The sequence below is a fragment of the Bidens hawaiensis genome, unplaced genomic scaffold, assembly GCF_021521415.1.
Source record: "Bidens hawaiensis isolate Kalapana, Puna unplaced genomic scaffold, B.hawaiensis_p1.1 tig00045335_1, whole genome shotgun sequence".
NCBI classification, from domain to species: domain Eukaryota; kingdom Viridiplantae; phylum Streptophyta; class Magnoliopsida; order Asterales; family Asteraceae; genus Bidens; species Bidens hawaiensis.
Window position 1 is genome coordinate 1 of NW_027498057.1, and position 72,089 is coordinate 72,089.

The 72,089-nt window shown below is 35.2% G+C and overlaps 4 protein-coding genes and 1 pseudogene across 5 annotated transcripts in view; 4 read left to right on the plus strand and 1 right to left on the minus strand.

The window, feature by feature from the left end:
* The first annotated feature begins 4,922 nt into the window (after positions 1–4,922).
* LOC143595570 (phosphatidylinositol/phosphatidylcholine transfer protein SFH8-like) lies at positions 4,923–8,922 on the plus strand. The gene is made up of 15 exons (XM_077074556.1): positions 4,923–5,027; positions 5,118–5,226; positions 5,835–6,147; positions 6,228–6,327; positions 6,407–6,673; positions 6,765–6,842; positions 6,940–7,041; positions 7,121–7,170; positions 7,264–7,363; positions 7,444–7,542; positions 7,634–7,747; positions 7,859–7,994; positions 8,078–8,451; positions 8,532–8,606; positions 8,705–8,922. The coding sequence occupies exons 2-15, from the start codon at positions 5,193–5,195 to the stop codon at positions 8,723–8,725; spliced, it is 1,863 nt and encodes a 620-aa protein (XP_076930671.1). The 5' UTR covers positions 4,923–5,027; positions 5,118–5,192; the 3' UTR covers positions 8,726–8,922.
* Positions 8,923–9,228: 306 nt separating this feature from the next.
* Positions 9,229–14,563, minus strand: LOC143595567 (phosphatidylinositol/phosphatidylcholine transfer protein SFH12-like). 2 transcript variants are annotated; one of them, XM_077074550.1, is made up of 12 exons: positions 14,536–14,563; positions 14,162–14,414; positions 11,463–11,562; positions 11,117–11,383; positions 10,951–11,028; positions 10,763–10,864; positions 10,646–10,695; positions 10,461–10,560; positions 10,216–10,302; positions 10,028–10,099; positions 9,787–9,913; positions 9,229–9,695 (listed from the first exon to the last, which is right to left on the minus strand). In XM_077074550.1, exons 1-12 carry the CDS (start codon positions 14,561–14,563, stop codon positions 9,229–9,231), a joined length of 1,731 nt encoding a protein of 576 aa, XP_076930665.1. The 2 variants fall into 2 exon arrangements, with proteins under 2 accessions (XP_076930665.1, XP_076930666.1); XM_077074551.1 differs by lacking the exons at positions 9,787–9,913; positions 14,536–14,563 and having other exon boundaries at positions 9,229–9,726; positions 10,028–10,069; positions 14,162–14,411.
* A 5,386-nt stretch (positions 14,564–19,949) lies between these two features.
* On the plus strand, positions 19,950–20,091 carry LOC143595571 (U2 spliceosomal RNA; annotated as a pseudogene).
* Positions 20,092–25,779: 5,688 nt separating this feature from the next.
* LOC143595568 (bifunctional dihydrofolate reductase-thymidylate synthase 1-like) lies at positions 25,780–30,768 on the plus strand. The gene is made up of 11 exons (XM_077074552.1): positions 25,780–25,792; positions 26,498–26,931; positions 28,003–28,381; positions 28,656–28,700; positions 28,818–28,883; positions 29,337–29,398; positions 29,492–29,566; positions 29,642–29,807; positions 29,886–30,009; positions 30,101–30,207; positions 30,293–30,768. The coding sequence occupies exons 2-11, from the start codon at positions 26,513–26,515 to the stop codon at positions 30,401–30,403; spliced, it is 1,554 nt and encodes a 517-aa protein (XP_076930667.1). The 5' UTR covers positions 25,780–25,792; positions 26,498–26,512; the 3' UTR covers positions 30,404–30,768.
* Positions 30,769–56,900: 26,132 nt separating this feature from the next.
* Positions 56,901–72,089, plus strand: part of LOC143595569 (small ribosomal subunit protein eS25-like) — a 25,225-nt gene continuing 10,036 nt past the window's right edge. The window contains exon 1 of the mRNA XM_077074555.1: positions 56,901–56,905. The gene's annotated coding sequence lies outside the window, so the exon portion shown is untranslated. The remainder of the gene's footprint in view (positions 56,906–72,089) is intronic.

Genomic DNA, 72,089 nt, shown 5'->3' on the forward strand with positions numbered 1-72,089 from the left:
ATGCTAAGAAAGGAGGTGAAAAATGGGGAAAATACTTTTTTTTTGTATTGACTGTTGGTGGGGTGATATGCCATTTTTTGAGAAATTCCCGTTATTGTTTGCACTTGAGACCATGGAAGGTTGTTTGGTCTCAGATAGGCTTCTGATGTATGAGTGGGCAATTTGTGGTAGATGGGGACGTTGCAGACAGCCTGTTAGGGTTAATGAAGTGGGTAAACAAAGACTTTTGTTGCAATGTTGTCAACATGTGGTGTTGGGTGGGGGACCGGACCATTTGGTGTAGGGTTTTGATGATGGTGATGGTTTCTCGGTGAGGGGTCTAAAAAACGGCCTCCATGATATTAAACCACCCTATGGAAATTACTTGATGGAATGGAACCAAAAAAGGTTGGTATTCACGCGTGGAAAGTGGAAATGGGTAGGATCCCGATTTTGTTCGAGCTTGTTAAAAGAGGCATTTCGGTGAGAACAACGGTGTGCCCGATTTGTGAAGATGAGTTGGATTCGGCGGAACACTTGATGATTTCGTGTCGGTTCGCTCAAACATTATGGAGCGTAATATCTTCGTGGTGTAAGGTTCCTTCTATATTTGCTTTTTCAGTCAAAGATTTGTTGGGTTTGCATAGGTTCCTCCATTTTCCAAAAACGAAAGCAAAAGCTTTTAATGCGGTGTGCATGACGACAATTTGGTGCATTTGGTGTTCATGTAATGCTTTAATTTTTTAGGGTAAACCGACTAACCTTAATAATGGTTGGTGAGATTAAGGTGCTTAGTTTTATGGGAGTAAAGAACTGGGGAAAGAATACGAGACTTATGTGGGAGAATAGCGTGGCTTTAATTTCTTGTAGTAAGAGTGTTCGAGTCGCTTTTGTTTTATTTGTGCTGGGTTGGTTGCGGTATTACACATATGGGTTTGTTTTGTGTTTTGGTCGTTGCTAATGCCTTGCTTGTAACAATAGTTTATAATAAAATTTTGGTTGGCCGTTAAAAAAACTTAAATTACTACAGCTTAAGTAGGGTTTTTTAATTCGATTTATTATATAAATGACTTGAATAAAATCTAAATCGGGTTGCATGTTCTTTTTAAGTCTTGTTATGGTTAAACTTACTTTTTAATTCCCAACTTTGAGAGATTTATTATGACTTAGTATTTACAATTTTCTTTTTGTATTAATGCTACACTATTAGAGTTGAGAACATTTCCGACTGACGCGTTCATAGTGAGGTGAAGCCTATATGATGGAGAAAGTGATGACGTAAGATAGAGTAGTAGAAACTCATTTGTTTTTACAAATGATTACAAAGTTTAAACGTGAGTGTGTGGAGTCACGAAGGAGATATACAACGTTTTTGGGTGTTTGTGGCTTTGTATTGTGGATGCTTTTGTATTTTCAAACACATGTCTTTTAGATTTTATTAAAACTAAGAGCATGTCTGGTGTGTAGGTTTCGAATGTGCATAATATGATCACACGGTCAGAGAAATGAGGATATTGAATATTTCTTTTTGTGACACAAAAGAGTTCCCCAGGTTGAAATTTAAAAATAGAATATGTGTTTTATAAAATAAACAATAGTTAGTTGAAATAACAAATATAAATATAGAATTAAATGTGTAATTAAAAATAGCAATACATAAAATATTATTATCAAACTCACTTTTCTCTTTCTCGCTTTAGTAAATTTTTGGAAAGCGTCAAAAATTATTTTTTACATCTACTAATAAACACAAACACACGTGAATGAAAATATAAAAATTTCATATAAAAATATTAAAGTTAAAGCTCATATGGTTAAACTTATAGGAGATTGTTCACGCGAAAAATCATCTTAGCATGAGAAGTACGAAAAATCAATATAAACCACAAATATATTTGAAATCTTAAATGTTTGACTTGACGGCAAAGTCAATTGCAAAAAATGATCACCACATAGATCATACCTGCGAAAAATCCACCACATGTAGCGTCACGTACTAAGTTGTGGTGGTGGATAATGATTAACAGATACGTGCATTAAAATTCCCATAAACCGCATTTTGGGCTACTCATTTTGTTATCTAGCAGCCCAGATAAAATAGTATTAGATGAAATAAATTTTAGGTTTACCAGAGCCATATTCAATTTGATTATGAAATCAAACAAATATATCAAATTATTAAATATATACGAGCCCACCATTAAAGACTACTTAGACTGGACATGGGCAACAAACCAATTATTATATACTGGGCTAGACCGTAGGGGTGCTTATTGGACTCGAATTTAAATTTATTAAAACTAAATTCAAATTCAAAAACCAATTTGTATTTGATTGGGTATATTCGAGAATTCTAAATTATGAGAAAAAAAGGTATAAAACATAAATAATATATGTTTTTTACAAAAGAATAATAAAACATATGTATAGTTCAAATTCAAATATTAGGGTCGAGTTGATTAATTTTTTTATAAATTCGAATTCAAATTAGGTTACAACGCTAATTCAATTCAGAAAGCTAAAATTTTAGTTTCATAACTCTAATTCAAAACACGCATACCAACTAACATTTTTGTCTTTAGATGGATGTGAAAGAAATACGCATGTGTGAATCTTATAAGGAACATGCCGTGTTAAAAGTTGTTGCGCACAAAGTGATCAAGCGTGAGCGTACACACACACAATAGTAATAATAATAATAATAATAACAACAAAATGTGCATCGACAAATCAACACGTGTTTATACCATTTACATTAGATTCGTTCGATTTTCTCGTGTCTAAGACTGTGAATTACTTAGCCGAGTCTAACAAATTATGTATAGTAAGTATTATAACCTCAAGAATCAAGATCTATAAATATAATTAGATGACCCTCAGCGCGTTGCGCCGAGTCTGTCGAGTTGTACATTTTGTATCCTTTTTAGCGGTTTTTTACAAAAGCGTTATTTTGCCTCCTGTACATACAAAAGATGTTCACTTCATGGCGATTTCAAAAGCCGACTGCGTTTGAGGTGGATCACAAAAACCTTTCTTGAAACTAGTCTCATCTGGATCTCTAGCTTCCTGACACGCTTACACCTGCAAAATGTGTTTATTGCTTAGTTATCCAACGGATCATTTGATTTGCTATATATGTTGAAATTTTATACCTCGGCCCTAAAATGTGAGTTTTCTTTTTGTTCCAATTGCGCAATTCTATTTTGTGATTGCTAGTGCAGCAGGTGGTGTATTAACTGGGCCTGCTCTGGTGAGGGTTCATACACAAAAGGAAAATCAAGTTATAATATAATTGTAAATCAAAATGTTATTAAATATTACCTTACTTTATTGTATTTTCATCATCATAAAACAAAAGAAAAAGCACTTGTTTTATATATGTTATATTTTGTATTCCAATATAGAAATAACAAATCTATAATTCAAATGTGTTAACTTTGTAACATAATATGATGAATAAAAATGAATGGGCATAAGAATCTCGAGCGTTAAAGGATTACTACTGATCATAATTTACATTTTAAATCCAATCATCACTTACATATACCTTAGTTAAAATTTGAATTCTTACAAACAAATCTTATAGATAACCTAGCATTACTGCAGAAATTTCTGCTTGCGGCTAAAATAGTTTCCTCTAAGGTAACTGCTAACCTATACCGAAAGGCGACGACTATCTTAAATTTCCAATAACTCTATAAAATTACCAAATAACAGTGACTAATAAAAGCATTTAAAAAAGGCAACGAAAAAAACTAAAACTGACATCAAATCCCATTGAAATGAATGTCAATCATAGATGTAATAAAAAAACTAAGCTTGCCACATTACCCACTCCCATTGAGGATCCAATGAGGTTTGAAAAAGCAGTGTCCGTTGCTGCCCGTAAATGAGCATAGGTATAATAGCTTGTTTTAAAAAAAAATTTCCTTTTTGGTGATCCTCAATGAAATTCAAACGACAGAGGTAACTTAGAAACTACAAAAAATCATAAACTCAATATTCACATAAGCCTAACCATGGTAATCCCCTAATCAATAAAAGCATAGGCCAAAATAAAGCGAATTACCAACCCTAACGAACTAATCATCGCATAAGTATCATACTCGATCTCTCTCCTAATTGATCAAGAATATGGCGCAAAAACAGAAATTACTTAGAAATCAGTAAAAATGGCAGGCCCGTAAACCTAACAAACTAATTATCTCATAAGCATAATACAATCCCTAATGGAAAAAAAGCATAAAAATAATCAATCACAATAAGAAATTAAGTATAGAGTTGAATACTTATTGTGAACTGTGGATTTTTGTTTCTTCAAAACCCAACAGTAAACCCAAACCTGGAAACAAAAAGGGCAAGTGAAAATCGCAATTAAGCTACAGACACTCTGCACTCGATTTTGAGATTTCTTTGCCGTTGTTTTTCAGTGCAAAGAGGGCGAAAGGAAGTTTGAAGTAACCCGCGTCGGCCACCGATGAAGGGTCGTGATCTGGAATACTAATGGACGATTGGGGTTGGAATGTGTGGCTCGCTGTAGAAAAACAAAAGTAAAGCAGTGGTATTGTAGCAATAGTTCGATGTTGGCGAAGAAACCCTAATTACGAACCCTCTCTGTCGCTGCCATCGACTTCATGACAGAATCAGCCCATGTGAGTCATATAAAACAAATATCAGCTTAAAATATACATAAAATACAAGTCCATGAGTAAAGTAACAAACAGCACGTGCGTACTGAAACTAAAACAAACCGCTTCACTGTCGGTGACCGAATCATCATCACCGCTCCGGCGGAAATCAGTTGCCACCCATCACGCGTAACATCACATTCTTTCTTTACTGCCACGTGGATCCCCAACAATACCACCCGTCCCACCAGCTCCCTTTATTCTCACCCAAAAACCCTCTCTCTTTTTCTTTTTCTTTTTCTTTTCTCTCACACCAAATCCATCCGCCATGAATGCTAACGCCGTCTAACTCCGTTACAACCTCACCGTTCGATTTTACTAACCGCCGTCAAGATCTGCTTACTGGGTTGTTCCAATTAGGTAACCTAACTTCTGGGTTTCTGATATTTTGAGATATTTTTGAGATTAGGTTAATTCAGCTAAATTTTAGGGGTTTTGATGGCAATGCAGCTCTTCTTTCTCAATTGATTGTTAACCGAAGACGGTGGATCCGATTGTTGACTGGTTTGCCCTAATTTTGACCCCATGTCTGGACCGCTAGATCGATTCGCCAGGCCTTGTAAGTCTTTGCTTCTTTCATTTAAAGTTAGGGGTTTTTGTTTGGTTGGTTTGTTGGACCGTGTGATTTGATCCGAATTGGTAAATTTGGGGTTTTTTAATCAGTGTTAGGGTTTGGTTTCTTGGCGTCGGTCTTTTTTATTTGAAATTTGAATTGAAATTTCAAGATTCAAGATTTGGTCAATGTGAATATTTTTGGAAGCTTGTGAATTTGTGATGTTTCAATTTTTGCTGCTTTTTTTTGTTCTTATTCAGATGAAACTTAAAAGAATTCTTATTAAAATTTTCACACTGTATGTTATGATAGTTATTTACATACGATCTAAGGTACAAAGTTATAAATTCTAGGGGTGAGAGCATACACCGGGTAAGACCCGGTTATTTACGATAGGGTGGGCTCCCAGGTCCTAAGAATACCATTAAACGGGTTCAGGTCGGGTCTCGCGGATCCGGACATTTTCTCTTTACATAAATCGGGTAAGACCCGCGAGACCCAAACCGGCCAGACCCGGTTATTTACAATAGAGTCGGGTCCCGGGGCCTAAGAATGCGGGTCTGACCGTATTGCACACCCCTGAGTTACATTCTTACATGTTTGCTATTTCATAGGCTTTGAGGGATCTTCAGGCAATGATGAAAAGTCAGACAGAAGAGAACGAAGGTCGGATTTTGAGAATTCGGAGGATGAAAGGAGAACAAGAATAAGTTCTTTTAAAAAGAAAGCACTTAATGCGTCTACCAAGTTCAAACATTCTCTCAAGAAAAAGAGAAGCAGGAGAAAGAGTGATGGTCGAGTCAGCTCGGTTTCTATTGAGGATATTCGAGATGCAGAGGAATTAAGGGCTGTTGATGCTTTCAGACAAGCCCTGGTTCTTGATGAATTGCTACCAGAAAAACTTGATGATTATCATATGATGTTGAGGTATATTATCTCCTTTCTTTTTTGTTTAATCTTTAATGTTTTATAAGTAGCTTAAGATTTGATTATATATGTGTTTATAGGTTTCTGAAAGCAAGAAAGTTTGATATTGAGAAAGCAAAGCATATGTGGGCTGATATGATCCAGTGGAGAAAGGAATTTGGTGCTGACACAATCATTGAGGTTATTAGCATAAATTGGTGTTGTCATCAATGTTTTGCATCAACTATCTAATTTGATATTAATGACTTAATGTTATCAGGACTTTGAGTTTAAAGAGTTGGTTGATGTTTTGAAGTATTACCCGCATGGTAATCATGGAGTAGACAAAATGGGAAGACCGGTCTATATTGAAAGACTTGGGAAAGTTGATCCTAACAAACTCATGCAAGTTACAAGCATGGACCGTTACATAAAATATCATGTACGTGAGTTTGAAAAAAGCTTTGCTTATAAGTTTCCCGCCTGTTCAATCGCTGCAAAAAGACACATAGACTCAAGCACAACAATTTTGGATGTTCAAGGCGTGGTATGTTTCCCGTTATGCAAATATATATTGGAATATGAATGTTATTGTACGGTGTGGATTTATCATTAATCTTTGGTTTTTGATTTTTCAGGGATTAAAGAACTTCACTAAAAGTGCTCGGGAGCTAGTAATGCGGCTCCAGAAAATAGATGGTGACAACTACCCTGAAGTAAGATTAATTTCTTAATCAAACAGTTACATCATGCTTTATATAATATATATTATTACAGCTATTAACTAACTTAGTGCCACTAAAAACTCTGCAGACGCTCAATCAAATGTTTATCATTAACGCGGGCCCTGGTTTTCGATTGCTTTGGAATACCGTTAAGTCATTTCTGGACCCCAAAACAACTTCAAAGATCCATGTATGTTCAAAAGAATTGCATTTTTACTGTATAGGTTTGTTGGGAAATATCTTTTTGTTTATTATTGTTCTGTTCACAGGTTCTTGGAAACAAGTACCAGAATAAGCTGCTTGAGATCATCGATGCAAGGTAGCTCATATTTTATGTTGGCTAATTACCATATAAAACTATTTCTTTTAAGAATTCCTTTCAATGAATATGTTTACTGCAAAAACTGTGCAGTGAATTACCAGACTTTCTGGGTGGCACATGTACCTGTGCAGATCAAGGGGGTTGTCTTCTGTCTGATAAAGGGCCATGGAAGAATCCTGAAATCTTGAAGGTTTTTATTTTTTGAAATCTCATAAACTTAACCAGTTAAATCATTAAGGTTTTATTCAATTGGGTTGCTTTTTGTTTCAGCTGGCACTTAATAGCGAAGCAAGGCGTGCTAGACAGGTGGTTAAAGTTTTGAACAGTGAGGGCAAAATTGTTGCTTATGCTAAGCCTCAGTTACTCATGGTTAGACACTCTGAACTGTTGCTGTTTGCTTGGAGCTACACTAATTTTCTCCAGAAACTTTTGAACGATTGCTTTTATTCCTGTTGAGCAGCTAAGAAGCAGCGATACATCAACCGCTGAATCGGGATCAGAAGCTGAAGACATTGCATCCCCAAAAGCAATATTGAATTACTCCCATCTTAGGTTGACTCCTGTTCGTGAGGAAGTGAGTTTTCTATTTACTCCATTATGTATTTTTCTTCTTTCTTTTTGGTATATTATAGTTATGACAAATGACAATAGTAATGTTTTTTCTTTTCGTTTTGGTATTATGTAGGCTAAGGTGGTTGGAGCTACAAGTTATGCTGGTCAATTTTCTGGATATGATGAGTATGTTCCCATGGTTGACAAGGCTGTTGATTCTGTATTGAAGAAGCAGGCATCAATGCCAAAGCCGCCATCGGCTCCAAAAGGTTAGTTTTTTCGTTTTGTGTCTAGATTTACTTTTTACAATCTTATTGCTACAAGATAATAAATTACTGAGTTCTTGATCTAGGGATGCCTCTTGAATCTGTAGCTGAGGTGGCACCAGAAAGACTCAATGCAGGAATCATGGTGCTCATTATGGCTTTCTTAATGACCCTTGTCACGCTCTTCCGTTCGACAATGACCCGCGTGACTAAAAAACTTAATGACGGGCATGTCTTGTCTGAGGATGTCCGGGAAGAATCTGGCGCCGTGCCCACACCACCTCCCGTTGTGGAGACAGAAGTTGTTTCTTCTGTTTTGAAAAGACTAGGCGAACTTGAAAATAAAGTTGATACACTTAAAGCAAAACCATCTGAGATGCCTTATGAGAAAGAGGAATTGCTAAATGCTGCTGTGTGTCGGGTTGATGCCTTGGAAGCCGAACTCATTGCTACCAAAAAGGTAAAATAATGTCGACCTCCTTTCTGATGTGGCATCCTTGTTGGCAAAATATTTGTGTGACATGGCTGTTTTTTGTGCAGGCACTTCATGAGGCTCTGATGAGGCAGGAAGAATTGCTTGCTTACATAGACAGTCAAGAGGAAAAAAAGATGAGGGTAAAGTTGGATCTTTTTTTTTTTTTAATATGTTTCATAAATAAGTGGTTAGATATAAATATTTAATACTAATATTTTTTTGTTTTATGTAATTGCAGAAGAAGAGATTTTGCTGGTGAAGTGCATTGGCAGAAGGCCAGCTCTGTTTGTTTCTTTTTCTAATAGTGTGTGTTGTGCTGTATGATTTAACAATTGTGTGTGAGATTATACTTCATCAATCCTTGAGATTTGTTTCTTTGTTTGTTTGGTTTATGACTCATGAGTTGTGTTTGGTTTTGAATATGGTTTTAATCAACTCTTATACATTTGATGATTTCTTAGTGATGTGTTCTTTTCTCTCAACTTCTACCCTTTTTCCACGTGTCGTATTGTTATTGGATGCACAAATCAAATAAATGGGAGAGAAACAGTTAGCCTTAAAAGCAATTTACTGTACAATCTGGGTGCCATCAGTCAATGTAAGGTTTTTATGGACAAAGCAAAAATGTTACAGCTGAAGAGAGCAGAGCATGTAGCCTTAAAAAATGAACATTGCTATTGCTGGCTGCCACCAGTCTCACCTTTTCCTTGTTTCTACATTACCTTAAAACAACTAACAACCAACATTGTCTGTCTTGCTAATTCAGAAACCAAATATGCTTTTCTTTTTCTTCTTCTTTTCAAGGTAAGCTGCAAACTCTTGTTGATTAATTGTGTCCCCAAGAGACTTCTTGGTAGCAGCAAGCTCAATCTCCAAAGACTCGATGCGATTCAAAGCGTTATTAAGCATTTCCTCTTTCTCGGGAGGCATTTCAATTGGTTTGTCGGTGAGGATTATTACTTTCTCTTCCAAATCCCCCAACCGCTTCATCATTGACAGATACTCGGCTGTAGAGATGCCAGGCGACTGCAATTGGTACGGGTCGGGCCTCTGTCTCAGCTCTTCGTAAACGGGACCATGGTAGTGGTTGTTTTCTATCTTTCGGGGCATGGTTTTTGTCATGCGCACCATGGTCATGATGCCCATCATAAAAGTCATCATACCCGTAAAGATGTTGTTTCCTAGCCCATCGTTTGCTGCCTTGTAAGCATCTGTGACACTGTAAAAATCTGTATCGACAAAAACAAAGTTTACAAATAACTAACGCGTTAAATATGAAAAATGTAAAAAATATTATATACATTTGGATGATGGTGGTACCTTGTGGCCCGGGAACCTGCTGCATTTGTCTGCCATAACTTGTATCAGCGGGCCTTTCAACCACCTGCGTGTGGAATCTGGGTTCGTTTGTGGTTGGGGTGCTTTTGCTTGCAGGAGCACGCGTTTCCTTTTTATAATACAAAATGGTCAGAAGGCGCACATGTAATCTTGTGTTTTTGAATGTCTGATTTTTAGTCGGTTAGGAAGATTTATAGACACACAAATAAGTAAGATAACTTACTTCTTCGTGAACAGGAGCGAGTTGTGGTTGCTTGATGTTCTCCTTTTGCATTCCAGAAGATTCCGCATCCGCCTTGAAAGAACTGCTCGTGTTAGCAATCTACTTGGAAACGCTTTAATAATGATGGAAACTTCTAAAACAGATTTATACTACCATGTTTATATTATCATGTTTCTTAGGTAAAATACCTTGTTAGAAGACTGATCCTCAGCAATGGTTCTCTCATCCGCCATGTCAGATCTTGACGAACATTTGTGTTCACCGTTACGAACCATCTAACAGATAAATATGACATTCAGAACACTCTATATTATTTTCTTTGAATTTCTTAAATAATTACGTCTAATTGGTTTTAATAAGTTTTAGAGTTTGACAACATATGGATGAACACTTTGAAACATATTTATTTGACCCGTTAGAGAGAAAGTCAGACCTTCATGATATCTGGATCTTGCCATGGGCCCCTATCAGAACGCATACAACCGCCTTTATCGGCACATGTGCAGGTACCACCCAAGAATTCCGGGAGTTCACTGCCACAGTAAAAAATTATGAATATACATAAAATTGAAGACAATATTAGAAAAAAAGTTTTTGAGGCATATTTGGTATAAGTACCTGGCTTCAATGATTTCCAGGAGTTTGCTTTGGAATTTGTTGCTCAAAACCTAGTCAATAAGATTACACTAATAAATAAAACTAATAACTATATATGTTAAAAAGATGTGAACTTACATTAATCTTAGATGTAGTTTTCGGGTCAAGAAAGGTTTTAACAGTGTTCCACAAAAGCCTAAAGCCGGATCCTGCATTGATGATGTACATGCGGCATAGAGTCTACAAATAGCGTGCAAATAAATAACTACGTTACGTTTTTCATAGAAAATATTTTTAACAGTAACTGAAATGACAGAATATAATACCTCAGGATAGTTGTTACCATCAATGTTCTGGAGAGATTGGATAAGATCCCTAGCAGATTTGTTCATGCTTTTTAATCCCTAATTCAAAACCATGTAATTAGTTTGACCAAAAGTTAAAAATGTGGTTTAAGCGGGTACTATAACGAGTAAAGATTAACTAACTCACCACACCCTGAACATCAAGAATCGTGGTACTTTGATCAACGTGTGTTTTAGCAGCAATCGAGCATGCAGGGAACTTATCAATAAACGTTCTTTCGAACTCCATCACGTGGTACTTGATGTAACGTTCGAGAGTCGTGGCTTGCATGAGCTTGGTGGCATCAACCAAACCAAGTCTCTCAATATAAACAGGTCTTCCATCTTTATCAACTCCATGGTGCCCTTGAGGATAATACTGAAGCACATCTTCTTTTTCCTTAAAATCAAAATCCTAGACACAAAAACAATATATATTTTAAATAATAAATATGTAGTTAGTTAAATCCATTTAATGATATGCTAAAAAATACCTCCATGATGGTGTCTGTTCCATACTCTTTCCTCCAACTGATCATATTAGTCCACATTAACTTGGCTTTCTCAAGATCATAATTCCTGGCCTTCAAAAACCTATAGTGATAGTTCATTAGTAATTTAGAATTGAAAGCAATTAAAAAAAATGGGAAAAATCATGAAAATAGGCAGTTACACCCGGTGGCGGATCCAGAAAATTTTTTCACAGGGGTCGGGAATTTTTATGGTCGATACTAAGACAACTGTCTGGTCGAATTGGGTCGGGTCGAATCGGTCGAGTCGGGTCATATATATAAAAAAAGGATTACCAAACAAAATATTAGATAACAAATATATTAAAGTTGTTCTCTACGAGTTTTCATTTTTTGAAATCTAACCATTACATCATCTACTTTAACATTGACAAGCAAGTCTTGCTCAATGTAACAAATACAACTGTCGCTTAAATTTTCATCACCCATTCGATTACGCAAATCGGACTTCACATACTTCATCGCCGAAAAGGATCTTTCAACGGTTGCGGTTGCGACGGGTAATACGAAAGCTAACTTTAATAAACGATACAACAATGCAAAGGAATGGTGTTTCTTTGTTTAAATCATTAATTGAACAAGACTTGCTAAATCATTCAAGTTTTAAAATCGTTTATCTCCTTTCAAATTATCGATGTATGTCGCGAGTTCAACCGAGAGTCTTCTTTTATCACTTTCATCAAAATCACATGGGTACAACTCGACTAATTGTAATATTTTTGGAATAGAAATGTTACAAGCCAAACAGAAGAACTCAACCCAAAAGACTAGTCTGATAGGTGAGGGAACTCATTTGGCTTATAAACCCCACACCAGTTGCCCATACAACCGATGTGGGACAAGTCTCATACCTTGCAATGGTTTCAGTCCGTAACAATGCACCCTCCTTAAGGGCCAACGTCCTCGTTGGTCATGGCCACGTTGGTCACGGTTGGCTCACTCCAGGCCACCACTCCGTGGGCCACCACTCCGAGTCCTCGTTGGTCACGGCCACGTTGGTCACGGCTGGATCACTCCAAGCCACCACTCCGCGGGCCACCACTCCGAGGTTGGCTCTGATACCAATGTTACAAGCCAAACAGAAGAACTCAACCCAAAACACTAGTCTGATAGGTGAGGGAACCCATTTGGCTTATAAACCCCACACAAGTTGCCCATACAACCGATGTGGGACAAGTCCCATACCTTGCAATGTTTCTTTAATAAACGATACAACAATGCAAAGGAATGGTGTTTCTTTGTTTAAACCATTAATTGAACAAGACTTGCTAAATCATTCAAGTTTTAAAATCGTTTATCTCCTTTCAAATTATCGATGTATGTCGCGAGTTCAACCGAGAGTCTTCTTTTATCACTTTCATCAAAATCACATGGGTATAACTCGACTAATCGTAATATTTTTGGAATAGAAAATGCCCAAAAATTATCACAGGGAGTCAAACAACTCAAAGAAACAAGTAAGTCGGATGTTACCTCGTTAAAACGGTCCCCAAACTCTTGGATTTGCAAATTTAGAACCGCATTGAAGCAATCATACTCATAATAGTGGTGATTTTCATGCTTGTTTTTTTACATAGTCTAAATATCATAAACCTAAAAATCTAAAAGCCAAGCTAAATTAGACATAAATTGAATGTATTATGTTATACCTGAAAGGCTGGAAACAATTTTAGTGGACGTGAGGGTTGTTGCCTGTTGAAAACTTGGAAACAATTTGTAGTGCAGTAGTGGACGTGAGATTGTGTGAGAAGATAAGGTGTCAAGGATGATGTGAGATTGGTCGGAATTTCCGATTCCGGTGAGTCGGTGACTGGTGAGAAAAGGACGAAGTGAGGCAGCAAAGGCGGTCAAAAAAATAAATTTTAGAAGTTAGAATAAGATTGAGTTTTGAGCTAAAAATTGAGTAGGGTTTGAATTGGGTTTTGGGCTTAAAAATTGGATTTGATATTGGACTAATGGACTTGTTAATATTAAAGTAAAATCTAATAGGAAAAATTGTTTATATAACGTTTATATAATTATATTTATAAAATTGTCATTGTATTTTTTGTTAGGATTAGTCTCAAAATATCATGGGGACGTCTCGAAATTATACATGGTACGGCTTCAAAGTTTCACAGGGGTCGGTGCAAAAATTTTACAGGGGTCGGTCGGGAATTTTCGGTATATTAACACTAAAAAAAATTCACAGGGGACGGAGGACACCCCTTACTAACAAGTGGCTACGCCACTGGTTACACCATGCATTTTGTAAAAACATATCCAAAACCAATCAACCAGACAAGACCACACAAGCACGGTTGGATAAGAAGACAAAAATTTAGCCGACAAAAAAAACTTTGGAAAGTACAATGGATCCACAAAATTAACCAGTAATACAATAACATGTGTAAAGTGTTAGCTAGATTCTAGCTAGCGGGCCATGATTTAGCGTTGGCTAAATTTATAACCCCATTTTACTTTTCAAAGATTTTCGCATTGGCTAAATTTCATTCTTAGCCAGTTGTGTGCTTATTTGGTCTAGTTTTGATTCATTGGTTTTAGATATGCCTAGTTAATAAATACCAAAAGTCAATGTCTATATGGTACAAAATGTTGAGAAATATTTAAGTAATTTTCCCTTTAAAAGTATTTGCAAAGGGTAATCACTGTGTTTAATCAACCTTAATAGCATGTGGTAATCATCATGTTTAGCTGGTAGTAGGTCTTCCGGGATCAAAGCTTGTCGGAAAGCTTCAACCGCCTTTAAATCCTCTGCATCATGTTCATCCTCAACAACAGACATCACTCTACTACTGCTCTTCTTGCTGAAAGAGTTCCTAAATTTGTTTGACGCATTGATCGCCTTCTGTTTAAGAGAATTACGCCTAGCCTTCTTTTCCTCCTCTGAGTTCTCCAACTCTAATTTTTCGGAACCTACATAAAACCTTTAATCATAATTCATACATCCATTTTCCACGCTTAAACCGAATAAATCATGCTATTAATCAAATAATGAACAAATGGAAGAATATCCGAAAAGCGGGTATATACTTACCAGGGCGTTCAGGTCCGGACTCGCTCATGATTGAAATTAACAATGTTTGTTAGCCGTGCCGAATCTTAACGCCCTTCCAAATGCCTGCAAGTTTGAGCAGCAAAAACACAATCACCAAATAAATTCAATACATATTCAAAACATGAGCATAAAGCATATATCTATCGTACATTCAACGTAGCTGCAAATTTTATTTTTTTTTCATGTATAAAGTAAACATTAATCCATTAATAACGGAAACATCACATGCAAAACACCATTAACCAATTTCCGGAACATATTAAGAAAATAATAATCGTTCACATTTCATAAAAAAACTAAACACATGCATGCAATAACATTACATATAAATTTATATCAATTTGATCGTTCAAAAATCGAGGGAATTGCAGGAGAATAATATATGTATACCGAGCAGCGACAAAAAAAACAATGGCAGGATGAAACAGAGGGAAGAAGGGAAGAATGTTATTCTATAATGTTCTCGTCATCATCTCATCTCATCTCGTCCCCCAGAAGACTATATTTTTGGAAACCATGGAATGGAGTCTAGAGAGAGAAAGAGAGAGATTTGGGAAATGGCAGCCAGCCACTCTCTTTCATGTTATAAAGGTGTCGGGCCGACCATGAATATCATGGTTAACCAGACTGGAATTGGAACCGACAAATGACTAAAAAGTATATCGGAACCAGACCATAGTAAACCGGTTTAATTCCAAAACTATTAAAATTGGTTATGTGACAGAATCGGTTATGTTATCAAATGGGGCACGACTTTTGAGTTTGTATCAAATGAGCCTTGAGTTTTAAACTTTTAATCAAATGGGTTGTGGAAATCATTATTAAATTCAAACTTCGCTAATTGTAGCAATCAAAAATTAAAATTCAAACATTAAAGTTCAAACAATATTAACAGAAATCTAAATAGTTGCATTCAAAGCAACTAAGCAAGAAATGAAGACTTGTGTACGCTTTGAGATTGCAAAAATCGAAAATTTGCGTTCGAGTAGTTTGCAAGAGAATATTAGATTAGGGTTTTAGTTAGGTGGCAATCGGTGTTTGTTAAGAAATCATTTTTTTTTGTTTTGGCTCGTGAATATGAAAAACTCATTAAAAAAACAGGGATTGAGATTTTGAATTTTAATAGTCTGGTCCTTTGATTCCATGTCTCGAGCCTTCAGATTTACCGGGAACTAAACTGCGAACCGTTTAATGCAAAAACTGAGAATGAAAAAAAGCGTATGTAACACACTTTGATGGTTATGATACACCGGTTCGGTGTCGGTTATCACGGTTTTGAACTGATTCTTGCTCACCCTAGTTTTATTAAGAAATTAGGTTCGGTTTTGATTTCATGTTTGCACCTAACAAATGGCCAAACTAATGAAGTTAGACTAGAAACTTTTGGTATAGATTTTTTGTTAATTACTTATTGAGGAATTAGGGATAATTTTTTTGTTGGAAAATTTAGTAATAACTAGGAAAATTCATGACGCGTTGCGCTGGGTTGATGTTATTGACAGTCGTATTCGTACAACTTATCAAATCATGCAGTGCGTCTGCGAGTCGAGGTGAATTCGATGGGTGACAGGTTACGAAACCAGTAATTACCCCCCCCCCCCTTTAAAAAAACCTTTGTTAACTTTGTTAACGCAAAATTTACAACAAATTAACATAACAAAACACGTGTTGCGGTTAAGAACCGATGGCACTTCGGTTGATATATTGTTACGACCCAAAAAATAAAGCAAACAATATATTCTTCCAATCTTAAATAAAACAATTTAACATATTTAAAATTTTTAAAAATGTGGCGAACGATAAAAACACGCACGTTGCAGTTGCGAGCTGATACGAATTCGTTGATTATGGGCTCGAGGGACAAAAATAATAAAAAAAACCCTACACATTGCATTTGTGAACTAACGCAAATTCAGTTAAAATCGACGTTGTCGAGACTAAATCGTACACAGAAAACCATGTGCTGTGGTGGTGAACCGACACGGGTTTGGTTGGTATTAGGTTACGACTCCAAAATGAAAGCAATAAGTTAATTCGCCCACACTCAAAGCATAACAAATTAACATATTTACATAAAAAGACCACAACGAAAATAAAAAAAATATAGGCGCGTTGTGGCCTTGTCCTGATGCAAGTTCGTCCAGAATTGATGGCGTAGAATAACTCACGGGGAAAAAGAACTTTGAGTTGCGACCGCGAGCTCACGTGAATTTGGCCTGAATCATTTGACGATATCAATGATAAAAAAACTCGTATTTTACGGCACCGTACCGACACAAATTTGAAAAATTAAAACAAATTAAAAGCAAATAAGAAGTTTGACCACCAATCACGTGATATATAATAATAATAATAATAATAATATGTTTTTTTACATATGAAAGGACGAATAAGAAATTGAGTAGTTGTAATAACAATGTTAAAACAATTTGTTTTCAATAAATTGGATGTTTGTATGACCTTTAAGGATTTCTCATGAAAAAACATGACCATACATGTTAACAATATATTCAACAGCTATAATTAACTTTTTTAATAGAAAAATGAATGCTTTTTTATTAAATTAATGATTTTTTATGCCCCGTTATTTTAAGTCAACATAAGACTTTCAGAAATTACTAATGTAAATGAAAATACTGTTTATAAAAAATAAAACTTGGGAACAAATATTTAAAATAAGATTACTTTTTTTTTTCTACAAATATAATAATAATCTTCTTAAAGTACAAATTGATTAAAAAAGGAACCCTATTTTAATGAAATTGTGAATTTAGATTAAGTATGAATAAAAACGGTATCCTCCTTGTGAATATTTTTCATTAAGTAAAATACAATAGTTTAAAAAAAGATAGTTAATTACAATATCAAATAATCATTTTTGTTATTTGGTACTTTTCAACGTTTTTTGTGCTTATTTTATAATAATGTTTTATATAGCTATCATTTTTGGAAAATTATTTCTCTTTAAAAAAATGCAACGCCTTATATTCACTATGAAGCTTGGTGTTATAGCGTTTCTAATTCAAATGCAATATTATTTCTATTACTATTGCCTATCTTCAAATAATAAGAACTATAAATTAATGGCAAACTGATACCAACCGATACGTTATTCAGTTTTCAGACATTTTCTACATCACCATCATGAATACCATCATTAAAATAACCACAAACATATTAAAATAATCACGTACTTTATTTTCTCTTGACAAAACTTTCTTCATCCCATCTAATTTCCCTTTTATAAACGAATATCTAACAAAAAGTGTTGATCAAAGTTACAACTAATTAAATGAGTACAAGGAAATGAAATAAAACACTAAATGGGGCTGATGATTCTTGTTCAACATGAGTCACGTAGAATAGATTGCGGATCTCCCAAGAGAATCCGTCTGTTTCCAGGGTACAACAGCCAAAGCAGTTTGTTTGTCGAGGAAGACCGAACACCTGAATTGAAACTTGAAACTTCAAATAAAGAATTAGAAACAAAAGCGTGACAAGCTTCACAAGTGTTTGTATTTTGTTGTAAGTTGATTATCTTGGAAGCATCCTTCCAAACAAGAACTCTATTGTTTATATTGTGGATAAGAGGCTTTTGAGTTGGATGCAAGAACTAAGAACAAAATATAGTCATTAAACGCCTTTAGTGTCATTATTGGTTTAATCAATTCTAATCACAGCTCCCGACCTTTCATATGATGCATTTAGTGAAGATGCTACATTTAGTGAGCAAACCCAACAATCATGAAACTGCTTAACTGAATGAATTATTATTATATTGATAATTAATAATAATAATATAATATAGATAAAGGATATATAAGCCACGGATGATACAACAGTAAATAGACAAAACATGACGCTTTATAAACTTGTACAATACGCTTGAAGAACGAAACGATATAATGGCAAATTACTTTTTTGCCCTATTATGAAATGACGTTTTCGTCCTCGTGCTCAAATTGTGAACTTACCCTTTGTCCATAACTCCTCCTTAATAATATAACTAGCATAAGTGCCCACGCGGTGTCGCGAGTCCGCACAAATTATCCCCTCGTATTGATATGTAGAGTTTGGTGTGGTGTATAATGGGTTATCAATGTGAATGCAACGCGCTGCCGCATGTGCATATGGTTTGTTGGATGTTTTTTTTCTACAGGGATTACATCGTGTTTGTGAAAACATGGGTACCCGCGCGATGCAACGGGGTGCCCGCGTAACCCGACTTTGAACACATAATAAGTGTCATTACATGCGTCACCTGATGATGGTGCGCACGTAACCCAAAATTGTATGCGTAACTCATGTAAAGCTAGTACGCGTGTAATGGAAGATTATACACGCATAACCAACACCGGAATGCACGTTACCAACATTAAACATGCTTAACCGACACCGCACCCGTAATTAACGTTGATCTAGTGCGGGGCATTGAGTTGAGCACTTTCCAACTTCCAAGATTGAGTTACGTGGTGCTGGATACATGTTTATCTGCCCTGGTACATGTAAACAATGGCATCCGCGTAACCATTTCGAAATCAATAGGCAAAGTTTAAATATACAGTAATTTCAAATGTATAATTTTTTAAGGTAACCCATTTTGGCCCGAATCCCGTTATGACCCGACATTGTTCTAACCTGAAACTTGTTCTAATTTGACTCCTTTCGACTCAAACCCGTACCAACCCGACCCGAACCAAATTTACCCCTTTTTTTTTCGACTTGTTCCGACCCTAATCAGTTTTACACATCCCGAGCTTCCCCGACTTGACATGTTGCCAGTTATAATAGGTAACATGTTAATATTTTAAACTAAAAAAATATATCAATGCGATACTCAAATTAAATAGAATAAAATGATCGTTTTTATGACGTAATTGGTTTTGTATTAGGAGGAATATGTATAACTATTCTTTAAATTTACATAAAATGAGTGAAGTTGAGAGACATGTCAAGTACGTATGTTATGATATTTTACCATGTTTGATTTTGATTTTCTCTAGTACTAACAAATTCTGTTTATATGTAACCAACTTTAAAGGTTCTTATAAAAGCAAATCACAAAAACTAATTCGGTCTTCCTAGCAAAATATTTAGTTTATAGTTGGTGATTTGTATGCTCACACTTGAATTTCCTTTAGCAATAACATAACCAGTTTCAAAACTTCATTAAGATGCCTTTAGAAAGAATGTTGATATCATTACAGTTAGCTGGACAATAATCAACATTACTTTATAATATTTAAAGGCTAGGTTTTATCAAATATAATAAAGTTTTGACAGAAAACAACCAAAATGAGCAAAAGTAAATCAAAGTCCCACATTGACTAAGTGAAGAATACAAACTAAGAGGGTTGCATATTTAAAAGATGACATGTAAAGAGATAAGGGTAAACCTTTCTCGGCCTTTAGACTAAGATCAAGTGTAGCAATATGTAATACGTAGACCATTGGCTCACTCCTTCAGAATAGCTTGCTGTTGAGGTATTTGAGCAAGCCTTGGTGTTGCACTACTACTAATTGGCTTGGCGCGCCCATCCAATTCATAGTTGAATACTTTAATGCGTATCGCTTAAATATAATACGTAACTTTATAGCTTTTGTCTGAATGTTTGTTACCATTTTATACAAACTCCAATACAATTATGACAATTCTCACTTTTTTTATAAAGCGAAGTGGGGTATTTTACTAATTGACATGAAGTGGGAGATTTTACTAATTGATAACTCAAAAAAACTAACTACCGTTGCCGTTGCCACAAGCACTGTCAGTAGTTGCCAGCTTCTGCCACTGCTGATGTTTTGCAACCTTATAAGCAACCACTTCACAAAACCAAACCGGATCAAGAACACAATTTTCGCTTCCATAAACAACAGCTTGTACATTCACCATAAGTTTAGCAACCTTTTGCAGTTGCTTCTTTAATTATGTCATGAGTTAAACCCTTGAACTCAATTTGTTTCATATAGTTTTACCATATTTTCCACTCAAACAAAATGACATATCATTAACAGTATACAAAAGAAAAAATAAATATATAAACAAATACAATGAAATGAATAAATGCATCATATTCCTTTTACCAAATGAAAGAAATAAATAAACGCCCTGCTTGCGGTGCGCGCATATAATGTATATGTGTAAACTCTCGGGTGGGCGAAAGTGAAATTGCACTAATTTTGACGTTATTTTACTAATCTTGTGAAAATAACGTTAAAAGTGGTGGGAGGTTAATCAGGCATCGTGTGGTGGCGTTGATAGTCGAAATACAATGGTACATGCACCAATCGGTCGGTGTCCCGATAGTTGAGTGTTATGTGACTTCATGTCCAAGGCCTGATGCAAAACTACTATCAAGCCGGGAGTCTCATCGGAAGCAGCCTCTCTATTCCTACGGGGTAGAGGTAAGGTTGTCTACATCTTACCCTCCTCAGACCCTGCCATAGCTTTGCTATTGGTGGGATATGATGATGATGATGATTCCTTTTACCAAATACAATGTTTCTGTTTTATGGTCACCAATCCTACAAATATATGAATATGTCCAATGTTCCAAAAAAAATATTTGTCCCATTTCTCCTCTACATCTACATATATTAGATACGTGTATATCTACATTTGATGATAAATACAAACCAATGACAAAAATTACCAACAAACTGTGTACGCGAGCATCGTGATCGATTTCTTTTATTTTTTAACACGAAAAACAATTTCTACCTTCCGATGGTATTAGAATTAGGTGATTACACTCGGGTCTTTATTGGTTTTAGCTTTAATCCCATGCTTTCAGGAGAGAAAAGCTCTATGGTGATGCATGATGGGCTTAACAGGCTTCTCGGTTTGCCAGTAGACGAGCTCGGTCTATAAAGCCCATACCCCATTAGTAAATATTCTATGGGTATCAACATTGCATGTGGTTGCTCTTCAGTCACCATTGTATTGGTAAAAGTCAAAATCGGTGTTTTAAACTTTAAAAACAAAATTTTGATACAAACTTTTAACCTATTAGAATTTAGAGCCATTAGGTTTGACAGAAATCAATCTTTGCATCAATATATCATTCACACCAACCTTGAAAGTAGAAACCAGCATGTTTGACAGGTAAAGCACTTACTTTATATAATATAAACTTTGAATTGCTTCATGTATGAATTTGTTGAGTTATAAATCTTGATACAAACTAAACATTATCACATCAAATTTTTAACTTCACGTCAAGGTTGTCAAAGTCAAACCAACCACTCTCAAAATTCAAAATTAGAACAAAATCCTTATGCCTTTTCACCACCATTTCTTCTTATAGAGTGCTACTTATGTGATCTAATAAGGATATCGATCTTTATCACTAAAACTAACAAACTCACATCACAATAGATTGCCTTTTAGACCATTACATAAAATTATACAACATGCATAAAATATCATGTAAAACTCTAAGAAAATGGTTCTTACACTACCCTATCATTATCTCATGCTTTATAATAATAATATAATATAATGTAATATAATAATGATAATATTATAGTACAGATGTATGGATAGATTATATAGATATGTAGGTATTTTTACTATCTATATTTACTAATAATTATCACTATCATTATTTTTAAGAATGCATTATTATATGAACTTAATGTAATATAATTAATTACTTATGCATTCTTATATGTAGTTAATGCAATTATTATTAAATATTAGCTAAAAGACAATAAACTTTTTGTATCTCCAAAGGACGGAAGAGTGATTTCACAACAACCAAAGCTTCATCTGGTTGTACCAAATGCTTAAGAATGGATTCAAGTGTTAGCAAATTACTTTTTATACCCAATTATGAAATGTCGATTTTATTCTTGTCGTGTAATTGTGAAATTACCTTGGTTGCCCATCACTCTTCCTTTATATATAAATATAGATATAGAAAAGTATAGGTTTGAGCAAAAGCATACTAGAACCAACCTGGACTGACCCTTACCTGGAACAAAAGTAGCAACAAACATGTAACCAAAATTAATACCCCTAACTTGCATTGCCAAAGCATAAGAAGCTCCTCAATGTAGCTAACCCAATCCAACAAAAGCAGCATAAAGTAGTTTTGAAATTTAGTTAAACAGTCCAGTAAAGCAGTTTCCCCAAACTTAATCCAAACAGTCCAATGACAGAAAAACAACTAATCTTCTTCATTTGTCATAAGGGTCATTGACCCCCTCCTTGAAGGGGTAACAAGGGTACATCGCGATTCCTCCCACCCCACCAATCTTTTACATTTCTTTTAAACTTGAAATTTCTATCTTCTTCCCACTTAGGAACCAAGAGTTTCAACAAAACCAAAAGTCAATCCCACCTTCACTTCCATATCCTATAATGGTAATTGAAGAAATGTGGATCGACTCACTGGTAGACGATCTACTTTCCTCGGGTGTGATTATACTATTTCACCGATGGTTCTCTGGAATCTGGATTCTTCCACCTACAAAATGAACAGCACCGTAAACTTACCCCTCAGAAAGGGACAGAGGGGTCCTCTTTGGGGTAACCCTCCGGTGTGAGAATAAGAATTTGCAGGAGAAGATAATAATATGAGAGTAAGGAAATTGGAGTGTATTGCTTAATATAGCTGAATACTGTGTAATTGGATGATGTCCCTCCTTGTGGAGTTGATGTGGTATTTATAGTGCTAGGGTTTCCAATGATTGGGCTCAGACCCAATTAGGGCCTTGTTGGCCTCCTCCAATTGCTTTGCGCCACGTGTCCCTGGGACACCTGGTGCTTTTTCATTGGTTATAATCACGTGGTAGCACATGGGTTTTGCTGAGTTATCCACCTTTCATTGGCAGCTGTCAACATCAGCATATTCTTATTCCTTAAAAAGATACCTTCTGGAAGGTTGTCTGACGTGCACAATCAAGGTTGCCCTAATCCTGATTTGGATAAGGACGAGGTTGATTATGTGCATGTGTGATATGCGCCTATCCTGAGGATGCGCGAGGTCTTCTCTTTATTCTCACGCGCAGATGTTTCATGCGCAGATGTGATATGCACAAGCATGTGATATGCGCCACGCGCGGATGCGCCACGCGCAGATGTGATATGCGTGAGCATGTGATATGCGTGAGCATATGTGATGCGTGAGCATGTGATATGCGTGAGCATATGTGATGCCTGAGCATGTGATGCATGAGCATATGTGATATGCGTAAGCATATGTGATATGCGTGAGCATATGTGATGCCTGAGCATGTGATGCATGAGCATATGTGATATGCGTAAGCATATGTGATATGCGCCATGCGCATAGGTTTTGGCTTTGTGCCTTCATAATATCTTGATTTCAAGCCTCTTGTCTATATTTTGTGGGTTGACCCGCCTCGCTCGGTGTTGAGGCGGGTACATACCTCTTCAGTAATGACATGATCGAGCTGGTGGTGTTTTTTTGTTGTTGAAATTAACTTGCACTTTCACATATCCCCTACAATATTAAAAGATTATTATTATTCAGCGAAAAACAAATCCATAGCATTTGAAATATAAGATAAGATTTTATACCATGGTGTATCTAAAGTAGAATTGCGAGATCAATATACGTCACAGGTTGTTTAGTTACCGTTGCTTTCAATGCCTTCTCATCATTCTTACGGACGAAGGAAATCTCTCAATTGCTAGTGTAGATTTTTTCTTTTGCAAAAAGATAGCAAAATAAATAAATGAAGTTAAGCAATTTAAATAAAAAAACATTTGTGGCATTAAATAAAGACCAATATACGATGACATCTTCCTCTACGACCCGTATACGAGTAGTCATGGTCACAGCTAGCTCCATCATTTATCAAAATAAACATGTAAGCATGTGCAACGCTGCAACCATTCCATCCATCAAAGTTAAAGGATTTATCACAATCTACAACTTGTTGTTCAGATAAAGTAACCATGTCCACCGTAGCCGTTTTGTGTAGCACCTCCAATGTTGCATGGATATCAATTTAGGTGCGGCGCGCCTCACAATTTTTAACCCCCATAAGAGCCACAATGATGTTATCGGGGGCAAAATTATTTTGGGGTCTTAGAGGTTGTGGAGCACGTCTTTGGCAGCTCTGACATCTTTGGATTTCTTCTTATGTAGTAACATGCATCATTGGGCAGTAGTATATGGTGTTCATTAACTTTGCCCCAACTATTCTAGTTGTGGCATGGATACCTGTTACAATTAGAAGATGACAAGAAATAGAAGAAGAATTCTCAACTAATCAACTGTTTATTACCTATGAACGATAGCTACTTAAAGACTAGTCAGAACGACTAACCACAAACAGTTAGTGCCTTCGGAATCAAGTCCTCATTAACAAATATTACATTTGAGCCCTATTAACTAACAACCATTTACAAATGAGTTTCTCTGCCATCCGTTTTGTAAAAATACCACATAAAACTTTGTGCATCTCCTAGATCAACTAGTTTGCAGGGATCTTGGCAATAATCGTATTTATAGGCTTATAGGAGATCTTAATGATTTTGACACCTAACAAAACGATAGTGACATCTCTTCTGCTATTGGTGGAGAGGCATCACACATATCAATACCACTGTCAAGTAAATGATTTTGTGATGCTGGTGATCTTGGTGATTTTGACGCTTAACCGAATCGCTTCTAAAACTTTTAGGAAATGATTTGGTGTGATGGTCCGCGGTTAGACTATCATGCATCTTCATATGGTTTGTGGGCCATTTAAGATGAAACCAACGTGCTCCGTCACAACGCCCGAATAACAATACAAGTTATAGGTTAAAAAAATCTTTTCGATGTAAGAACCGACCGTATTCAAATGATAATATAGTGTTTTTCTAAAATAAGATTTAACTCTACACACGGAGAATGTTGGTATGACTCTCTAGGTCGCACATGATTTTTAAATGTGGACCAAAACTGTTTGTAGGTTTTGAAGGTATAAACCGAAAACCAAAGATTATAAAGTCAAAAGGACTGAAACCGTAAGTCAAATAATACTTCAAATACCATCTTGTAAACAACTAACAAACATGGCCTAAAATGATAAATCTGTGATGTTTTTGTCCCGCCAACTCTCTCATTTATTTTCCCTCCAAAAACGCTGCCCCTGCTCAGCACTCGCCGGCAGGCACCAGCACAAGAGATCTTGCTCCGTTGATCGTCGGCCCGGCCTCCACCGTTCGCCGATCGTCACACTTTACTTACCACAGATCTGAATTCAGAAGCCTAAGGTGTAACTTGTTTCTGATTATGTGGAACTTTAAAGATGATTAGTTATATAAATTTTGTTGTTTGATGTTATAAGTTACTAATTTGCTAGTTATTCTCTATTCGTGTCAGTGTGCCAATTGTTGGTAATTCCGGACCATATTCACGACTCACGAGTCGGTGAATATGGAAGGGCTGACAAGTCGATCAAGTTGGTTAAGCTTCCTAATTATAATATGATTAATATGGTAATGTCTTGGTCATTTAGATCTATAAATATAAGCGGGGCGTCTCTGAGAATCGTTAAAAATTCCGAACAAAATTTGGGCCTTTGAGTAAAAGGGGTTTTTATTGGCTTTAAACAATTAACTTTTTTAAATTGGCTTACTTGTTTATGGTTTGGGTCGTGCAACTTTTTTTTTTAATAACAATGGGCTTAAATGAGTTGAGTAATTGAGTTTAAACAATAAGAATACATCTTTTTAAAGAAAAAATATATATATATATATCTTTTTTAGTTCGGGCCGACAACAATCGATAGAATTTTTTGAAGATTTTTAAAGAAAAAAATTTGGGTCTTTGAGTAAAAGGGGTTTTTATTGGGTTTAAACAATTGCTCTTTGAAGATTTTAGAATGCTAGAATTTTTTTATGTTTAACTTGTAATGGCCAATATTTTTCCCTAGGCGTTTTGATTTTTGACACTTATTGTTGTTAATTCCATCCTAGACTCATAATATATTCATGGCTGGTGAAACCCTTGCGGGGACATGCACCGATACTCTCAGCATGTCACCTAGGACTTATCAAGTAGTGGTTGCTGCCACTCGTGCTATGGGAATCGGTAAAGATGGAAAACTGCCATGGAAGTTGCCTTCTGACATGAAGTTTTTCAAAGATGTCACCTTGGCCACATCAGATCCAGCAAAGAAGAATGCTATTATTATGGGACGCAAAACTTGGGAAAGCATACCTATCAAACATCGACCACTAACTGGTCGCCTCAATGTTGTTTTAACTCGTTCAACGAGTCTTGACATTGCAAATACTGAGGATGTTTTGACGTGCGGGAGTCTGGTTTCTGCTTTGGAAATGTTGGCATCGTCTCCGTATTGTCTTTATATTGAGAAGGTTTTTGTTATAGGTGGTGGTGAGGTCTTAAGGTTAGTATAAAGGTTGTTGTTTACTTGTATGTTAATTAGGGGCGTACACAAAACCAAAGTAACCAACCCCCGTAGCCCAAATAACTTACATGACCAAAACAGTAACAACTGAACTCAATTCAAAACAGACTGTTTGGTTTTATGACTTTATCTTCTATGTCCTTTGAAAAACCAAGTTATGGTTTTGGTTTTGCATGCTGTGGAAACCGAAAACACTGAAAAACCAACCTTATTTTATCAAATTTTTGGATTACAATATTAACATTTGGAATGTTAATTAATATATAAAAAAATAATAATTGATGTAGCTCATAGTTTTTGGCCTAAACATTTAGTAATCATTTATTTATTAGTTAACAAAAAGCTTTAGGTTCAAATTCATTATTTGGGGCCTTTTTTCGGACCGGAAATTTCAAACCCAAATGACAAATATGAATAACCAAATAAAAGGTCTTTTAAACCTCAAAAACCTAACTTTCTGTTTGAGCTCAAAACGACCCTTACAGATTCCCTACTATATTTATTTTGAGGTTTCTTGGTTGGCCTGTAAGGCTATAAATGAACTGAACTTTAGGGAACCGTTCGGCGGAAGGTTCATTTATGTTCGTTTTTTAATTAATGAACATGAACAATTTTTTTTGTTCGTTTTGTTATAAGAACGAACATGAACACATATTATATTTGTCTATTGATGTTCGAGAACGTTTGTTCATTTAAGTTCGTTATGTTTGTTCATTTACGTTCGTTTATATTTGTTTACGATCGTTTGTTAGTATATTCATTAATATGTATTAGGCCCATCACAATTTAGTCTAGTTTTAATGTGTGTATGCTCAGTTATGTTCATCTGTTTACGTTTAACAAATGAAGATAAACGAACTTAAACACATCCATTTTCTTAACGAATGAAGACGAACGAGAAAACCACGCTCGTTTAATTGTTCATTTTAGACCGTTTGTTCGGTAAAAGTTACAAACGAACATGAACATGCTTCGTTTGTGTTTGTCTGGTTTCTTTACAGGCCTATTTCTTTGTATAATATCTGTACTTAACTACCAGCTTTATTGCAGGGAGTCTCTCAACAGTTCTGGATGTGATGCTATCCATATTACTGAAATCGAAACCAACATTGATTGTGACACTTTTATCCCTGCTATTGACACTTCGCAATTCCAACCATGGTACTCGTCATTCCCACAAATCGAGAATGGAATTCGACATTGTTTCACTACCTATGTTCGTGTGAAGGCTCCTGCAGTTGAACCAGTCAACAACAACAATAATAATATTAATGGCTTTGATGCAAGGATGTTTGCTTTCCTGCCCAAAATAATATTTGAAAAGCATGAAGAGTACCTTTACTTGAACCTGGTGAAAGATATTATTTCTAATGGTGCTTTGAAGGGTGACCGTACTGGAACTGGTACCTTGTCAAAATTCGGTTGTCAGGTAGTTTCAAGTTTCTTTTTTTCAAATGGTTAGACTAATAGTTATTAAGGGGTGGGATCCGATACAAATAAAATTAACATACTAAACATACAAATAACTAGAGTAATTATACTGTTGAACTAGAGTAATTATGTTATAAAAATAATAGTGTAATAATATTTACTCTAGTGTTAACATAATTACTCTAGTTATTTGTACACTTCTCATGATAAAAGTCATTTGTATTTGATCCAAACCCTAGTTATTAATGGGTTTTTTTTCCATATGTGATTAGATGCGGTTCAATCTGAGAAAGTCTTTTCCTCTTCTTACAACTAAGGTATGCACATTTGTTTAAACCGTATACAACTTGTTAATTACATAAAACTGGATGATGAGCTTTTTTGATGGGTAAATATGTATTCACTCGCATATAAATTATTATTTGTTTCTACAGAAAGTGTTTTGGCGTGGAGTTGTGGAAGAACTTTTGTGGTTCATCAGTGGGTCAACAAGTGCCAAGGTAAAATACTAAAATTCATCACACGGGTCCGTTTTGGGTCCAAACCAAACCAAAAACCGAAATATCAGTTTTTGAGCATTTGAAAACCATTGGTTTCAGGTTTTTCGGTTTTCATTGGTTTTGGTTCGGTTTTTTCATTTGTGCTTGAAATTTGTGACCTCAAACTTTGTGCCCATTTTTTCTATGTTAATTAATGATTAGTTGATTATCAAACATTTGGGTCTAAAATTTTTTGGCTATATCATTTGTTAATATTTTATAAAAATTCAAAAATAAAAATGACAATCCATTAATTCAATAATAAAAGTCAGTTTTTTTGCTTTGTATGGTTTGGTTTGGTCTTTTGGGTTTTCGGTACATGTAAAACCAGTACCGGTTTGGTTATATCGGTTATCAGTGGTCATTTTGATTATGAGTGGGTTGTTCCGGTTTTGGTTCGGTTTCGATTATTAGGTTTTACAAGATAAGGGCATTCGTATATGGGATGGCAATGCATCCAGAAGCTACCTAGACAGGCAAGTCCTCTCCTTTTGCAGCTGACATAATTTTATTATATTAATTATTATTATTATTATTTTAATGTATTTTATACTGCATTTATGCTTCAGTATCGGGTTGGTGGATAGAGAAGAAGGTGATCTAGGACCAGTATACGGGTTTCAGTGGAGACACTTTGGTGCAAGGTTTGCAGTCAGATCCATTACACTTAAAAATGATTCATAAACAACTTAACAAACACTAAAATGATATTATTACAGATATACCAACATGCATGCTGACTATACTGGTCAAGGATTTGACCAACTGCTAGATGTTATCGACAAGATAAAAAACAATCCAAACGATCGCCGAATAATAATATCAGCATGGAACCCTTCTGATCTTAATCAAATGGCACTTCCACCTTGTCACATGTTTGCACAGGTACACATACACACACAAAAAAAATGAAAAAAGAAAAACTTTAAAACTAAAAGTAACATGTTCTGTTATATTTTGCAGTTTTATGTAAATCAAGGAGAGTTATCTTGTCAAATGTATCAACGATCTGCAGATATGGGTCTCGGTGTTCCTTTTAACATAGCATCGTATGCTTTATTAACATGCATGATCGCGCATGTTTGTGGTATGTATATTTTAAACTTGTTATTGATTAGGTACAATTTTTAGAATACATACAGCTCTTTACTTCTTAATAAATTATACTTTATATGCAGATCTTGTTCCGGGTGATTTTGTTCATGTACTTGGTGATGCTCATGTGTATAGCAATCATGTCAGACCTTTGCAAGACCAGCTTCAGAAGTTGCCTAAACCTTTTCCTGTAAGCATTTGTAACATAATTTTTAATGGTATTTATTATTTTGCTGCTTCTATCTTGAATTTAGAGGTGGAAAATTTGGCTGTAGATTTTGAAGATCAATGCTGAGAAGAAGGATATAGATGCTTTTGTGGCTGATGATTTTAAACTTATTGGTTATGATCCTCACCAGAAAATAGAAATGAAAATGGCGGTTTAGAGATGTTTTCTATCTTCTGGTTTTGGTAAGGACAAATATGAATTGTTTTCTGTCAAAATCAAAGCGTTTATTTACGCCTTGTGGTCTTGTATGGTTGTCTTCTTATTTCAACTTGTAATTTTACTAGAGGTGGTAAAATGGATGTGTCATGTAACATGTCAAAATATGTACTTTTTATATGTTCAATATGCCTTGTCGTGATAAGCCGAGCCACGTACACTTTACTTTCTTAATTTTTTTTTGTAAATAATTGATGTGTTACATTTGTTTAAAACCTATACTGCTAGTTTTTTACAATGATAAACTAATCTATGTAGTCAGTGCACTCACGCTTGGCCAAGTTCCGCAAAAAGTCGGTCTGAAACAAATAAAAATGGTTTGAAACATCCCTAAAGGGCTAAACTAGCCCTAAACCAGCTAAAACATGTGTAAAAGACAAACCTTTAATGGTCTGTTTATACTTCTTGTAAATGTGACTGCATGTTCAGCCCTGATAATACAGTTTTACTATTTATACATAATACAACATGATTGTACGCATTGCTTAAAACGTAAGTTTGGAATAACATGACTCACTTTAGATAACTTTCTACTTGCTTGACCCGCCTGAGCCGTCCCCATTTGAGCTTTCTAGCACTTTTTTGTAGGGCAAAATAATTATTCGCATCCCCTTTTCATTTCATGCTTTCTTTGATATTTCATATTTCAAAGCATATCATTGGTGTAATCCACATTATTCAAAGACCACTGAAATTCGGTTACTGTCATTAGTGGCAGTTACATGAATAAAGGATTCACATTTCAAACTATAAATGTACAGAATCAATTCTATTGCCTTTCAGGTTTAAAAGCATCACCATCTAGTGCTATAATCACTTTTTTTTAATATGGAAAACGCATCGGTTCACTTTTTATATTCTTTCATACCCGTCTAACGATACACAACCTTTGCAATTTTACACACATGCATGATTATGTTGTCTTCCAAAGTCGAGTTTGTTGTGTAACGTAGTGTATATTACCCTTAAGGTTCATGCAAATCCGCTCGTTTGTATGGGATTAGATACATTTTCTCTTGGAAAATGGACAAGGCTTGGTATGGAAGTATGAACATTACAACATAAGTACAACAGGGAACAATGACAAGTTGGCTTGGTGTAGGCCTGTTAGGGTCAGTAGCCATATTTTTATGATCCAACTACTTCCACTTTATGTTTCCAGGATGCTTTGTATTGGCAAAGGCATTAATGCATCTTCTTTAATAATTTAAAACATTATCTATTCCTATGTCAAAAGTTGTTGTAACATAATAATACCTTTTTTTCTGTTTGGGTCTGGTATCTATAGTCTTGCTTTAAAGTTGCATGAATTGCTTGCACATCCATTATAGCCTTATAGGGATGCCAATAGACGATTAGATGGTATATGGCAAGAGTTATGGACCTTAGGTAATTTTAGTACTAAACGGATCGTATAATTAGGTTTCATAATCAGTCTCATACGTGTTGCGTGCCTCTTACTCATCATCAACTAGTTTATCGGGTCACCATGCAGGTACCAAGTATACCCATACGTTTATAATCTTATGTGCCCATTACCCGAAACCCTTCAAATTCATCTAGAAAACAACATGAAATATCAAATACTAAATTGCATTTCTAACAATTTATATTTTCAATATTTTTATGCTTCTAATAACTTCAAAGTGTTATTTATTATATTTTGTAAAATTATCTAATACATTATTATATTCAGATTCAATCCTGATCATAAATGAGTATTAGATTGTTTAGGGTAATTGGCTTATTAAAATCATAACTTCATATTGTTAGGGTTTACACACATTAACACCATTAGTTTAAAGGCTTAATCATGTAACTTTGTTTTAGTTGGTTCATTTATCGGGTTACTTGTAAAATCTGAATTTAGCATAATTCTGATTGAAGAAATCATCAATCAGAGACATCAATGATTCAAAACCTTAGATCGAATACAATATGAATTTAAAACACAACTAAAAAGATGAAGTCGAAAGAAACTCGATGGTGACATGGTTCATCCGCGTCTATCCCAGCGATGGAGATGCTCTAACGAAATAATGAGTCGTTAGATTAGATTGGTAGAGGGTTGATTAAATTTAATTGACAATTTTGTATGATTTTTACATTCATTTTTCCCCTATATTATCAATCAACTACTTTGACCACTTTTCATGTAAATAATTCCAATTCCATTAAAACGATTTAATTTCTTAACAAACACTAGTGAAGGAAACACCCACTTAATTAAGGTCAATCCACTTTACAATAATCATGCATCTATTAACATGTATACTTGTACGCTTTTATTTTAATATCAACTATAGCTATTTTATTAAACACCTTTTATACAACTAAAACTTTTAGTCAACTCTAAGTCACATTTTAACATAGCATGCATGCATTCTAAATATTTAACTAATAATAATTAGACAATTTAATACATTATCCTGTTGCTAATGAAGATTAGGGTCACATTAACATCCAGAATTCCTTCGACAAGATATTACACATATTTTTTTTCATATCTTTTTCACAAAAATATAAAAGAAACACTATAACATCTACACCATGGTTTACATTACAACTCTTCATCCCTCAATATCTTCTGCCTTCTTGCAATAAAAGCCTCCACCGTTCGCCGGAAATCTTCACAACTCTCTTCACTCTTCTCCACCGCCGCTTTCCTTATCTCCGTCACTGACCGCCTCAATTCCCGACGACTCTCAACCTCTTTGCATTTCACACTTACCGGATCCTCCGATTTGCTTCTCGAAATCCTCCGTTCACTACTAACAACAATATTCTCGTCCGTAGCAACATCAGTACAACTTCGATTGCATGTTTTAACATACTCGTAACACAAATCGGCATTTCCGATCTCCTCGTTGTTTTCAACGACTCGAGATTGTTGGACATAATTTCAGACTCCAAGTCACAAGTCGGTGAACTTGAGGGACCAATGTTGACAAGCTGGTCATAGTTGGTTATGTTTCCCAGTTATGATATGTTTCCTAATTGTATTGTGATTATAATAGGTATGTCTTGGCTAGAAAGTTAGGTTAGTCTATATAAACATGTCATGGTTTGACATTATAGATTGTGTGTTGTGTGATGTAACCGAGTTAGGGTTCATCCAAGAGACACACACGAGATGTAACCGAGTTAGGGTTCATCTAGATGTAACCGAGTTAGGGTTCATCAAGAGTCAAACCGAGTTAGGGTTTGAGAGTTGTAATCAGTTTTTGGAGTTATATTTTCTGATTAATATAAATGAGAGTTATTCGTTTAGTTTGTGTGTTGATTATCGATACGGGACTTGAATTGGTATCAGAGCCAAGTTCAAGAAATCGATAATCGGTCAGCGACGAACGGTGACTTGAGGAGGAGCTATCAATCTACGCGTATCGGAACCGAGTTGGGTTTCCGAATAGTGGTCTGCTACATATTGCGATAGAATTTAAAAAAAAAAGAAATTGGGTTCTCGTGAAGAGAAGTAACAGCAAGCAATGAGAAAAAGAATTCTTGTTTTGATTGGCTCTTAGGTTTTGCAAAGTCAAAGGAATAAAAAGGGAAATTATTTTGCAAAGAAAAGTAACGATTTTTTATTACGGAGAAAGAAAAAGAATATTTTTGAGTAATTAATTACCTTTGGAGTACAAGTTTCCAAGCAAACAAGTTTGGTTGAGCAAGTGTGGCTTGGCTGGTGTTTGTGTTTTATTTGGGTTGAACGAGTAGGTTCAATTTAGAGTTTGCTTTATACGGGTTAAACGAGTTAGGTTTTAACCAAGGTTTGAACAAGCGTGTTTGGTTCTGAAAAGAGGTTCAGGACGGATTGATTGGTTTGTTAATTGTTCCAACGAAGTGGAGTAAAGAGGGTTGTGCGAGGCAACTACGGGACATCAATTTGAGCGATTCAGATTGTGTGAAAAATTGATCACCTGTGAGAGGTGTAAAATTTACCTGAGCGATTCGGGGTGGTATAGTGTGATACCGGTGTTTACCTGAGTGACTCGGGTGGTGGGTTGTGATACCGGTGAAGAAAAAATTGTCAATCTGTGACAGATTGATCAGAAATTGAGTCGGTTGTGTGAAGCAATCAAGTTTGTAAGATTTTGATTTGAACGATGTGCTCGTGTGTTTGATTCGGGAACAAAAGAAGATCAAGGAAGATTGTTGTTCGCTCGATTAGATGACCGGAATCATAACCAAAGGAGTGGTTATGCGTTTTCATACGGCCGAGTGAATGGTCGGGGACAGGGTCACAGAGGTAGTCGAGTTTGGGGGAACCGAATAACACATCTGTGGATCAAGAAAAGTTCCGAGGAGATCAAGGGGAAGATGGTAGGTCATGGTTCGAATCAGACATGTGAAGAAGACAAGTTTGGAGACAAAGATCTACATATTTCGAGTCAGAAATTAGGGGATGATTGTTGGACATAATTTCATACTCCAAGTCACAAGTCGGTGAACTTGAGGGACCAATGTTAACAAGCTGGTCATAGTTGGTTATGTTTCCCAGTTATGATATGTTTCCTAATTGTATTGTGATTATAATAGGTATGTTTTGGCTAGAAAGTTAGGTTAGTCTATATAAACATGTCATGGTTTGACATTATAGATTGTGTGTTGTATGATGTAACCGAGTTAGGGTTCATCCAAGAGACACACACGAGATGTAACCGAGTTAGGGTTCATCAAGAGTCAAACCGAGTTAGGGTTTGAGAGTTGTAATCAGTTTTTAGAGTTATATTTTCTGATTAATATAAACGAGAGTTATTCGTTTAGTTTGTGTGTTGATTATCGATACGGGACTTGAGAGATCTCAAAAACAGAATCAATATTATTACGTTACCGATAACAAAGACGAACTTAGGGCTAAATATTGAGAAACTGCTTTCTCGGAGGTAATCTCCGGTAAGTTTGACTGCGGACGGTAACTGAGAGGAAAACCTAGAGATGATAGCTAGGAAGAAAAACGTCTCCATGAATCGGAAGACCGTGGTGAGTTCCTTAAGCCTCCGGTTGTTCAAAATCGCCTTCGTTTTCATATCGACTTGATGCTTCTTCGTATATACAGGATGATATATATTAGATAGTAATTGTTAGGGTGAAAAGCAAGAGTACTGGTGGCCATTAGATATATAGTTGGAAGGTTTTGGAATGGGGAGGTGTAAAGACGGAGCTGTGCTTTTATAGCCGCCAAAATCCTTTGATTTTTTTTTGATAAAGTAATTATGACTTTTATAAAAATGAATATTTTTTAGATATGCTAAAATAATATAAAGAATAAGATGAGACGATGTAGGAAAAAATAATCTTACTCGTCTAACGGTTTAGTTTGTATGATAATGTGGATTCAAATCTCACTCATGTTTCATATTTTAGGGTAAAGCAATGTTTCATATTCTAGGGTAAAGCAACGCTAGGTAGATCATGTCTCGTGATATCAGACCCCCTTGAGAGTTTTTCAAAGGTTTAACTAAAGGTTCATCATTCTTAGAGAAAACAAAGACTGAATGCATTTTTAAATAACACTTTATATTATGCAAGAAAAAGGCTAGCCGAAGCTAAACACCAAATTATAAAACAAGAAGACATGGAATTAATACAAGGAGAATTTACACCAGTTATTTAAATAATAATAAATGGAGTGATAACGTTTCTATCTTTCACTCAAAAATAGTGCCAACACTTTTATGTCACCGATAACAAGTGATTACTCTATTGAATAGTATTGAAGTTTTGAAATTGTTTTATTCAGGTCACTTATAAAATATTTTATTTCATTTAGGTTACTAAATTTTTTTTTTGTTTTAATCCTATATATTTTACCTGTATAGTAGGTTTTGTTGTTTTTTTTATTTTTAAATAGTTTAACATTGTAAAATATTTTTTTTAAAGTGAAAAAATTAGTAAAACTTGAGAAAAAAAATTAATTGTGAAAAAATGCAAAATAAATAATAATAATAATAATAATAATAATAATAATAATAAAATTAAATAAATTTTAACAAATTTTCCATTTTTTTTGTTGCAATTTTCCAGATTATTATTTTTCGCAAAAAAGAAAAAAATAAAATAAGTTTTTTTTTATTATTTTCCAACTTTTTTTTTGTTGCAATTTTTTAGTTTTTCCTTCTTTTTTTTTTTGCATTTTTCCAGATTATTAATTTTTTTTCTTTTGCAATTTTTCACAATTTAAAATTTTTTTTCTCAATTTTTAAAAAATGTTTTGCAATGTCAAACTATTTAAAAATAAAATAAAAAACCTATATGACCTGCTATCAAGGTAAAATATCTACGATTAGAACATAAAGAAAACTTTAGTGACCTGATTGGAATAAAAGATTTTATGAGTGACCTAATTGAAACAATTTCAAAACTTGACTACTGTTCTATAGAGTTGCCCCCCATAACAAAGAGTAAATACATGTAGGAAAGAATAATCTTAATGTTATATATAAATATTTTTATAGCATCATGTTATCATATTTTACACCAGTTAGAGATATAAAAAATAAATTAAAGAGTCATCTGTATTCACAATTACTTGTATATCTAGACCCTAAAGTTATATTTAGGTTGCTCATTGTGGGAGCACTTGATGTGTGGGTAAAAGTATGTGCATTAAGCGTTTAATTTCGTGTGTTTGAATTAGTTAGTATTGTGAACATGAGTACTTTGAGTGCGTTTGTGTTACAGGTGTGCGGAGCTTAATGGAGCTTATTTGGGGCTAATTTGGAGTGTTTAAGGATGGAAGAATCAAGATTATGCGAAGAGAGGTGATCAGGAGCTTAACCGGACGATCGAGAATAAAAAAGAATGAGAAAACGGAATTTTGGAGAAAGGCCAGCCGTAAGCTACGCCTTCCAGGCCGTAGCTTTGGGTCTGGCAGTTGGCGTAAGGCAGAACATGAGATCCGTAGTTTACGGCTCAGCTGTAAGCTACACTACATTGGTCGTAGGCTATGGCAGACCAGTCGTAGCTTACGGAGCTACAGCCGGGTCTGACGGAAAAAGGGGTTTTGATTATTTTCTTCCATATTTAAAGAGATAAAACCCTAAGGTTGAAATTATTCTTTCACCACCATTTTGAGACTTCTTGGAGGCCACTTTACACCACCATAACACACTCTAATCAGACGATTAATCGATGAAATCATTCTTCAACGTCATAATAAAGAGAATGAAGATTGAGATGCAAGGCTAAAGACCTCATAACCATCTCCGGGTGTAGGGTTGAGTAGTATGCTAGGCTTTGATATTCTATACCTTTAACTTTGGATTTGGATTGGATTAATCATTCGGTTGATCAATTCTTTGTGTTTGCCTTTGTGCTTAAACGGTTTTTATTAATTGATTACTTAATCTTTTGTCAGTTAATCGATTTGTGGTCATAAATAATTAGGATTAAGTTCTTTCGTCATTGACCCGTTTATCATTAAACATATTATTGATTTTGTGTTGCGACAAGTAAAACCGATTATCAACTAGATTTTCATCAAGTCGTGTCAATTGTTCGGATTCAGTTCTAACAATCAACATAGCCAATAGTTAAGTCTTTTGATTTACATATTTTAACAAGAAACCGTCCAAAGAAGTTTATCATTTTCCTAACTTGTTTCAAAACCCGAACCCTAGAGTCTGGTTATTTTCATATCATTGTTTACAAACTACTCATCTAAACCTGCTTGACATCGCCTGTCCACTTTAATTATTTATATAATAAAATTTGAGTTTCACTTGTACTTTCCACTGATTCCCTGTGGATTCGACACCTTACTTGCCCTAGCTAGTAAAGGTATTTTATAAGTGTTTTTGATTGACCTTTCGACATCGATCAAAATGGCGCCATTGCCGGGAAATCAACGCTCAAAGTGCTAGTTTAGCTTAGTTTTTAGTTTTTGTTTATAATTATTTCTTCATTGATTTTACACGGGGTGTTAGTGTTTTTGTCTGTGCAGATAAATTTACAAGTTGATGCATACGCGGTATTCCCGTGAGAAAGAGCCGTTACAGTTTGATCCACAAATCGAGAAAAAAGAAAGGCGAAATCGTGAAGCTCAGAAACCCAAACTAAACCGAATACCTGAAGTCACAACACCAAAAGAAGAGACCATGAGTACCCGAAACAGAAGAGACCTGAATGTTTACCAACCAAATAACCAAGAACAACCAGTTCCACAAAACCAAAACGTTAACCGTGACAAAAACCACAATCTGTTCAACCAAAGAGATGTTAACCGTAACCCCAAAAAGCAGTTTAACATGGATGACAACTTGTCAATCAGATCTGCCCCAGTAAACCGTCAAAGACACGCTGATGGAGTCCCAATGGCATTTGTTCCACCACCATTCAAGAGATTCAAAGCCACTTCATCCCACAAGTGGCTACGAATCCTCTACCGATCATTGTTCTAGCCAAATGTGGAAGGACTTTTTCGGTGAGGCAGAATAGTTTGACAGGGTTACCTACATTTCATGGAAAGGCTACAGAAGAACCATACATACACATGAGTGACTTCAACTCGATATGCACACTTATCTCAAGTCAAGGCTTTACTACGAAAGAGGTAAAGATGGTAGTCTTCCAGATTAGTTTGAAAGATGCGGCAAAACAGTGGTTTCTATCGTTGTCATCAGCTAGTATTTCACTTGGGGAGACTTGGCACAACATTTTTTAGATGAGTATTATACTCCGCAGAGAACCACCGATGTCACACCCCAACCTACGGCGGAAATGCCGGGGCGTGAACTGATTATCACAGCTCTCAAGGTTACTATCATGCATTATTAAAAGTGTCGATATCTATTAATTAAATTTCCAAATAACAATTATTTATACAAAATTCAAATACACAAGTACATATATCAATCAATTACAACATGTCTCATTAAGTTATTCTCCTAGCATAAATCCTTAAGTGATCTTGTACTTCACATCAAACGAATACCTGCATATGCGTTGAAAATAATATAGTTTTGTCAACACAAGGTTGAGTGAGCAACACACCAGTTCAAAGTATAAATAAAAATATGTATTTGCAACAAGTCATATGAGAATAACAAAATAACCAAATGAGCAAGTATAACTGAGATGTCGAGAAACACAAAGCTATAACGACTGGCGTATGATCATACTAGACTGAGATTATGTTGGACCTCTCCGAATGCGAAAGCATACAAAGCAAATAAGCACATAAACAAGTAAGGTATAAGTTGTTAACACATAAGACAAAGTTTCAGTTTTGTGTATAAGTATATAAGAGTAATACAATTTACGCACATGTCCCAAAACATGAAAAACAGGTAAAATAGGGGAATGTGGTACTCACCTCGATAGACGAACAAAAGATGATTAAGATAATGAGAAAACAAGAATGGTCACGCGCGAACGTTAAGCCTAATGAGAAACGAGAGCCAACGAAAACGCTAAGTTAAGAACTTATTATTAACACTAAATAAACAATATTATAATAATTTAATATTACATATAGGGTTTTATTATGTAAAATAATTATTTGGATCCATGAAAACATAACTTAATAATTATTATTTATAGTTTTATAAATATATAAAATTAGGTTACCATATTAAAAACATTAGTATTTAAATTATAGTATATATATATATACACACCTCTGAGTTTAAACGTATATACACGAGCAAAACAAGCGTTAAACGAGTATTACAAAGCCGGTGTTTATTAAAATAACCTTATTTAGTTGTTATTATTATTAATATAATTATAATTTTACTTAAAAAGAATAACATTAAAGATTTTTCCAAAAAAAACGGGCGCAGGGGGTCGAACCTACGACCCCTGCCCCTTTGACGAACGTGCGTTACCAACTGAGCTACCATATACAATTGGTTAAGAACTGTTTCAAAAATTAATATACAATAGCTGTTCATTCACAAATGAATACATAAACCCTAGAAATTGAATTAATTAATTCCGTAACAATTAACCAAATTAAGCATAGGGCTTTTGATCTACAAGATAGTGCGATCAAAACCCACTAATCATTTACCTCAAACGACGTCTTGGGATAAGTTATTTGAACCGAACAGTGGCGGCGATGAGGAGGTCAAAAACAGTGATCAAATGAACACGATTATGCAATTAAGTTTAGGGTTATGATAGGCGACGACTTTGAGATTGTATGTGTGAATTTAATTGAAAATTTTTTTATCGTTTATATAGATTTAGGGATTATGGTTGTCGGTTTGATAATGGAAGAACGTATCAAAATTGATATTGTTAACTCGTATAGGATGTCAGTTTAGGCCGAAATTGATAATAACAAAAGATATGCAAGATCAATTTCTACAAATAAACGAAAATTATTGTCCAAGTATTTGTTAATTGGATTCGGGTTCAAGAAAACCCACTTAGATAATGATATGGGTAAACAGATTATCCAGATAAGGGTAATGGGTTATAACATCAGTTACTATTTGGACCCTGATGTTTGAAATGGGATACATAAATAATTGAAACTTATACTTTGGGTAGAAAGTGTAATAACATTAAAGACATAATATGAATTATTAAATATAATTAAAATAATAAAATATAACTTGATAAACACAATATTTTAAATAAAATAACCCGAACATCGAAACAAGTCGGGTATTTTAATAAAAGTATTAATTTGGAAAACCCGAGTTGTTACAACCGAGGCCCGCAACAGCATTTGAAATTTTCAGCAAATCACCGGCGAAACTTTATATGAATCATTCTAAAGGTTTAAACGATTGTTGAGGACTTTCCGCATCATGGGATCGCCTTATGGGAATTGATAAAGGCATTCCATGATAGCCTCTCAAATGATGATGTTCGTGACCTCCAAGCCACCACAAATGGATCTTTTCTTGCAAATGATGAAAACGTGACATTTGGAGAGACATGCGAGTAATTCAAAGAGACAAACACAGTCGAACAGGATGTCAAAAAGATCAGTGGTAAAAGCAGTTGAAAGTCATGGTTCAGATGACAGAATGGATAGACTGGAAAAGAAGATGGATAGGCTGTTGGTTGCAGGTGTACAAGGAGTGGGAAATCAGAAAAAACATATCCGGTATGTGAAGGTTGTGGTGAGTTAGGGCACGAGGTTGCGAGTTGTGGGGTTGCACAAGAGGAATAAACTGAGGAAGATGAGGTCACTTCTTATTATGTGCATGGTGAAAGAAAATACAATAACATGAGTTTGAATACCTACCATCCGTGCCTCGGAAATCATCCAAATTTTAGTTATGGAAACCCGAACACACAAAAGAACCCGAATTTTCAGGGCAGTTCTCAGAAGAAATGTTATCAGTCAAACCAGAAATAGTATGGGAACAGTTCAAGCAATGGTCAAGGTAGGTACAATCAGAGAGATTCTGGGGGTTACAAAAAGGGTTATCAAAACAATTATCAGCAAGGTCAAAGTCAGGGAGTAGTGCAAGGTCAAAATTCAGCTCAAGATTTAGAAGTATTAACAATGTTAAAAAAATCAGATGACGTTGTCGACAGACCTTAGTCGAAGAATGGAGCTTCAAGAGAAGGCAAATGCTGCAAGAGATAAATTGGTGAGTCAGTTGGCTGAAGAAATGGCGAACCGAAAGCGAAATCCATCCAAATTACCGAGTGACACTTTGAAGAATCCTAGCCAGCTGAATAATAGTTCTTCAAGTGGGAAGAATACTTACATTAACCAGGTAAGTACCTTTAGGAATGGTAAGGTTTATGATAACAGGGTAAATCCATCATCCTCCTTTGTTGAAGGAATGGTGAAAGATTTGGGGGAAAATGGGAACCGTGATGATGAGGTGGAGATTATACCAATAAATGAACCGAAAAAGTCAATAACTAAAAATTTAAAGGAGTCGGTAAAAGAAAAAGGAACACCAATCACCAAGGAGACGGGGCCCACGGGTAAAACTGTTCCATTTTCTCAGGCATTGGTGAATCCCGCAACATTATCACCAAAAAAAGGGGCCCGCGACAGGAGGAAATGTGGGAAGTCTTTAAACAAGTAAAAATTAATTTACCCCTCATTGATGCTATTAAACAAGTCTCCACATATTCTAAGTATTTGAAGGACTTGTGTACTCAAAAGCGAACTCACAAGATGCCCTAACAGGTCGATTTGACGGCTAATGTGAGTTCGGTTTTGACGGGAATCATCCCACCCAAGTTACAAGATCCGGGAACGCCAATAATACCTATTCAAGTGGGTGATTTTAAAATGACGAGGGCGTTATTAGATCTTGGAGCGGGGGTGAGTATTCTCCCGGGAAGCTTATATGACTAAAATGATTTTGGTCCACTTAGAAAAGCCGACATCACCGTGGTGTTAGCCGATTTGACACTTAAGCTTCCTAGGGGAATTGTTACTGATATGATTGTTATGATCGTGGATTTTTATTACCCGGTCGACTTTCTTGTTCTAGATTATGTTATAGTTGACCCAAAACGTCAACCGAACGTGATTCTTGGTAGGCCCTTTTTGGCAACCGCTAATGCTTTAATAAACTGTAGAACCGAGGTAGTCGACATGGATTTTGGAAATAAAAATCTTAGATTGAATATTTTTTCAAACGTGTCTAACCCTTTGCTGAGTGATGAATGCTTCAAGGCTGAAATCATTGATGGGTTGAATCCTCATAAAAATGAGGAAGATGCCACAGAGGAGTGTGCTATGTGTTGTAGGACAACAATTGAGCATTCACATCAGTTGGAGAAGGAAGAAAGAGAGGTTGAAATTTATGCTGCAAGTATCGGTAAACCGCCATGGTCTCAACAGGTGGAGAAACTATCGTACGTCATTGGCTCCAAGTTGAGGCCTACACTTGAGAGTCCACCAACGATTGAGTTGAAGGAACTCCCAAAACACCTCAAATATGTGTTTTTGGGAGACAACAACACATTACATGCCATCATCGCCTCAAATTTAGAAGAAAATCAAGAAAAGGCTTTAATGGAAGTGTTGAAAGAGCATAAAGCAGCAATTGGGTGGAAGATTGTGTACTTGAGGGAATTAGTCTATCTATCGTGATGCATAAGATTATCACGGATCCCGAGGTGAAACCCGCAAATGATGCACAAAGACGGTTAAATCCAAATATGCGGGAAGTTGTGAAGAAAGAGGTCTTGAAGTTGTTGGATGCGGGAATTATTTTCCCTATCTCGGATAGTACTTGGGTAAGCCCAATGCAAGCGGTTCCAAAGAAAGCGGGCATTCAGATAACCCGTAATGAAAAAGGTGAAGAAATTGTTGCCCGACCGGTGACCGGGTGGCGTATTTGCGATGATTACCGGAAGTTAAACACCGCGACATCTAAAGACCATTTCCCTTTATTGTTCATTGACCAAATCATCGAAAAATTATCACGTCAGAAATTTATTGCTTTTTAGATGGCTACTCGGGGTACAATCAAATTGTTATCCAACCCGATGATCAACACAAGACCACTTTCACGTGTCCATACAGTACTTTCGCATTTAGGCGAATTCCTTTTGGCTTGTGTAATGCCCCGGCCACCTTTCAAAGGTGCATGATGAGTATCTTTTCAGATATGGTCGGGGAATCACTTGAAATTTTTTATGGATGATTTTTCTATTTTCGGCTCGTCTTTTGATTCATGTTTAAACGAATTAACAAACGTTTTAAAACGATATGTGAAAACGAATCTGGTCTTAAGTTGGGAAAAGAGTCATTTCATGGTTCAAAAGGGAACGGTTTTAGGACACGTCATCTCGAGCAGGGGGATTGAGGTTGATCGGACAAAAGTTAATGTCATATCTAATTTGCCACCTCCTATAAATGTTAAAGTAATCCAGTCATTTTTGGGACATGCCGGATTTTACCGACGGTTCATTAAAAATTTTAGTGTCATCACAAAACGGTTGTGTAATTTTCTTTTAAAAGACTACCGAAAGTTAAACACCGTGACATCTAAAGACCATTTCCCTTTATTGTTCATTGACCAATTCATCGAAAAATTATCAGGTCAGAAATTTTATTGCTTTTTAGATGGCTACTCGGGGTACAATCAAATTGCTATCCACCCCGATGATCAACATAAGACCACTTTCACGTGTCCATACGGTACTTTCTCATTTAGGCGAATTCCTTTTGGCTTGTGTAATGCCCCTGACACCTTTCAAATGTGCATAATGAGTATCTTTTCAGATATGGTCGGTGTAACATTTCGGGTTTTCCGTTTCTCTTCGGTTTTGTAATCTTTACCCGACCCGGGTTCGGGTTTGGGTATTTTATCAATAAAGTTCGTATACGTTTAATTTTTATTTAGTTATTCAATATAAATGATTATAACTTTGAGCATCATGCAAATTCAATCCTAAACTATCAAAATAACCACTTTTGAACCATCAACCAAAGATAAGGACCAACCTGCAAAATAATATCCAAAATTTTTCCCTCCTCCTTCTCCCTCGCACCGCCGACGCCATACCCCCCCTCCAATTTCAAACTCATTAAAAGCGTAATTGATCTTACCATATCAATCCTTGCATTAATACGATCTTACCGACACCTTAAACATGGTAAACTATTAACGATTGACAGCTAGCCTAACAAACACGAACCGCAGCTCTTTTGACCTTGTAACACTATAAATACTCGATTATATTTCAATTAAACTTACACACACCACCTCTACCACCAGCCGACACAATCCCCTAACATAATTTCAACCAATAAGCAGCGTAAGATCAACTTCGCAGTCATACTAAAGCCGCAAACCCTAAACGAACGTTCTCCCTCATTACTTCATTTAAGGTAATTAAACATTGCTTTTTGGTCGTTTTTAATCAACCAACAAAAGCCCTAACTCAATTTGTATCCACTATAAACGTATCAAACGAACTCAGATTCTATGGTTTGTATATGAATTTGGGGATTTTCTTTTGAGCGTATATTTAAATATGCTGCAGATTGAATCTTTCACAACCAAAAGCATCAGACTGATGGCTGGTGCATGTCCATTTAAAACTCTGAAACGGTCCAGGGTGCTGGTTCGAACCCCCTGGACCCGTTTTTGTTTATTTTTTTTTATATATTAACTTTTTCTTGATTTTTGTTTATTATTGTTACTTAATAAATTTTATAAATATAAATTTGGCAAGACTGAACCTTCGAGTCCCTAGAACCCGGTTTTTTATTTCATTACTGATAAATATTAAGTAATAAATGTTATTTTTTTGTCAAAACCAAATCTCTAAGCCTCATGAATCCCGGTTTTTATAGTGTTATCTTTTTTTAAACCTTTTTAATCAAAATTCTACAAACCGAACCATTTTAGATCGTTCATGATGAAATTTTATTTTATAACACTTTATAAAACATCTATTAACGCAAACATGGATAATACTAGTAATAATAAAAAAATCATAATAATAATAATAGTAACAATATTAATGACCACAATAATAACCCTTATAATTATCGAAAATGTAACTATCAATATTTTTTAACCACACCGAAACCACCATAAACCTTAATATTTCGTTACGACTATGTTTAACCACACCGAAATGACCGCTTTCATTCGGGTTCCTTTATTATCTCGTCCTCACTTAATCCACTCATTAAAGGTAAGTAAATTCACATCCCCCCTTTTTTACCGTTTTAAGTTTTGGGGGCGTTATGCGTTCACAATCAAACGTGTTATAGATTTTCACTACGGTTCCAATATATGCGATTATTGAAATTGCTCGATTAGTTGATACGTGTAAATGTGACTATGTGTTTACTTTTGTTGTGGTGGTTGGTATCTCATCCTCATCCTCATCCTCATTAGTATGATCATACGTCATCGAAGTAAACCGTTATCATTACGATTCGGTTGAAAGACAACTTTTATTTATTGTTATACTAGTTGTAGTGATTTACAATTATCGCATAGAATTGTCTTTTATTATTATATATACTCAAAATTGTGGTTTACTTGCTCAACTTTATGTTGACAAAATATATATTTTCACGCATGGCGCAGGTAGCTTTATCGGATGAATCAAGTATTGGAAGTTAGATAAGACCTTAGGTTGCTTGATGATTGAAGAAAACTTTTATTTTTAAGTTATTTATGTTTTGAATATTTAATTGTAACGGTGTTTCATTTGAAACGATGTTTGTGCTTTTGAACTTGATATATGAATGACTAATTTAGATATTGATACGTGTATTTCACTTAGTGTCTTCTGAGCTATGATACAATCAATGTCGCGACCCGGCATGTTCCGTCGTAGGTTGGGGTGTGACAGATTGATATCAGAGCCGAAGGCTATAAGATAGATGGTTAGACATAACGACCTAGTAGCATGCTTAGGGTCCCTATACGTGTTCCTATACGTGCACCCTACTTGTTTAAATTTTTGTACATAGCTTAGCATATTTATATTGTTCATCATATACAATTGTACACAAAAGCACACACCTAATCCGAGGCTACGCCTCACCCTCAAAATTGTTTTAAAAAATCTAGGACGATTTTTTTATCGGGAAATTCCTTAGGAAATCCCACCTTTTTGCTCCCCTCTCCTTGAGGATGACTCATGAGACGGATATGTAGTAACTGGAGAGGGACACAATTGTTTACCGAACCCTTGAAACCAAGGCTCGCGAACCTAAGGAAGTGCAATGCGCAAAAATCTCAATCAACCGCGAGACCTGGTTGCCTTCCTGGAGTGTTCGGTAAGGGTGTTGAACTTATTAGGCCAAAGAATATCACACCAAACGTACCCGAATCTACTACCCTCATTGTATCAACGTGGTCATGTGACGATCACATCCTTAAATTTATAACCGAATTCACGGTGAGTCGTGGCTAAACTCGGTTTTTCCGTATTGTATTTTGTTAATCGGATGGATGAAGTATGTACAATGGGGTGGTTCCCGAACTACTTCAACCATCTACCTAAACACCCCATCAAATTCGATTTTCGATTGATTTTGATTGGTGTTCGATATTTTTCATTTCTTGGAAGGACCCATGGTGGTTCATGAAGCCCTAACCGACAACTGAACGCGTGTATTTTATTTCAAGTTATGTTGTTATATATATCTTTTTTTTTCTCAAAATGTTAAAGGTGATAAAACGTTATATAATCAAGTCTCATAAGTAATGAAAATCTCAACCTCAAACACAATTCCAACCTCAATGCATGACTACTATATTTCGTCAATTAATTATACTTGCAATATTCACCCGAGTCTTATGAACTTTACACCTTTTACCCTTGCAGTATGTCTTCTCGCCTCATCAACCGTAACCGTCGCACCGATAACTCTGGCCACAACATGTCAACCCGCATTGCTAAGGGCATCGTAGAAGCCCTCCCAACGATCATCTGTCAATTGCAAACTGTGAATGCTTCTTCATCATCCACAACTCCGAACCCAAATGCTTACCCCCTCAAACAATTCAAGAGTGCCAACCCGCCCAAATACTTCGGTATCGACGGTGCTACCGTTCTCCTCCAATGGTTCGAAGAAATGGAGAGCATATTCCTCCATTGTGAATGTCCCGAGGACAAGAAAACCACTTACGCCTCGAGCATGCTTAAGAAGAATGCCCTCAATTGGTGTAACGGTGAGAAGCGCACACTTGGCGCTGAGGTTGCCATGGCCTTGCCATGGGATGACCTCAAGAAATTCATGCTCAAGAAGTTTTGCCCGAAAGATGAGCTTTGGAAGTTGGAAGAGGAATTTTGGAATTTGAAACAAGAAAGTGGAAATGATACCATCTACAACGATCGTTTCCATGAACTGAGCCTTCTCATCCCTCACATGGTCACTCCCCTTGAACGTGCAATCGATAAGTACATCTCGGGTTTGCCTATGCAAATCCAAGACTCCGTTCTAAGTCGTGACCCTCAAACTCTCAATGATGCCATCACCTTAGCCCGTACCCTCACCGAGAACCACGTTAAGGCCGGGACCTTGACGCGGAAGAATTCTAAGAAGCCCAATGATAAGACCACACCTGAGCCCACTAAGGAATCTAAGCCCGAATCCTCCAAGCATAACAACCACAACAACTCATCCCACTACTGCAACAACAAGAGAAAACCCAACTCCCAAAATTATGTCTTAGCCCAACCACAAGCCCCTCCAAACAAGAAGTCCTACACTGGCCCACACCCGTATTTCAACACTTGCCAACGCCACCACCCGGCCCAAGCCACTTGTCGGGTGTGCACCAACTGCCACCGATTCGGCCACCTCACCCAATATTGTCGAGAAGCACCTCGTGTGCAAGCCGCTCCGCCGCGGTTCGCACTAATAAACCAACCCAACCAGTCATCCCTCGTGCTCCAATCATTAACCCCGCTAGGGCTTGCTACAATTGTGGTGACCCAAATCACCTTCGCAATGCATGTCATCGACTCACCCAAGTTCACCAAGCCTATGTTGCACCACAACCCTACTACACCTCCCAAGCCTATCAAGTGCAAATTTATCAACCCCAAGTACCCCAACTCATGGCTCCTCCAACTCTTCAAGCTCAACCCATGGTCATGCAAGCCCATCAAGCTCCAACCTCTCAAGCTTCAACTTCTCAAATCCAAGCACCTCAAAGAACTCAAGTCCAAGCTTTCACCATCAATGCTCATCAAGCCCGAAACTTGAATGATGTGGTGAATGGTACGTTCCTATTTAATAAGCACCATGCTTCGGTATTATTTGATTCGGGAGTCGATAGAAGCTTTATTTCCTTTGACTTTGAATACATACTTGATGTGCCCCGTAGTAAATTATCTAAGCCCTTCACGGTAGAGATAGCAAACGGTAGTTCGATCACTATTGACTCCGTCATTCGAAATTGCATGATTACCCTCAATGGATAAAAGTTCTCTATTGAGCTTATCCCTATGCAAATGGTTAGCTTAGACGTTGTCATTGGTATGGATTGGCTCTCTCTCCACCGTGCCAAAATTTTGTGTTTTGAGAAACTCATTCGAATCCCTATCGTTGGAGGTGTGATTCTAAGCGTTCGCGGTGATGGACCCTTCTCAAAGCTAAACCTCATGTTGTGTCTTGAAGCCCACGTCACCACAAAATCCGATGAAGAAAAGAAACTTTTCGACATCCCGATTGTCCGCAACTTCCCCGAAGTCTTTCCCGATGACGTTTCCGGAATCCCTCCCATTCGTCAAGTGGAGTTCCGTATTGATCTTGTACCCGGAGCATACCTCGTGGCCAAATCACCCTACCGTCTTGCACCTTCCGAAATGCAAGAACTCTCCAACAAAATCCAAGAACTTACGGAAAAGGGTTTTATTCGCCCGAGTTCGTCTCCATGGGGCGCACCCGTCTTGTTTTTTAAGAAGAAAGACGATACTCTTCGAATGTGTATAGATTATCGTGAGCTCAACAAGCTTACTATCAAGAATCATTATCCCCTTCCGCGTATTAATGATCTTTTCGATCAACTCCAAGGAGCGGCATGTTTCTCTAAGATTGATCTCCGTTCGGGTTATCACCAACTCCGTGTCCATGAAAATGACATACCCAAGACTGCCTTTCGTACTCGTTATGGCCACTTTAAGTTCCGAGTTATGCCTTTTGGGTTGACTAATGCTCCTGCCGTTTTCATGGATCTTATGAATCGTGTTTGTAAACCCTACCTCTACAAGTTCGTGACTGTTTTCATCGATGATATCTTGATATATTCTAAAATCGAGACCGAGCACAAAGACCATTTGTGCGCCATTCTCGACTTGTTACGAAAGGAACAACTTTATGCTAAGTTCTCCAAATACGAATTTTGGCTAAAGCAAGTTCAATTCTTGGGCCACATCGTTAACGACAAGGGTATTCACGTTGATCCCGCTAAAATTGAAGCCGTTAAAAATTGGATGACCCCGTCCTCTCCAACGGAGGTTCGTTCATTTCTTGGTTTAGCGGGGTATTACCGTCGTTTTATCCGCAACTTTTCGAAGATTGCTTCACCCCTTACCGCACTAACCCACAAAGGGAAAGTTTACGAATGGGGTTCCGATCAAGAGAAAGCGTTTCAAACTCTTAAGGACATGCTTTGCAATGCTCCAATCCTTGCTCTTCCCGAGGGCAACGGCGATTTTGTTGTCTTTTGTGACGCTTCTATTCAAGGTCTTGGTTGTGTTCTTATGCAACTAAACAAGGTCATTGCTTACGCTTCGCATCAACTCAAGGTACACAAGAAAAATTAAACGATGCACGACCTCGAACTTGGTGCGGTCGTGTTTGCCTTGAAAATATGGAGACACTACCTTTACGATACGAAATGTGTGGTCTTCACCGACCATAAGAGTTTACAACACATTTTCGACCAAAAGGACCTCAATATGAGACAAAGACGATGGGCCGAATTGTTAAGCAATTATGATTGCGAAATTTGCTACCACCTCGGGAAAGCGAAAGTCGTGGCCGATGCTCTTATTCGTAAGACTCATGTTAAATCCGTCTTGCTCCATTGTGTCACCATCCAATCTGACCTCCAATACCACATCTTCGACGCACAACACGTCTCCGTCACCGAGGGTAACTTACACGACGAAATTTCGTGTGGCGCCGAACTCCAACTTGAAACCAAACGTAATGGCTTACTCTATTACTTGGACCGTTTATGGGTTCCCGATCATGACGATCTTCGCATGTTCATCCTCGATGAAGCTCATAAGTCACGATAATCTATTCATCCTGGTGCGGATAAATTCGTACCATGTTTTGGTGGCCGGGAATGAAGAAAGATATTGCGGTGTACGTATCTAAATGCCTCACTTGCTCTAAGGTTAAAGCCGAGCATCAAAAGCCGTTTGGTTTGCTCGAACAACCTCCGATCCCCGTTTGGAAATGGGAAGACATAGCCATGGATTTCGTTACTAAACTCCCCACTACTCAAAGTCGCAACGATAGTATTTGGGTGATTGTTGATCGTTTGACCAAGTCAGCTCATTTCATACCATTCCGAGAAAAATCCTCCGTAGGAGAATTAGCCCGACTTGATGTGAAGAACATCATTTGCTGCCATGGAACGCCTTTGACCATCATTTCCGATCGTGATGGTCGGTTTACCTCTTATTTTTGGAAATCGTTGCAAACCACCTTGGGTACTCGTATTGATCTAAGCACCGCTTATCACCCGCAAACCGATGGTCAATCCGAGAGAACGATTCAAACTCTCCAATATATGCTCCGCTCTTGCATACTAGATTTTGGTGGAAATTGGGATACTCACTTGCCACTAGTAGAGTTTTCCTACAATAATAGTTTTCACACTAGTATTGGCACGACACCATTTGAAGCTCTCTACGTTCGAAAATGTCGTTCCCCGATTTGTTGGAATGAGGTTGGTGAATCGCAAATCACCGGTACCGAGCTTGTTCAAGAAACTTCCTATCGAATCGCTCTCATTCGTCAAAATCTTATTTCCGCTCGTAACCGTCAAAAGAGCTACGCCGATAAGCGCCGTAAACCTCTCGAGTTCAATGTTGGTGATCAAGTTCTCCTCAAAGTATCACCTTGGAAAGGGGTAGTTCGTTTTGGAAAAAGGAAGAAATTATCTCCTCGTTTTGTTGGCCCTTTTGAGATCGTTGAAAGGGTTGGTAAAGTTGCGTATCGTCTCAATCTCCCTGAAGAGCTCTCCAATGTTCATCCAACTTTTCATGTTTCCAATCTCAAGAAGTGATTAGCCGAGGGGTATCTCTACATACCCCTGAATGAAGTACAAGTTGATGAATCTATGCGTGCTATCGAGAAACCCGTTGAAATCGTGCATAATATGGACAAAGAGACCAAGCGTAGTCGTATTCCACTTGTCAAAGTTTGTTGGGAATCTAAATGTGGTCCCGAGTTCACTTGGGAACGTAAAGACCAAATGGAGTCCAAGTACCCGTACCTCTTTGTTACGGCTTAATTTTTATTTTTAGGGACGAAATATCCTAAAGTAGTGAATGTTGTAACATTTCGGGTTTTCCGTTTCTCTTCGGTTTTGCAATCTTTACCCGACCCGGGTTTGGGTTCGGGTATTTTATCAATAAAGTTCGTATACGTTTAATTTTTATTTAGTTTGAGCATCATGCAAATTCAATCCTAAACTATCAAAATAACCACTTTTGAACCATCAACCAATGACAAGGACCAACCTGCAAAATTATATCCAAAAATTTTCCCTCCTCCTTCTCCCTCTCACTGCCAACGCCATACCCCCTCCTCCGATTTCGGACTCATTAAACGCACAATTGATCTTACCATATCAATCCTTGCCTAAAATCGATCTTACCGACACCTTAAACATCGTAAACTATTAACGATTGAGAGCTAGCCTAACAAACACGAACCGCGATTCTTTTGACCTTTTAACACTATAAATACTCGATTATCTTTTAATTAAAATTACACACACCACCTTACCACCAGCCGACACAAACCCCTAACATAATTTCAACGGATAAGCAGCGTAAGATCAACTTCGCAGTCATACTAAATCCGCAAACCCTAAACGAATGTTCTCCCTCATTACTTCATCATTTACGGTAATTAAACATTGATTTTTGGTCGTTTTTAATCAACCAACAAAAGCCCTAACTCAATTTGTATCAACTATAAACGAATCAAACGAACTCAGATTCTAGGGTTTGTATATGAATTTGGGGATTTTCTTTTGAGTGTATATTTAAATATGTTGTAGATTGAATCTTTCACAACCAAAAGCACCAGCCTGATGGCTGGTGCGTGTCCGTTTAAAACTCTGAAACGGTCCAGGGCGCGGGTTCGAACCCCCTGGACCCGTTTTTGTTTATTTTTTTTATATATTAACTTTTTCTTGATTTATGTTTATTATTATTACTTAATAAATTTTATAAATATAACTTTGGCAAGACCGAACCTTCGAGTCCCCTAGAACCCGGTTTTGTATTTCATTACTTATAAATATTAAGTAATAAATGTTATTTTTTTGTCAAAACCAAATCTCTAAGCCTCATGAAACCCGGTTTTTATAGTGTTATCTTTTTTTTAAATCCTTTTTAATCAAAATTCTACAAACCGAACCATTTTAGATCGTTGATGATAAAATTTTCTTTTATAACACTTTATAAAACATCTATTAACGCAAACATGGATAATACTAGTAATAATTAAAAAAATCATAATAATAATAATAGTAACAATATTAATGACCACAACAATAACCCTTATAATTATCGAAAATGTAACTATCAATATTTTTTAACCACATCGAAGCCCACCATAAACGTTAATATTTCGTTACGACTATGTTTAATTCACTTTATCGTTAACAACTAGGGTTATTTGTCGGTGAACCTCGAGGAGCTTGACCGCTTTCATTCTAGTTCCTTTATTATCTCGTCCTCACTTAATCCACTCATTAAAGGTAAGTAAATTCACATCCCCCCCTTTTTTTACTGTTTTATGTTCTGGGGGCGTTATGCGTTCACAATCAAACGTGTTATAGATTTTCACTACGGTTCCAATATATGCGATTATTGAAATTGCTCGATTAGTTGATACGTGTAAATGTGACTGTGTTTACTTTTGTTGTGGTGGTTGGTATCTCATCCTCATCCTCATCCTCATCCTCATTAGTATGATCATACGCCGTCGAAGTAAACCGTTATCATTACGATTCGGTTGAAAGACTAACTTTTATTTATTGTAATAATAGTTGTAGTGATTTACAATTATCGCATGGAATTGTCTTTTATTATTATATATACTCAAAACGTGGTTTACTTGCTCAACTTTATGTTGACAAAATATATATTTTCACGCATGACGTATGTAGCTTTATCGGATGAATCAAGTATTGGAAGTTAGATAAGACCTTAGGTTGCTTGATGATTGAAGAAAACTTTTATTTTTAAGTTATTTATGTTTTGAATATTTAATTGTAATGGTATTTCATTTGAAACGATGTTTGTGCTTTCGAACTTGATATATGAATGAATAATTTAGATATTGACACGTGTATTTCACTTAGTGTCTTCTGAGCTATGATGCAATCAATGTGGCGCCCCGGCATGTTCCGCCGTAGGTTGGGGTGTGACAGTTGGGGAATCACTTGAAATTTGTTATGGATGATTTTTATGTTTTCGGCTCGTCTTTTGATTCATGTTTAAACGAATTAGCAAAGGTTTTAAAAAGATATGTGAAAACGAATCTGGTCTTAAGTTGGGAAAAGAGTCATTTCATGGTTCAAGAGGGAACGGTTTTAGGACACGTCATCTCGAGCAAGGGGATTGAGGTTGATCGGACAAAAGTTAATGTCATATCTAATTTGCCACCTCCTATAAATGTTAAAGGAATCCAGTCATTTTTAGGACATGCCGGATTTTACCAACGGTTCATTAAAAATTTTAGTGTCATCACAAAACCGTTGTGTAATTTGCTTTTAAAAGATGTACCATTTGTTTTTTATGAAGATTGCTTAAATGCATTTAACGTTCTTAAAAACAAATTGGTGGAAGCCCCAATTTGCTATCTCCTGATTAGTCACTTCGATTTGAAATTATGTGTGATGCAAGTGATTATGCGGTTGGGGCTGTTTTGGGTCAACGGGTGGATAAGAAACACGTTGCCATATACTATGCAAGCAAAACCCTTTCTAATGCTCAAATAAACTACACAACTACATAAAAGAGTTGCTTGTAGTAGTATATGCATTGGATAAGTTTAGATCTTATATTTGTGGGAGCAAGGTTATTGTGTTTTCAGATCATAGCGCTGTTAAGTATTTGATGGAGAAGAAGGATGAAAATCCGCGCTTGATAGGTGGATTTTGTTGATCCAAGAGTTTAACGTGGGGATATGTGATAAAAAAGGAAGCGAGAATGTGGTTGCTGATCATCTATCTAGATTAACGGGTTAAGAGGAAGAGAATACCAGGGCTATAAATGAATCATTCCTGGACGAGCAATTATTTGTTGTTTCTACCTTACCATGGTATGCGGACATCATTATATTTCTTGTTGCAAGTACCATCCCAAGAATTCTGGCCCAAGAAAAAGAAACATCAATTCATGTCTAAGGTGAACTAATACGTGTGGAAGACCCAGACTTGTTTAAAATTGGGGCTGATCAAGTCTATCGGAGATGCATTCCAGATGAGAAGATTCGAAGTGTGTTGTCACACGCACACTCACTCTCATGCGGTGGACATTTCAGCGGCCAGAAAACAGGTCATTAAATTTTGGCTTGTGGTTTTTATTGGCCTAGTTTATTTAAAGTTGCAGCAGAATATTCTAAGAACTGTGTGAGATGTCAACAGTTAGGTAGAATTTCCAGGAGTAACGAGATTCCCATGCAACCAATCCTCATTGTGGACATCTTTGATGTTTGGGGGATTGATTTTATGGTCTTATTCCCACCTTCCTTCGGTTGTTACTATATTTTGGTGGCGGTTGATTATGTTTCAAAATGGGTTGAAGCAATCGCCAACAAAACAAATGACCATGCTGTTGTTTGTAAATTTGTCCAATCATATATTTTCTCGAGATTTGGCGTCCCTCGCATTATTATAAGTGACAAGGGCTCTCATTTTAAAAACTTTAATTTTGGCAAATTACTTAAACAGTATGGCGTAAACCACCGAATAGCCACACCATATTATCCTCAAACGAGTGGCCAGGTAGAGGTATTCAATAGGCAAATTAAATAAATTTTGCAAAAGACGGTAAGACCCGATAGAAAAGATTGGTCAACAAAATTAAATGATGCTTTATGGGCTTACCGTACTGCTTTTAAAACACCTATTGGTACCACCCCCTATCGGTTGGTTTACGGGAAAGGATGTCATTTACCTTTGGAACTTACCCATAGTGCTTTATGGCCCGTGAAAAATGTTAATCTAGATTATGAGTGTGCATGAAAAGAAAGAAAGTTGAATATATATGAGCCGGAGGAGTTGCGGGATGAAGCGTATGAATGCGTGTCAGCATATAAGACAGAATGAAGCAAGTGCATGATGCCAAGATTAAGATGAAGACTTTTGAGGAAGGACAGTGGGTCTGGTTATACAACTCGAGAGCAAAACTATTCCCGGGTAAGTTAAAGAGTAAATGGATGGGACTGTATCAGGTAAAGCGTGTCGGTCAGTTTGGCGAGGTCGAAATTGAAGATTTTGACGATCATCTAAGGCAGGTAGTGAATGGACATCGGTTGAAACCATATCTGGAAGATGCGGACTTGAATAAGAGCATACATGAGTCGGTGGTGAGCTTTATAGCTACTACACCATCATATTCAGCCGAGTGTTAAGGGCCAAGTAACGTTGGGCCAGACTCAAAATTCAGCGCTTCTCGGGAGACAACCCGAGCGTTTTTGTTTTGTTTGTTTTTTTTTTAAAAAAAATTTATTGTAGCAACTGTAGCCTCTCTTAATCCACACTCCAAGTTCAAGCCACCACCACTACTATCGGTCAGATCCAACACCACAACCACCGTTGCCGAAATCACCTCATTATCCCTCTCTCCTCTATCTCTCCCCCCCATCTCTCTCTCTACACCACCAACATAACCGGAACCTAACACCCCACCCCACTCACGCTTAGAGCCAAAATCACCCATCAGTCACCACCAAACCAATTTCGGCAGCTCCTTCCCCTTCGGCCACTCTGATTTTTCATTTTAACCCTTTCAAGCTTTGGCCGACACAACGAAATGAACCTCTCTAGTCTCTCCCCAACTCACCGAGTCACTCCGAACACCGAAACGAACTCCCATTGACCGCTTTCCTCAAATCACTTTCCAGATTCCGACTCCGACGACGACTCCGTCCACCTCCCGTTCAAAAACTGCCTGAAACCAGACTCCATCATCCTCTCCACACTCAAATCCTTAATCGAATCCACCAAATCCTCAGCCTCCACTTCCAAACCCTAACCCTAGCCGACCTCTCACTCGCATCCACCTGCCGTGAAGCCTCAGATCTCCCCTTATCCCCCGTCCAAAACAATATCCTAGCCCTAGCAATCTCCTTAACCAAATCCACCTGCCGCGTTGTTTATTTTGTTGGTTGAGAAAGATGTTGCGTATATGAGGTTAGCGGAGGATCGGTTTACAATCGGTTTCCGTTTATTATTGTGACAGCTAAAGGGCAACCGAATATTAAGTCATAGAGAGAGAGGGGGGGAGCGAGGGAGTTTGGGTCGGGTTTAGGTATTCCCAAACCCATACCCGGTTATGAAAGTCCATCCCAAACCCGTCCCAAACCCGTCGGGTTTTAATCGGGTAATTACCCGTTGGGTTTCGGGTTTTCCCATCGGGTTTCCAATCGGGTTTTGTTAAAATACCCATTGGGTATACTCGACCTAAAACTCATTTGGTTTCTATCAGAATTTGACAAAATATAACTAATCGATCACAAATAATGATACCATAAAAATAAAATGTCTCAAATAATTGTTATAAACAAGTTTCAACAAATGATATAGTTAAAATATTTAGAGTATACTCTATATAAACATAAAAAAAGTTATGTCGGGTATATAATAGGGTAAATGGGTTAATATTATCGGGTAATCGGGTCGGGTAATCGGGTATATTACAAATCCCAAACCCGTCCCAAACCCATGAAAATTTTCAAAGTTAATCCCAAACCCGTCCCAAACCCTAATGGGTCAGGTATTACCCGTCCCAATTATGTCGGGTTTCGGGTTTCCCCATCAGGTTCGGGTTTCATTGTCATCCCTACATATATATACTTAATATTATTTTATTTTTAATAGTAGAATGACCAAAATACCCTTATGTGCCTTGCAGATGACCATATTTAACGAGAAAAGTTAACGGAGTTAGGGCCAAAGGACATAACATGATAGGGTTTTGAAACGTAAATGATGTTTTCTGCTATTTTTTTCGATAAAGGACGTCCACTGAAAAACCAATTAAACATAAAGGACGTCTTTTGTCAATTTGTCTAGTTTTTATATGTAACTTACCGTACATATCTACATATATTTCATGTCATCATTTTATCTTTGTGTTCTTAGCAACGGATATATGATATCATACTGTACAAAATATAATCCACTTTGTATCTTTTGATTTCCTTTTCTTACATTATTTTAGTTCTCAAAGAACGGCTATGAGCTTTGATTTTAGTTCTTCACGATCTGAGCATATTACGAAAGTCGCAAATTAAGCAACCAAAATAAAGAAAAAAGTAGCACATATGATGTAACCAAAATCAACATATATGATTCATTCTACTTTTCTGGCCGACTTATGCTACTGATTGATTTGAGTTAAGCTAAATATATCTTTAATGAGCAAAAAAGAAAGAAAAATATGAAAAAAAATAATAAAACGTGTCAGGCAAATAGTACTTCGTAATTAATATTATTAATAAATATATTATTATTGAATATATTTTCTGTAAGCACATTTTGCATATATCTTTTATGGAGATACTAAAAACTCGAGAAAACAACATGACCACGTTTAACCTGTTTCGTGCCAGACTAAATAAAGTCATTGATGCATTTACAGATGCTACATGAGATTTGGATCTAAAAAGAGATATGCGAAAGTTACAAATATAGATTTTAATATATACTAAATTAAGGCAAAGCCTAAGGTCGTTCACGGTCTTGTTATTAGGTTAAACCATGAGTCAAGTCACTAATAATGGTTTTGTATTATTTAAAACTAAAACAGAAACGTTAAAATTTTAAAACAAAACCAAAAATCGAACCGTTAGTAACGGTTTGGCTCATGTTTAGTTTTACAGTTTTGCCTCGTTAGGACTTCACACAAATTACCCTAAAGTAACCTTAAGTTAGATTTTGATGGTAGCAAGAATTAGAATGCATCAAGTAAGAAGTTAAATATTATATATTAAGTGTGTGGCCGGATAATAATTCTAAAATCATTTAGCTGTTTAGCAGCAAAACTAATATGCTTATTGAAAGGAATATAACATCCACATAAAAATATATTCATTATGAAGTTGCACAAAATAATAAATACTATTAAAATACATCCAAATTTAAATAAAAAATAATAAAATACAAATACACATTACATTAGCTTGAAGTTTAGAGCTAATTAAAAAAAATAAAGATATGCAATACATATACTCGGTTGACAATTTATAATAATTCATTCTCTGATGTGCTAATTTTGACCCGTTTAAGTTTGAATGGAATTATTCGAGTTGCATTTAATCAAATTATTGGAGAAAAGTTTTTTTTGTATTAAACTTTTTAAATGAAGGTTTAGACAAATCTTCTATGAAAATTACATTAAAAATGAAATTTTGGAGAACCCGACGCCAAAGTCTGTTAAAAAAAGTCACAATCTTCAAAGAGGTTTATTCAATGAAAAAAAAAATTAACAGGGATTTTTATTATCAACTTTAGTATATTATATCTAGACTAAAACACATGTCTTTTAATATGTTTTGAAATTGATGGCTTAATTTGACTTGCAATCACTTTTTTTTTTAACTATTTCATTTTATAAACAAATAGTGCATCAAACTTTTTTATACAAACAAAATTCAACATGTTTGACATATTTAAGATAAAAGCGGTATTTTTGAAACTGAACCAAGACTTACCGGATCAACCGGGCAAAAAAAAACAAAAAATAAAAAACTGACCGGTTATTCGTGAACCCGAAAGACTTACTTCGAAGCGGAAAAATCCAATCTGGATAAATTAAATATTTTTAAAACTAAACAACCATACATAATAATTCACGCACCGGCTAATGACAAGTTTGATTACAAATACATTTTATAATAGTATGTTTCCTTTATTGATTTCTTCCTTGAGCAATGTGGGATTTAAATAATATAGTTTTCTTTTAATATTAAGATGTCAAGTGACACAAGATGGTCTAATTAGATACCACGTAACACAACCACATTTTTATTTATTGTAATAGTAGATATCAAATCACACCTATGCTTCTAATGTTGCTCAAATTTTATGATTTTGGTCATTTCTTTAAGACAATTATATGTTCGGTCTTTATTGTGTAATGAAATGAAGGGGGAATGGAATGGGAAAAGGAATGAAATGGACAAAGGAATGAAATAGATCATTACCATTCATTTGTCTTGTTTGGTTAACATATGTGAATGAAATGAATAATTACTTTATGTTGTTTGGTATCAGAAAAAAATTTTAGGAATGAAATAGAAATAATAAAAATATTCCTATCCCAATATATATATATATATATATATATATATATATATATATATATATTTAACAAAAAAAAAACTGAAATGGTGACGGTGGTGGTAGCTCTGGAGATCAAAATGGTGGTGGCGGTGGCGATGGTGGCGGTGGTCAGGCGGCGGGGGTGGTGATTGTGGTGGTGGTGGTCAAGCGATGGTAGCATTAGTAGTGATGCCGGTGGTAGGTTGGTGATGATGGTGGTGGTGGCCAGGCAATGATAGTGGTGGTGGCGGTTATGGTCGGGTGGCGACGGTGACAATGGTTGTCGTGGTTATGGCAACCATGGTGGCGATGGTAGCTTTGGTGGTAAGGCGATGGTGGTGGAGGTGGTGATGGCGACGGTGGCGGTCAGGTGGTGGTGGCGGCGACAGTGGTGGTCAGATGATAGTGGTGGCTATGGTGGTGGTGGCGGTGGTGGCGGTGGTTGTTGTTAGACGATGGTGTTGTTGAGAAAGTAGGTTGAAGAAGGAATAGAATGAAAAAAAAGAAGGGGGGTGGGAAGGAATGGTTTTGATGGAATGAGATTCCATGTGTAATGGATGATTCCAATCCATTGCGCAACCAAACACCTCTTATTTCATTCCCACGTAATGAATCATTCCATTCCGTCTGTCATTACTGCATAACAAACGCTACCTTATACTTTAAAAACTGTTAAGCCGAAATATTTCTTCGCCATCTCACCTTCTGAAGCCAGTAAAACCTGTTACCCACTCAAACACACTTGCCATTGTTGGAGTTAGGTGGTGTACAGGTGTCGTTTTGTATACATAATATAGCGCTTTTGTTTTCGAAATAATCCCTTGGCATAAAAAGGACGTATGATGATGAGTTGATGACATGCAAGTGAAAATTTGATACGATTGGGATTGAGTTTGAAAACTATTTATGGCTTTTTAAAAAGCCAGGATTTGAGACTTTTAGAAAACTGCTTTTTAACCATTTCAAAAAAACTAAAATAAAAGGTTTTTTGTGATTGCCAAACACCATTTAACTTATTGGCTTTTTGAAAAAGCCAATAAGCTAATAAGGTTCAAACTCAATCCCGAACATACCAATGTCACATACAACATGCATCTAAGTCGATATTGATGTAAAAAAGTTTGATATACAAGTAATAGTAGATACATGACTATAAAAATAATGGTATTTTCACTTTTTTATAAAACAACTTTAGAGTTAATTATAAAAAAGTCCATATGATCTGGTATTAGCCACATCTTAGGGTCTTTAAAAAGTAGACTGTTTAGGTTATTTAGTTTTCATTTTGTAGTAAGTTTTTTAATAACTAGAATACCCTTGATATTAAAATAAAAAAATAAATAAACAAATCCGTATGTTCAAGAAGTGTGACCAAAACTTTCCTTCGTAAAACACAATGTCGATATGTTGTCGTCTCCATCGACACAATCTAGAAATGAAAGTGACCTGTGGATTCCTCAACACATGTGTTAACTTAGACCATCTACTTTAAATGTGTATTTCTCGCCGGATTTTTTTTCTTTTTTTTTTGGCTCAAGCTTATATGAAAGTCTCTACCACCGTTGATTGCCTCCTTTAACTTCACCAAACTCGAACCCAACACCATCCTACAAAAACTAACCAAACCACCACAAAACCCTAACTATTAATTATTTGCAGAATTTTTAACGACACCGTTTCATTTTCAAGAAACATAACCTTATTGTGTTTGAAAGTGTCGATAGCCGACATGGGGCGGTCAGAATAGAATAACAACTGAGAGCGAATAGTCAAAGGCTCAGAAAGTCAGAATTCAAGAAAGATAGAGTTGGTTTTTGTATATATAATAATTTTCTTTTTATATTAATAGAAATTAGTGTTAAACCGGCCTTAAATTTATTGCAAGATGAAAACAACATAACCTTAAATACAAACTTAGAATACACACATGTGATTAAGGCTAGACCACGAAACTTGTTATTATCTAACTTTCTGAACCTTAATACCCTATAAATGCGTATATTATATTAGTTTGATCATTCTTTGTTACAGGAGTTTTTAAAGTTTTGTTTTTAATCGTTTTGATATTTTACAATGATTATTTTATTTTTTTAACGTAATTTTGTTTTAATTTATTACATATATATTAGTTTGTTATTATAATTTTTAATATCAATACTATATATAATATACAAGAGATGGGCAAATTAAGATGCTTAAGTTTTAAGTAATTTACAACATAATCAACATATGGTACAACTATAAAACATAATAAATAAGGGCAAAATAGACTTTCAAGCATAAATTCACACGTGAACTTTCAATTCATCTAATATATTTATAATTTTTTACCCTAAACTTTTATTAAATACAAGAATATTTATAATTTTGCCCCCTAATCTTTAACCATTTAATACCAATTATTTTAATTTTAAACCAACTTTCTCCCACGATTTTTAAATCGACATAACTTTTTCGTACGTAAATATTTTTTAGAAAATGTTGCACCATAAAAACGAGCATTTTATTCTCTTTAATTTGAGTATGATATTGTTGGAGTTTTTTTAAGTTAAAAAATCAACATGTTACGTATGAGTGTTCAAGGCCAGTTTTGATGGTTTAAGTTAAACATGCGAGCCTAACTATTAGTAACGATTATTTGTCATCGAAAATAGTAACTAAACAGTAGAAAATTGAAACCGAAAGTTAAAGAAAAAAACAATCGTTAACCTAACCGATGATCGATTTAAACGGTTGTAAGGTTTCAAACTGAACCATGAACTCCCATAACTGTTACGTGATTACCAGAGTCTATGTTCAAACACCCGCTGCATCGCACGAGCATTCTTCTAGTATCTTATTATATATAAAAATATCCTTTTTAAAATTGTGCTGACACCCGAAATTATGTGATTAAATAAATTCTTATCTATCTGTTATCGGTTAAGGGTTCCTACTCCTCCCCCCACCCAAACTCCGAATATAAAATTATTTGTGAAATTTAAATTTGTTGTGATTTATCGGTTTCGTGTTAAAAATATTAAATATGCTTTCAAGAGGAGATAATTACGTGGGAAGAGGATAATTACAAAACTACAAACAAAAATGGGCCATGCCCAGTCACACTCCTTCCTTACTAAGAAAGTGCCCCGTAGATATATGTGTGATGGAGATTTTCTTTTTAACGGTCACTCAAATTAACAGACTACTTTATTACTAGACTAGGTTAGAACCTGTATACGACACGGGTAGAAATATTGAAATTTTCGAACAAACACAAGTCATTTGAAAAGACAACATAAGTTTTTATATGTTATTCGAGACGACAACATACTTTAAGTTGTAAATAATATTGGTACGAAAACCAATGATTGTGAAATACAAAGATAACCCCAAACAACATTCAAATTACAATCTTTGAAAACATAATCAAAAGTTAAAAATGTAAAATTCATAAGCTACTAAAAAGACTTCCTTATAAACAAGATTTATTCTTTATTTGTAACGTTGTCTTCTTTGTTTAATAAACGAATTTTAACACCACTCTTCACTCTTGATAAAGCTACATAGAGTAGTCTATGTGTAAACACCGGGTCTTTGAGATAGTCAACTTTTGCTAGAGATTGACCTTGACTTTTGTTAATGGTCATTGCAAAATAGACTACAACTGGAAAAAACTACCTTATTTTCAATTTAAACGAAAGTTTCTTATCTGAAGGTGTTAGACCACAACGAATTATATAAGTGTGACAACCAGTATTAGTACCTGAAGTAACTTTTACTACAACAAAACGCCAACCCAAATTAATTACTCGCAATCTAGTTCCATCACACAAACCATCTTCTAATCCATATTCCTTAGTAACATTATTGGCACATCGACTTTTAGAACCAATCTATGAGTCAAAATAATTTTGGTCTTTTTGATTTTATTTAGCATAATGTGTTTATGAAAATTTTAGTTCAAATTAAAATATAAAAAAATAATTTGTATGATCTTACTTAAAAACCAAAAAAATGATTTTTTATATGGACCACGACTAAATTTGTGAATTTTGTTGCAAAGTATGGAAACAATATAAGTTGAGTTAACCAAATATAAGTAAAAAAATAATGGAGAAATATCTTTGCGCCTTTAATTAACATAAATTGATTCGTATACACATCTTAATTAAAACATATATTTTAATTGGTTTTAAGAAAATAAAATATGATTGGATAACTGAAAATTATGTTTCGTATCATTTCTAAAAAAGAAAATAGAAAAAAGAAATGTGTGAGCATACATTCAATGTTATTAAAAAATGTTTATCAAAAATGTATAATGTAGTTAATAATAAATATAATAAAAATCGTTTATAATTTTATGTTAAAAGTGCCTAATTTTTAGTTAATAAAATATTAATTTTTATTTACTATATTTTAGTTAAATAAAATTATATTTTAATACAATATATTGTATTAACGCGTTTAAAATAAAATGTTACCGTTCAAAATGCTAGTAAGTATTTCTCTTGGTGTTGAAGCTGCGCGTTTACAAAATAATACATTCTTAAAAAATATTTAAAGGGTAACTAAAAAAAATATTAAAATAACTAACCGTTTGAATTACCCCTCTTATTGAAAGACATTGATTGACCAAAAATTACGTTTTCGTTAATTTGAAGACATCTATAATAGAATATAATATGGTTAGTATATGAAAAAGATGAACAGCGTAAATATAAAAACAGAATTTTATATAGCATGATGTTTCAATTTTGCTGACTTAATGAAGGATTTTAATCCACAAGACAGAAAAATTAGAATATCGGGAAACCAAGTACTATTAACTTTAGTGACAATTGTAGGTTATTTATATTTGGTGTTCATATAGATATTAAAGACATGAAAATTAGAAAGATTACACAAGAAACAACAATACAACCGGATATGAAGACTATCGGCTAACTTGAATCGACATAGATGATCAGAAATTCATTTATGTAAACGTATCTAACCCACCAATATATTTCTATAATAGTCGCCCATGTTACACATGGGTTAAAAACATAGAAACAACCATATACATATAGACAACCATAAAATTTCATAAATAACATATTAAAGCAACACAAATATTTTAGCATAACTTTGTAACCAAAATATTAAACATTTAGATTGTATACATAAAAAGTTAATACTTACACAAACTTATTATACACCTAAATTAAAAAAACCAAACGAAGACATGAACATGTTATCATCATATTAGTCCACCATCAACTTCTTCGACATTTTATTAAAAAAAAGTCATTTTGCTTCACAATATAAAAAACAAAATAAATCATAGCCACCTGAGTAAATATACAACTAAAGTCTTAAGGTATTATGAGTTTCATTTCAACATTAATAAATAAATAAAGGTATATTTTATTATAAATTATTTTGTAATTAAACTTTTGTTTTATTTCGATTCAAAGACATTTTAGTTAAATGTATTAAGTTAAATCAAACCAATAAATTTTTATTCTACTAATTTCACTAATTAAGTATAACTAAAATAATATAAAGATAATTAAAATTAAACCAGTTAATTTTTATTATATTACATAGAAGTCATTCCCAAATTAAAATTTTATTAAAATGATTGCAATCTGCAGTAAATTATGTTTCAAACTATTTAACATCATTACTTTATTTAAAATTAATTTCATTATATAATTCTTTTTTCAATTGTATACAATAATCTTGACATTTATGCGTAATTAAAAATTGTTCAAATATAAAAGATGGAAACTTTGTTGAGATTGGAGACTATTAAAAACTACAAAAGAGTTGTCAAATTCGATTCTTAAAAACAGAAATAAATAAATGTATAAATGATTAGAATGTATCATTAAAATTAAATATGATGATTATTTAGCATAAATAATCAATTATAGTGAATATCGAAGATTATATGTGTGAATACCAATACGATTACAAGTAAACTAATAACCCACAACATTCGTCTCATTTATCCAAACAGTATAAACTTTGAAATGAATGATAAACTTTGTATTGCGAATCTCTTGGACTTGGCTGCTACAAATTCGAATTATTTCTAACAAATGTCAAACTGGAAAAAAAATATATAGTTAGTAACTTACCATCAAGGAAAACAATCAATGTATTTAATTGAAATGTCTAACTATTAACTTTAAAAGGTCATATTTGTTTCGGTAAATTATATAAATTCCATACACTTTCTTTTGAGTTAGTTTTTCGTTAAATATTATTCATGACTGGCTCATATTTGAATTTTGTTAGTTTCAAGAGACAATGAGCTATGATTATAAAATGGTTATCGAAAATATGTGTGGTTTATTTTAAGTATGCATCTTGACATTTAAACATAATTATAAATTGGTCAAACAAAAAAATTGAACCCCTGGCTAACTAAAACACGTAAAATTCATTAATAATAATAATGAATATTTAGAATAATAAAATAATTCTAAAATAAATTAAAATACTATACAATCAATTCTGTTAAATGATTAATAATTTCTATTAATTAATTTATTGCATTTATTATTATGTAAGTATTTTAGTTTAATTAACATTAAACATTATTTTAATATATATGCTTAATTACCATAATTGTCTTTTTAATCAAATATTCGGAGATTCAAAATATGGTACAACATAATATAATATATTGTATATCTTAAACTAAAAATCTTATATTTCTGTTTGTCTATTATTATCTTATATTATACATGAATATTATATTATCCCTTCTTTAGTAAACGTCATTTTAATAAAGAAATATAGTATATACATAGGCTTAATTAATTGTATCATATCCCGTATAATAAACATCCTTTGAAGCTAGTTTATACATTTATTTTTATTTAGTTGACTCAATTAAAATTTTCAATTTCATATCCCGTCTCTAGTAAAAATTATTTTAGTATATAGGCTTAATTAGCATATATTATTTTTTTATAAAGCTAAACAAAGTTATATTCTAGGCTTAATTATTTATGTTATTGTTAATTGGGTCTAATTTTAGATGTATGGGAATTGACAATTCATATCAGTTACTGAAATTCATTTAATTGAAATGATTAATTATATTAATGGTAATAAATATCAATTACTAACTTATTCTTGTACATTACTAATTTTATGCTCTATCTTGAAATATGGTGTAGATTTAAACATATCAATTTTAATTATATTGTAATTAATCGTGTTTAAAACATAATATCACCTAACCTAACTAAAACACGTATTATAAGAATCTTTATAAAAACATAAATACATTAATTAATTAACAATAATAATTTATCGATTACCTTAATTAAAACATGGTAATTAAAAAATTATAATAAAGACATATTAAATTGGTAAAATATATTAAAGATTCTATAATGTACGTGAGCACCGGATTATTAGCTGTATAACATATTTTTGTAAACTTCATATAAGTGGTCAAGATTTCGAATTTCAAAATGGTTCAAATAAATAATTTTTATTATTCACTTAAGGAATTTAGTTGCAAATGACATTAAAATTCACAATAACTTGAAATATTTAGAAGAAACAAATAATTTTTTTATTTAATGCATGAATATTGAATAATTATGAAATTAGTTTATATTTATGGATGGTATTCAAAAAAATAAAAAAGGTTGAAAAAAATTAGTCAAATTAGGAATGAGAATTATGTCAAAAAAAACTTATTCAATATAAATGGTCAAATTGAGTCAAATCTTTAATTTATTCAAATTGTTGTTATTTAAACATATTCAATATAATCAAATATATAAATGTTATTTAAACCTATTCAATATAATTGGACTTTGACCAACAACATTATAAGATTGATTATCTTACTATAGATAATTTAATGTATTATAGAATAATCAACTAAATTTCATTTCAGGATTATACAATAATCAATTAAATTACATAAATTGTGAAAAATAAATAAATACATGAATACTAACATAAATATAAATCAATATTAAACAAAAATAAAAGACATCTTATCAAACAATTCTCAATCCATGAAATTAGATATACCAAGTTGGGGACAATAACCTGAAATGATAAAATTAAATATTAATTAATATTAATATCACATAATAAATATATTACAAATTATGAAAGATTTGAATCATGTGAAAAAAATGTAAAATTGATGTTATAACTTACAACCGGAAAATTTGAATCGCGTTACCGGAAAAACTAAATAGTGAAGATCTCCACTGAATCTTCGATTTTGATATACAACCTAAAAAAATTATAAGAAAAAATCATATAATTATTAATATAAATACAAACAAAAACGGAAAATTATCTGTTTAATCTTGGATTTTGATATAGAATCTAAAAATATTATAACAAAGTAATATAAAAATTAAAATAAATATAAAACCTTACCGGAAAACCGTAATAACTTCAACATATCAATTCAATCTTGGATTTTGATATACAGTTATTTATATATGTTTCCCATGATAATTTTTTACCGTATTCGATGATTTATGATTCATTTTCGCTTAGAATTGATATATCACTAACTAAATGAAGTTTTGTAGGTCTCTGGTGCGATAAACAGTCAAAAAGGATTTTAAACGAGTTAAAACGAAGAACCAGGACAAATGAGGGTTGAACCGGAATGAACCAGTAGAAGAACCGGACTAGAGGGACCTGGTCACGTAACGCGACCAGGAGAAGGAACCTCGTCGCGTGACGCGACGGGGATATATTGTGTCGCCGCGTAACGCGGCCAAAATCCTTTATCTCGTCGCGTGGCGCGACGAGCACCTTTTTCTGAAAGATTCTGACGTGTGGACGGGTTTTTAAAGCCTTAATCACTATTTAAACATCTTTAATTTAAAACCTAAGGAGAACCTGACACCAGCCGAATTAGAGAGTTTTTGGAGCCATCTTACGAGTCTTGTGGTGATTTTGAAGGCAAGAGAACATCCGGCGAAGAGCTAGACGTTTAAGATCGAAGAATACGGGTTTTATCGCCTTTAATCTTTCTTTCTTCATTATTTCACCATGTTTTCATTATTATTTGTTTTGTTTGATTTAGACTTTAAGATGCTAGGCTAGACTTCATGTCTACCTAGGTTTGATGAACATGTTTGAGACTTGATTCTTGCTTTGGATAATTGTTTGATTATGGATTTCGTTATTTAATAGTAAAGACTTGGTTTTGTTTTCATGATGCGTATAAGTATTTATTATCTTGATTGATTATTAACTATTGCTTCACATAGATCTTTTATCTTTTGATTGTGTTCTTTAGATTTAGGGTTTATGTTTAAATCATTACTTGGTGTTTTGATTATTGTGATTAAATGGGCCCATTAGATCATAGAAGCTTGTTGATAGTTAGTTAGGGTTTTAAATGTTTTGCTAAATTCCAAAAGCTGTAAGGTGAGGAGTTATTCATGTGTCTTGGTCAATTGCATGCTAGGATAGTAGTGACAATATTCTTGTTTATTGTGTTGATCCATGTTCATGATGTCATGTTAGCTTATCAAGTTATCTAGAGTTTTGTATTTCGTAAGATTGCTTGTTTTAGATACTATTAATTAACCATAATTGATGACTTTGCGAAAATCAATAATACTGATTGCTTAATAATCTAATAATTGTACTTTGGGATTTCATTTGATTCAGTCAAAGGTCCTTAGGGTTTGTTAGATGAATATGTTTAGAAATCAGTTTCCATAATCATGTTATTTGTCCATTGCTTGATGATTGTTGATACATGGGATTTTTACCTGGGTAGATTCATTCTCTTATTGGTTTTGATATTGTGTTTAATTGCTTGTTTCTCGTTTGCTTGTTTATTTACTTTTTAGTTTAATATTAGTTTAAAATCCCCCTTTAAACATTAATAATAAATATTCGTGTCGTAAGTCGAGTCTAATTAGTTAATTAACGTAATTTATAGAGTCATGTGGGTTCAATATTCCAGACTTACTTAGCTTTAGTACAATTGACCGGTTCACTTGTCGGTGTTTTCTGTAGTTGAGTCTTAGGTCTAGTTTTTAAAACTTGTTTAATTTAGTTGATATTTAATTGACTGTTTTTAGCAAATCAAGTTTTTGGCAAGTTTTTGGCGCCGTTGCCGGGGACTCTTAGCAATTGCGTTATTAGTTTGAATTTGACTTATCTGCTACATCCGTGCTATTTGTTTTATTTTTGTTCGAGTCGTAGGAGTTTAATTTAAGTTTTAGTTTATTTTAGTTTATTTTTAAGTATTCGAGTCTACTCACTTGGTCTTTTGCGTTTTCAGGTTTATGCCACATCTTCGTTCGCAAGGACCACCGCTGGATAATCTTGGATCTTCTCCGTTGAAGACCGAGGCTAGTTCGTCAGTAGAAGAACAACTGTCAGAACCCGCATCTACACCAAATTCGTCACCACCCACTTCACCACCCGAAAGTCCTAGAAGTCAAGATCCAATGGCCGACAATAGGACAATTGCTGCTCAAGCCTTCGATGGCTTAACCGGAAACCAATCATGCATCGTCGTTCCCGAGATCGACAACCCCAACTCGTGGCAAATTCCGTCATACGTCATGAACAACATCGTTCAAACTAATCAGTTTCATAGGAACGATGATGAGGATGCGACGGCTCATATTAACCGACTTTACCGCGTTTTGAAAACTTTTAAATTGTAAGGTGATACTGAAGATGCAATTTTCTTACATCTTTTTCCTTTTTCACTTACAGGTAAAACAACTACTTGGCTTGACACGCAGCCACCTGGTACGTTCACCACTTGGGAAGCACTACGTTCTACATTTATCAAGAGATACTTCCCACCGGCTAAAGCGGCTGTTCTTCGCGATCATATTCACTCGTTTCACATGAAGCCGGATGAGCAATATTGCCATGCTTGGGAGCGTTTTCAGAACTTGCTGCCTCGATGCTCACAGAATGGTCTCACACCATGGGCTCTCGTAAAGAAATTTTACAACGGGCTGAACTACGAAATCCAAGTTCGGTTCGACACAGCCGCAGGAGGAAGTTTACTGGCGAGGAAGAACGTCACCGAGTGTAACGAGATGTTTGAGAGCTTCGCTCAATCTGACCTTGCCAAAGTGCCACATCGCGGGAATTCCACTCCCGTTAGCAGTACATCCTCATCCGCTCGAGGTGTACACTAGGTTAATCTGGATACTAGTGTGGCTGATGCTTTGGAATCACTAACTCGAGAGGTTAAGGAGCTGAAGGCCAAGGTGGACATGTGTGAGTTTTATAGAGGTGGACATGGTACGTTGGAGTGCCTGGTGATGAATCAACAGGTCGATTTTGTCGCTGGTCAGAATAGGTTTCCCAACAATTACAGTAACAATAATCAGAATTGGAACACCTACAAAAACCCGAATCAGAATAATTCCAACTGGCGTCCATCAGGCGCACCACCCGGATTTCAAAATTCTTATGCTTCAGGACAAGGTCAGTATTTTAATGATA

Excerpts from the sequence above, each read along its gene's own strand:
- LOC143595570 (XM_077074556.1), top strand. The coding sequence starts at position 5,193 with ATGTCTGGACCGCTAGATCGATTCGCCAGGCCTT. Across the intron at positions 6,328-6,406 it reads GTGCTGACACAATCATTGAG|GACTTTGAGTTTAAAGAGTT; the intron begins GTTATTAGCATA and ends TAATGTTATCAG. Across the intron at positions 7,364-7,443 it reads AGAATCCTGAAATCTTGAAG|CTGGCACTTAATAGCGAAGC; the intron begins GTTTTTATTTTT and ends TTTTTGTTTCAG.
- LOC143595567 (XM_077074550.1), bottom strand. The coding sequence starts at position 14,563 with ATGAGCGAGTCCGGACCTGAACGCCCTG. Across the intron at positions 10,696-10,762 it reads AAACTACATCTAAGATTAAT|GTTTTGAGCAACAAATTCCA; the intron begins GTAAGTTCACAT and ends CTTATTGACTAG. Across the intron at positions 9,914-10,027 it reads TCGCTCCTGTTCACGAAGAA|GAAACGCGTGCTCCTGCAAG; the intron begins GTAAGTTATCTT and ends TATTATAAAAAG.
- LOC143595568 (XM_077074552.1), top strand. The coding sequence starts at position 26,513 with ATGGCTGGTGAAACCCTTGCGGGGACATGCACCGATACTCTCAGCATG. Across the intron at positions 29,567-29,641 it reads TGGAGACACTTTGGTGCAAG|ATATACCAACATGCATGCTG; the intron begins GTTTGCAGTCAG and ends ATATTATTACAG. Across the intron at positions 30,010-30,100 it reads CATGATCGCGCATGTTTGTG|ATCTTGTTCCGGGTGATTTT; the intron begins GTATGTATATTT and ends CTTTATATGCAG.